The 72,089-nt window shown below is 39.2% G+C and overlaps 2 protein-coding genes and 1 non-coding gene across 3 annotated transcripts; 2 read left to right on the forward strand and 1 right to left on the reverse strand.

Moving 5' to 3' along the window:
* Positions 1–10,105: 10,105 nt before the first annotated feature.
* Positions 10,106–12,608, reverse strand: LOC138874963 (uncharacterized). Its single transcript, XM_070153763.1, has 6 exons — positions 12,195–12,608; positions 11,782–12,093; positions 11,254–11,692; positions 10,829–11,127; positions 10,334–10,618; positions 10,106–10,225 (listed from the first exon to the last, which is right to left on the reverse strand). The coding sequence occupies exons 1-6, from the start codon at positions 12,606–12,608 to the stop codon at positions 10,106–10,108; spliced, it is 1,869 nt and encodes a 622-aa protein (XP_070009864.1).
* Positions 12,609–22,255: 9,647 nt separating this feature from the next.
* On the forward strand, positions 22,256–22,367 carry LOC138876613 (small nucleolar RNA R71). The gene has a single exon (XR_011401958.1). It is a non-coding gene; the product is annotated as a small nucleolar RNA R71 (small nucleolar RNA).
* A 14,061-nt stretch (positions 22,368–36,428) lies between these two features.
* LOC138874965 (uncharacterized) lies at positions 36,429–37,376 on the forward strand. Its single transcript, XM_070153764.1, has 2 exons — positions 36,429–36,593; positions 36,696–37,376. Exons 1-2 carry the CDS (start codon positions 36,429–36,431, stop codon positions 37,374–37,376), a joined length of 846 nt encoding a protein of 281 aa, XP_070009865.1.
* Positions 37,377–72,089: the final 34,713 nt, after the last annotated feature.

A 72,089-nucleotide genomic window follows, 5' to 3' on the forward strand; every position in this document is an offset into this window, starting at 1 on the left:
TTGCCCAAGCATGATGAATCATGACGTTTGGTGGCGTTTCAGAGTAAAGAGGAAAGAGAGAAATCTTGAAATCTTCCCCAGCAAGTCCGCCTTCGGACAAACCCCCACAGAGTCTCCCTCTGTACAAATCCCCACAGAGTCTCCCCTTTTGAACAATCTCCCGCAGGGTCTCCCCCCAATATAAAAAAAAAAAAAATCCCCAGCACATCCCCAGCGAGTCCTTTTGTAAATATTCCCCAACAAGGTTACTCCAACGAACCCTAGAAAGCCCGCTTTGAAACAAATCCACAACACGTCCCCAGCGAGTCCCTTTGTAAATATTCCCCCCACAGAGCTTCCTTTTGTACAAATCCCCACAGAACGCCTCCAATAAAATCCCCGTTGAGAACCTTCAATCAAAACGGGACAAAAAGAAAAAGCCTTACGAGGCAAATCATCGCAAAATCTGGAAATACAAGCCTGAACAGTCTAGAAGGGCTTCGCCATTCGAATCAAATCAATGGCGGGACTTTGCAACAGAAATAGAGACGCAACAAAGCAATTGGGAACGATCAAGGTCACCGAACCAACCGTCGTTTCCAAACTAACAATTGTTCTTTGGCCGAAAAGTTGAAACAGGTATAATCCAAGACAACCGTGCAAGAAGCAGGTGTCGCCCAAAGAAGAAGGTACACGAGTACAAGAAACATTTTGGCAATAAAGAATTCACTCAAAAGGTAAGTTCCAGCAAAACTCCCTTTTATCTTCTATTAAAACAAGAAAACTCAAAAATAGATTGTGTAGTATTCTCGAACTTTATCCCCAGCCGATCAGCATTAGGGTTTTAAAACCCTAAACTGAACTTTTCCCTTTCAGCCAGCATTAGAGTTTTAAACTCTAAACTGAGCTTTTTCCATGCAATCAGCATTAAGGTTTTAAACCCTAAACTGAATTTTCCTTTTAGTCAGCATTAGGGTTTTAAACCCTAAACTGAACTTTTCCCTTTCAGCCAGCATTAGAGTTTTAAACTCTAAACTGAGCTTTTCCATGCAATCAGCATTAGGGTTTTAAACCCTAAACTGAATTTTCCTTTTAGTCAGCATTAGGGTTTTAAACCCTAAACTGAACTTTTCCCTTTCAGCCAGCATTAGAGTTTTAAACTCTAAACTGAGGCTTTTTCCATGCAATCAGCATTAGGGTTTTAAACCCTAAACTGAATTTTCCTTTTAGTCAGCATTAGGGTTTTAAACCCTAAACTGAACTTTTCCCTTTCAGCCAGCATTAGAGTTTTAAACTCTAAACTGAGCTTTTTCCATGCAATCAGCATTAGGGTTTTAAACCCTAAACTGAATTTTCCTTTTAGTCAGCATTAGGGTTTTAAACCCTAAACTGAACTGCATTAGAGTTTTAAACTCTAAACTGAGCTTTTCCATGCAATCAGCATTAGGGTTTTAAACCCTAAACTGAATTTTCCTTTTAGTCAGCATTAGGGTTTTAAACCCTAAACTGAACTTTTTCCTTTCAGCCAGCATTAGAGTTTTAAACTCTAAACTGAGCTTTTCCATGCAATCATCATTAGGGTTTTAAACCCTAAACTGAATTTTCCTTTTAGTCAGCATTAGGGTTTTAAACCCTAAACTGAACTTTTCCCTTTCAGCCAGCATTAGAGTTTTAAACTCTAAACTGAGCTTTTTCCATGCAATCAGCATTAGGGTTTTAAACCCTAAACTGAATTTTCCTTTTAGTCAGCATTAGGGTTTTAAACCCTAAACTGAACTTTTTCCTTTCAGCCAGCATTAGAGTTTTAAACTCTAAACTGAGCTTTTCCATGCAATCAGCATTAGGGTTTTAAACCCTAAACTGAATTTTCCTTTTAGTCAGCATTAGGGTTTTAAACCCTAAACTGAACTTTTCCCTTTCAGCCAGCATTAGAGTTTTAAACTCTAAACTGAGCTTTTTCCATGCAATCAGCATTAAGGTTTTAAACCCTAAACTGAATTTTCCTTTTAGTCAGCATTAGGGTTTTAAACCCTAAACTGAACTTTTCCCTTTCAGCCAGCATTAGAGTTTTAAACTCTAAACTGAGCTTTTCCATGCAATCAGCATTAGGGTTTTAAACCCTAAACTGAATTTTCCTTTTAGTCAGCATTAGGGTTTTAAACCCTAAACTGAACTTTTCCCTTTCAGCCAGCATTAGAGTTTTAAACTCTAAACTGAGCTTTTCCATGCAATCAGCATTAGGGTTTTAAACCCTAAACTGAACTTTTCCCTTTCAGCCAGCATTAAAGTTTTAAACTCTAAACTGAGCTTTTTCCATGCAATCAGCATTAGGGTTTTAAACCCTAAACTGAATTTTCCCTTTTAGTCAGCATTAGGGTTTTAAACCTTAAACTGAACTTTTCCTTTCAGCCAGCATTAGGGTTTTGAACCCTAAACTGAGCTTTTCACGCAATCAGCGTTAGGGTTTTAAACCCTAAACTGAATTTTCCCTTTTAGTTAGCATTAGGGTTTTAAACCCTAAACTGAATTCTTCCTTTGTTCGGCGTTAAGGTTTTAAACCTTGAACTGAACCTTTCCCAGCTAGTCGGTATTAGGGCTCCAACCCTGAACTGAGCATGCATATCCTCTTTCATTAATTTTACGAACTTCCTTGTGAATAATTAACGAAATTTTCCTAGTGAAACTGGGGCAGAAAATTTCGTTCGTTTGTTTTCTCCCGCAGGTCTGACCTCGAGCCACATGGATTGAAATGACCCACGAGATGAATCCCAGTTCGGAATCAAAAAAGAAAAAAGAAAAAAAAGAGAAGATGTCCCGAGATATCGGAGTAAATGCAAGAAGGATTGACTCCAACGTTTAATTAAGGGCCTGAACCTTGCCAATCGCGTCTCACTCAGTATCCCAGAGGTTAAACAGGTCGCCGCAACTCGCAAGCATCAAGATTCAGATCGGAGTCTACAAGCAGAATCAGCTAAGACCCAAGATCAAGTCGTAAAAGAATCATAGATAGGAATCTTGTAACTAGCAGTTGACGTGCATATAAGTAGTTAGTTCAGTTTCCAATTTTCGTTTGGTTGTAATAAGGCGGTCAGTGACGTAGCAGTGACAACAGCAGCAGCAGTAGCAGCAAGCATTGCAGTCCCATGGTAGTCCCAGCTACCAAAACTTCTCGAACTACATTGACCTGATTCCTGTTTAGCCCAGGATATGTAGGAAATCTTTGAAGCAAGATTCGGTCAGATCTTTCAAAAAAAAAACATGCTTCATACGGAGTGGTCCATAGGCAAAAATCGCTCATACACGCTCACTTCATCTTTGCACGAAAACTCTTCGTGTTTCCGAACAAAGAGGGGCAGCTGTGAGCACGTGATTTTTGTTTCGCACGACAATCGCTCCAAAAAGAAATAAAAAATAATAATTGGCCCTGCTGTACAATTTTTGGATTTCTGTGCGGCACCTTGTTGATTTATTTGTGACTTCGGCCCATTTTTATTTATTTACTTTATTAAAACAAAATTCAAAAAAATATATGTGTCCTGCATAATTCGAACCGTAATCCGGTCGTTAAATAGAAAATCATGAATAGGCATCTTCGTCCGTGATTTTATTTTGTTTGACTTTACCTGTTTTGAAATATTTTAGTGTGTGTGCAAATAATTGTATTGAGTGTGTATTTAATTTTAATTTGATTTTTTGGCTTAGTTTTGTTTTAAAATAAATAAGAAAAAAAAGAAATAAATAAAAAAAATAAATAAAGAAAGGACCCCTTCCCTTCCGGACTTGGGCCAATTTTAACAAAATTGGCCCAAACAAACAGCCCAAGACCCAGGCCTGCCCGGTCCAGGCCACCTGATGCCCAGGACGTCCAAACGACGACGTTTTAGTCCAGTGTGATCTGGGCCGTTGATCTCAGATTGATCAACGGCCAAGATCACTTCCCCACAACCCACTGAGTAACCCGACCCGTTCACACCCGGACCGACCCCAACCCTCAACACTTGAAACGACACCGTTTCACTTAAGACCATCAGATCCAAACCGTAGATCTAGATTGATCTAACGGTCGAGATCAATCCACCCACTAACTATATAAGCCCAGATCCTTACCCTGCCCCCCATCCGACACCCCAGCCTCCGTCTTCAACCTCATCCTCATCAAACCCTAGAGCCGCCCCCGTATCCCCCACCATGAAAACCGGCGGCATGAACGCCGGTGACCTTCCCCTTAACACCCTAGAACCCCCTTGCCATCCTGAACATGGATCTGTTAACCATGTAGTTCGAATCATCCCCTAGGTCCTCGAATCTTCATTTGAAGATTCGAGTCAAAACTCGGTTTACACCAACCAACCCCAGCTTCACACCAGACACTCCCCAGACCCTCCTCGTGACCAAACCATACTTGGTTTGGTCCGAATCTGACCAGGGAAACATGAATCCCGGATCTGAGTTTTGGAACTTTGTAGCTCTTCATCACTGGCCCATGTCCGGCCGAGCCTAAGAGATTAAGGTCTAATGGACCTTAATCGAAGTGTTTCTCATCTGAGAAACACTTCGATTAAAGTCCATTCAGCCTTAAGAGAGGTCTGTCCAAATCCGGGTTCAAACTTTTAACTTTTCAAGTTTAAGGTGAGTCTGCTTTCTTTCCTTTATTTGTTTTAGTCCGTGTGATTTGTTTTAAGAGTCTATTCATATTTGTTTTAAATTTTATCGACTTTTGTTTGTCCACTTTACTTGAACCTCTGTGTTTGTCTGAATCCCCCCTCCTATTCTGATAAGGCCTGTGTATTGGTTGTATTCCAAATTTGTACTGACTAACTGATTCCTCGAAGTATAATTCTGTTAATCAGTATAAGTCGAGTCATGTGTCCTATACTTTTGAATGTCTGATTTTTGGCTACGATTGTGTATGTTAATGCTAATATAGTCGAGTCGACATGTGTCGTCAATTAGTTTCAACTGTCTGAGCAAAGTAAATCGATTTGCTTCTGTTGAACATTTGTTGAATCAATTAAGAACCAGTTTTGTTTACTTATAGCTGTTGAATTGGATCAGTAGTGCTTAAATTCTGAATCAGAGGGCATGTGCACTTGTGCGCAGCATGTGTATTGGTGCACCTCATGTGTTTTGTGCACAGCCTGTTTTCCTGCATAAAAGGGCTTTTAATTTTAAAATGGTTTGACAGCATATGCTGTCAGACATATTCTACTGCCCATACTTGCTTTTAGTTAATAAAATGGAAAAGTTAAATCTGCCAGGGAAGGATGGGGTTTTAATACCTAATTAGCTAAAGTGGAACTGAAAAATGGAAGGCACATGGGAGGGTACGATGATATTCTAAAACAGGCTGTTAAAAGGGGTGGTGTTGGGGCTTATAAGGGAGGCACATTGAGAGATATAGGGAGAATCAGAGGATATAGAGAGGATTAGAGGGGAAAAAAAGAAAAAATAGATAGACTGTGAGGAATTCTTTGAAAGAGAGAGCTGGAATACACACTGATAGAGACACACAGACAGAGCACACAGAGATAGGGAGAGATACTAAGAGGGAATATCTGAGAGTTCAAATTTTTTGGAAACAGAAAACTGGAAAAGAATTTTTGTCTGATAACTCAGACAGACAAAACCAGAAGTTGCTTCCTTTCCTTTTGTTTCTGACTTCACTAAATCTGGACCTGTTCTGTGCAACACTGATTTCTCACAACCGAGTCTGCTTGTTTGTTGTTTGTTCTACTCGAAAGTTTGGTTTAGTTGGGGTTGATCTCACTCCAATTGTTTTTGTGAGTTGTGGTTGCTACTCTTCTGTTTCTTGTTGCTGTTGCTATACTGCCCTGCTGCTACTGTTAGTGCTGTTACTGCTGCTGCATTTGTTCATTGTTACTCTACTGATTGCCCTCTTCTTCAATTGCAAATATTCCCAGGTACACAACCTTTGAACCATGTATTGTTGAAAGTTTGAAGTTGAAGCAGAAATAAAGAAATGAACATCAGTTTATGTTATAGCATTGGTGTAAAAAGATAGTTCGAATGTTAGTTGGGCCTGTATTTTTACTGCAAACTGCAAATATTCTGTATAAACTAGCATACATTCTGTTTAAGATGAACTGTTAGATAGCATGGCTCAACAGTAATGACAGTATGACATAGACAACATGTTTGATTTAGTATACATTCAGTTCAGTATAACACTTGTTTGGGTTTAGTTATGACTCTATAACATAGAGTCATGGTAAGCACTTGTATGTATTTTGCCTAGACCACTGAATTGACAAATCTGTGGTACTAGGTCCGGGATAAATGTATCCCAAACAAACTCTCATGCGGTCGCATTAAGAGTTTGGCTATGAAGGCCAGCTTTCCTGTCAGATTATGTGCTCCAATATAAGTTCGATGTCGGGTCTCGGTATAGATTCCTTGTTTCGAAATAATGTGATGAATGTTGAGGGAAGCTAGTAGTCGTTTTGAGGTCAATTAGTCGTAATTTTCCTAATAAAACAGCCAATTTCGTTTATCAATTTCAAATAGGTTAGAGTTAAAAAACAGAACTTGGAGGTCGTTAAATATAACTCAGTATATGTTGTTAGTTTGCTTGCAATCTCACTTAGCAAATTAATAAGCGCGTTCACTCGATGAAGACAAAGCATGAGGTGACTCTCACCTCATAAATATTCAATCAGGTAATCAAACAAACTTAGGTTCGGCAAACATAATAAAGATTCAGTCTGTATTTGTTCAAATAAGTAAGTTCGGTATCATCTTTCTTTTAGAGACACACATAGTAGAAATGTCGTCACTGTAGGATACCTTTCTAAAATAAAGAGACGAGCCTCGCCAAATAAAAAATGCAAATTGCGGGGCCCTCGATAAATAACCATAATAAATATTTTAGAATTCAGGCTAGGCCGTTTAGCGAATCTCACGGTCCTCCACTAAATAATAACGCGCTAGACTCTTCAGGCACGGTTTAAGTAAATTATATTCTTAAATTCGGGTGCACATTGATGTGACCCAAATTCAAATCTCAACGAAGTCGAAATGTGTTAACAACTACGGGTGCATTGATTGTGACGTGGTTCGAGATGCATTTTCACGACGTTGCAATTCTATAAAAATAAATGATAATGATAAAAGCGGTTTTAAACTTAATAAAAGCACATATAGTCATAACATGTACTTGAATCAGATATTTAGCCATTATAACAATTTAAGCGACCGTGCTAGAACCACGGGATTCGAGGGTGCCTAACACCTTCCCTCGGGTCAACAGAATTCCTTACTTAGAATTTCTGGTTCGCAGACTTCATTTGGAAAAGTCTAAAAATTCCTCGATTTGGGATTCAAGATAAACCGGTGACTTGGGACACCAAAAGCCAAACCTTTCCCAAGTGGCGACTCTGAATTAAATAAATAATTCCATTTCGAATATTGTCACTTAAATTGGAAAAACTCCACCCGCGCATTTAACCCTTCGGGGCGGGCGCGCAAAAAGGAGGTGTGACACATAGTTTCTTGTAGCTTGAAGTGGATTAAGAAGTTCTCATATTTATCATAGGATGGCATGGTATATACGGTATGTTGTGTAGGGTTGAGATCTGCATGTGTGAGGTCACAGTTTAGTTCTGGAAGGAAGGTCATAAATTCTTTGGCAGCATGGACAGTTTCAGATGATTAGGGAAATGATATTACTAGTGTTGTAGCTTTATGAGGGTATACGTCTCAGAAAAAGGGCAATGTGATTGAATTGATGATACTTTATTAGTATTGCGGCACTCTCTTATTGGATCGACTGCTGATTTTTTAGTTTGCTTGGTGGCACAGAAGAATTTTAGGAGTACATCTCGTGGGATGATTGGGTATTAGAGGTGTGTTGTATATTAGGACGGTGGAGTTGGGATTGAATATGGTGATTCACGTGCTGTATGGATTTGGAGATTGGAAGTTCTCATAAACAGGTTAGGTCGTGGTTGTGGACCGCGTATATCGGTCTGGTGTGGTAACTATTGGAGGTTTGGAGACCCGAGTGGATCTTTGTTTCTTAGTATGCTAGATTTTGGTGTGATATTAGGTATGGACGGGTTGTCTCCGTGTCGTGTTATTCTGGGATGTTGTGTTAGGACGACGACGTTGGCTATACCGGGAATGCCATAGATTGTGTGGCGAGATTCAACGGATTATATTTCCAGTAGGGTGGTTTCATTTTGAAGACCCGATGGATGGCTGAGGAGGGTTGTCTCTATTATTTGGCCTTCGTGATGGATGGTAGTGCAGAGACTCCTACCATTGATTTAGTTCCTGTGGTGAGGGATTTTCCGGGTGTGTTTCCTACTGCCGGCATGTCGCCGGGTAAGGTTGTTGATTTCGGTATTAGTTTGGTGCTGGGCACCGTATCGTATGGCACCGGTGGAGTTAAAGGAATTGAAGGAGCAACTTCAAGAACTCCTTGATAAGGGGTTCATTGGTAGGCCAATATGGATGTGTATTCTACATCGAGTCGGCTTGGTTGACTCCGAGTTGTACTGTTAAGGGATATGTTGATTCAATTGTTATTGAGCTTATTAGTGATCTGGGAAGATCTATGAGTTACCTTTCCGTGTTGTAAGGCATTGGGATTTGTTGGTTATAGGCATATGTGGTGCCATTTTGTTGGGGTATCTCAGTAGAATTAGAGCGGGAAGAGTATTGGGTATTGCTCGGCGGATGGCGTATCAGTTGTGTCCTTTCGGGTTTGTGTAATGTTATGTCAATTTCTTCGCAATGGTTATGATGATTGCTTTGGTTCTAGACATCTAATTGCACGTGGTTGTCAGATTGAGCATAGTGACTTGAAGTGTTTCATGTTGGACCAGTGTTTGGATGAGGTCATGCATTGGAGCGAAGCTATGTGGAGGTATGATCCTACGGGATAGATTCCTGCGTTCTGGTTCAACGACATGTGATGGGATCTCAGCATTGTGTTGTGGTGGTACTGGTGAGCTTGCAGTACAACTCTTTCATTCGAGTCATTTTCATGATTTAAGTGCATTCGGATTGTTGCTTATTGGTGTGAGGGTTGCACGAGTTGTGGCTTTAGATGGTATTGATGTACCATGTCACCAGAGTAGCTATGTTGGGTTAGATAAGATCGTTGGGATCTAGAATGATTACAAACGGAATCGGTTTCAGCATGTTGGAAGGATAATATCAAGGTTCAACTTAGAAATTTGCTATGGTTCTTGCCAAAGGAGATGGAGCTTCATGAATGGTTTATCTGAGAAAGGATTACGAATCAACGTGTTTCTTTTATCATTGGCAGTATACAAAAGTGTTGGAATGAGGCCTTAAGAATGATATCATCAATATAAACCTGAACAATGAGCAGGTTCCTTCCTCGTTTCTTTAAGAAAAGAGTGTTGTCAATTTTTCCTCTCTTAAAACCATTTTGTAAGAGGAACTTTGACAGTCTTTCATACCAAGCTCGATTAGCCTGCTTTAGCCCGTACAGAGCTTTGTCCAGTTTGAACACATATTCAGGGTGCTCATGACATTCAAACCCTGAGGGTTTCTTTACATAGACTTCTTCCTTAAGGAGTCCTTTCAAAAATGCACTCTTGACATCCATTTGGAACAAGGTGAATTCCATATGAGATGCAAAAGCAATTAGAATTTTGATAGCTTCCATGCGAGCCACTAGAGCAAACGTTTCATCATAGTCAATCCCTTCCTCTTGATTGTAGCCTTGGACCACTAGCCTGGCCTTGTTCCTTGTGGTAATTCCATGTTCATCGAGCTTGTTTCTGAATACCCACGTGGTTCCTATAATGGTTCGATCTGGGGATCTAGGTACTAGGTGCCACACATTATTTCTCTCAAACTGATGCAGCTCGTCTTGCATGACTGTAATCCAACCTGCATCTTTCAAGGCTTCCTTGATATTTTTGGGTTCTCTCTGGGAGAGAAAGGCTGAGAAGGCAAGTGAATTTCTAGCTCTTGACCTGGTTTGTACTCCGGAATCTAGAGGAGTGATGATGTTGTTTATAGGGTGAGAGCTTTGGTGTCTCCAGTTAGACGCCTGAGGTTCATTCTGAGTAGAGGAAGGTATGTTTGGCTGATTTTCCTCTATCCTTCCCTCAGGTGCTAGTGGAGTTCCCTAAACTGCGTCGACCACCCTTTCTTCAGCTTCAGTGGTTGTAATTGAAGTGCTTGGTTCTGTTGATGATGAGGCATCGTTGTCTTCATTTGGCTCCTTTACTTGACTCATCATATCTGCCTTTTCGTTTGTCATGTTAATGACTTCACCAGGAACGAGTAAGGGTTCTCCATCTTGATCTTCCTCAGCACTCTTCTCAAATGATGGATAAGATTCATCAAAAATAACATGGACACTTTCCTCAACACATTGAGTCCGCTTGTTATATATCTTGTAAGCCTTGCTTTGAGAAGAGTAACCAAGAAATATTCCTTCGTCACTTTTGGCATCGAATTTACCAAGCTGATCCTTTCCTTTGTTGAGAACATAGCATTTGCATCCAAATGTTCCTAGGTGAGTCAGCTTGGGTTTTCTTCCATTCAACAATTCGTACGGGGTCTTGTTCAGAAGTGATATGATCATGCACCTGTTCACTAAGTAGCAGTAAGTGTTGACAGCTTCAGCCCAAAAGATCTTTGCAATTCCACTGTCAATCAGCATTGTTCTTACCATTTCTTCCAAAGTTCTATTCTTCCTTTCTACTACTCCATTTTGCTGGGGAGTTCTGGTAGCTGAGAAGTTGTGAGTGATGCCATTTTCATTACAGAATTCATCAAATTTGACATTGTCAAATTCTGTCCCATGATCTGATCTAATGCATACAACTCTAGACTCCATCTTCACCTGGATTTTCTTCACAAAGGCCACAAACACTTCAACAGTTTCGTCTTTTGTTCTGAGAAACAGAGTCCATGTAAATCTGGAATAGTCATCCACAATTACGAAAATGCATATTTTTCCTCCTCTGCTTTGCACTCTCATAGGTCCACACAGATCCATATGCAGACAACTCAGATCACCACTCATTAAAGATTTGAAATTAGCAACATAGATGTTCTTGTATCTTTTGGCCACCAGTACTATTTCACCGGTTACAAGGTCAGTGACTGTACATATTTTGGACAAGAATTCCACCTTGTTTCCTTTATCACAGATTTGAGAAACACTCAGGAGACTATACTTAAGCCCATTGACATAGTACACATTTTCAATAGAATGAGTGAGTGACTTCCCAACTTTTCAAACTCCAAGAATGTATCCCTTTTTACCATTGCCAAAAGATACACTCCCTCCTTGCAGGGCTTTTAGTGAAAGAAAGTATGTGGTCTTCCCAGTCATGTGTTTCAAACACCTATTATCCATGAACCATTGTTGACCGCTTCCTTTCACTATTCCCTGCACAAGAGATTGGGAGTTAGTCTTAGGAACCCAAATAAGTTTAGGTCCCTTGTAGTAAGCAAGAGGATGAATAAGAGTTCTCTTAGTCCATGCAGGTAATGTGCGTTTTTTATGAGTGGAACCTGGTCCCTCTTTTGTAGTCACGGTTTCAGCAACCACTTTGTCTTTCTGAACTGATTGATTCTTGGTCTGGACACCTTCCTTGAAGCGCCCAGTATTCCCACATTGGGTACGAGGCCAGTTATCAGAGACAGTGACATACTTACTGTGAGGGTTGTGAGGAGTTTTCTCCCTTTGGAACCCTACTCCCTACCTTTTTTCACAATCATTAGTAAGCAAGGCAGTGGTAGCTTCTGAGGACCAGGTCCACTTTAGAGACTTTCAAGATCATTCATTACTCTTTCTAGATTGGTTTGGAGAAGCTCGTTTTTCTCAATTTTATCACACATCCTAAATCTCAAAGCTTTCACCTCATTTTCAAGCCTAATGTGTTCCTCACTTGCTATCTCCTTTGTTTTTTCAGCATTTTCAGGTTTTGACTTAGTCCATGGTTTCACTATTGTTTCCCTTTGGTTTGCAATTTCTGCCAACAGATCACTCTTTTCTTTTCTGAGGATTTCAATGGTTTTCTTATGGTTAGTAACTGCAGCCACTAAGTCGTCTCTAGTATGTTCAGATTCTCCTAATTCTAAGATCAAAGAATCCCTATCCTCCGCAAGACTTTGAAAGGTAGTGATTAAAACATCAGCTAAAGACATGATTTTTTTGGAGAATAGGATTTTAGATTTCTCGGAACATCCCTGAAGTTTACCTCTTTATTGCCATTGTCTTCATCATCATCTGATTGAGCCATCAAAGAAAAAGTTAAGTCATATCCAATCTCATCACCTTCAACTGCCATCATGGAATTATCACCAGTATTAGGTTTATCTTCAGACTGCTTTACTTGTGTAGTTCCCTCATGAGCTGTTTGCAAAGCTTCCCATATTTCCTTTGCAGTATCGCATGTAGAGATTCTATTGTACTCTTTAGGTCCCATTCCACATACTAGAATTTTCTTGGCACGAAAATTCTTCTCCACAACTTTCCTGTCTGCTTCAGTGTGTTCTTTGCTGGTTTTTGCCATTGAAAATGAAAATTCATCTAGTACCTTGATTGGAACATAAGGACAATCGCAAATGATATCTCGTGGATCACAATCCTTAGCCATGATGAAATCGTGCATTATAGCTTTCCACCACAATTAGCATTGTCCACTAAACTTGGGGGGTCGGTATATGGAATGACCTTCTTCAAAATTTGGTGGAGTCGTCATGAGGATCCTTCCTAGGTATTAGCCTTATAGGAGGAGTCAACTCTGATACCAATTGTTAGTTTGTATGGGTCCACCAAATCGTAGAGTACTTGGTCATCTACAAGATTCTACTGAGAGTGCTAATAAAACAGTATGTAAATGAGGTAGAGGATTTTTTTTACGCGGAAAAATCCCACACAAGGGGATCAAAAAACCATGACCTACACCTGTAGGCTTTTAACTTTACTAACTTGCAACCTACTTATTACAAGCCTCTTTGCAACGATTCCTATTGCAAAGGATTTACTCAACTAACTTGTGGTACTCTTACCACAAGCCACTTTGTGACTTCCTAGTTACAAAGGCTTTTTCTAACTTGTGATGCTCTCACCCAAGCCACTTTGTAATTCTACAATTACAAAGACTTTTCCATATGACTAAATCTAGTCACAACATAAACTCAAGGAGTTTACGGATTTACAAGAGGATTCCTAATCAAATGCTTCTAGGTAAGCAGTTTAGGAGATACAATAAGTACAATAACAAGGTTACAACTCAACTAGGACAACAACAGACTATCTTTTAGGAACTGGTCCGTAGTTGCATTCAACCTTGTTTTCATGCTTGTGAGGATTGATTTCTCTGTTTTTTGCAAGAGGCTTGAATGAGAAATAGAAACCTTCCAGTGATGTTTTATATAAAGATCATTGTGGGTACATCTTGATCACATACTTGAAATGATGTGAGTACTTTGTTTGGTTAGAGAATGAGTGGGCGGACAATGTAGTGCGGTAGAAAAAGTGCCGTCAGTCACTTCATTTCCAGCTGTATCTAATTGACTCTATACTGCTATAAGGAAACCATAAGAGCATCAGGTCCTTATGTGGGTTCCTAGCTCCTGAAGCTATAGTAGTTCACCTTTAGCTGGAATCCGTTAAAGCTTGCAGCAGTCCAAGTAGGTCAAGTTCCCTATCTGGTTCTTAAAAGTAAGTTTGTTAGATCATCAAAAGTATTTAAAGTCTATCAGATAGGGTGACGTGGGATCACCCCCGAGTATGTGCACGGTAAGATTACACAACTATTTGATGGTTTTCGAAACAACTCTAGGCATGTTCGAGGATGAACGTATGTTTAAGTGGGGGAGGATGTAACGACCCGACCGATCGTTTTGAGCTTTTGCACTTTGCTCGCATATCGGGCATTACTAGCCCCATGTGATGTATTATAACTTATGTAAATCATCGATTTTAGTTTTCAGGGTAATCAGAATGAATTTGGAAGAACAGTTCTTAGTTTGACACTTAAAATTTGAAAAGTTGACAAAATTTTGACTTGTTAGTATATGATCTTGGAATGGAATTTTTATGATTTGGTTAGCTCCGTTAGGTGATTTGGGACTTAGGAGCGTGATCGGAATGTATTTTGGAGGTCCGCGGAAGGTATAGGCTTGAATTGGCGAAAATGAGATTTTTGACGTTTTCTGGTTGATAGGTGAGATTTTGGTATAGGGGTCGGAATGGAATTCTGGAAATTGGAGTAGGTCCGTTGTGTCATTTTTGACATGTGTGCAAAATTTTAGTTCATTCGGACGAGGTTTGATACACATTTTGATCGAATTCGGAATTCGGAAGTTTTTGGAATTCTTAGACTTGAATCCGATGTGATCTTGGTGTTTTGATGTTGTTTTGTGCGCCCCGAAGATTGGAACAAGTTTGAATGATGATATGGGATGTGTTGGCATGTTTGGTTGAGGTCTCAAGGGCCTCTGGTGAGTTTCGGGTGGTTAAACGGATCAAATTATTGTTTTGAAAGTTGCAGACTTCTTTAGATCAGTGTTGTAGAGTTTTGCTCTTCGCGTTCGCGAGAGGGCCCTCGCGTCCGCGAAGACATGTTGAATGAGGCAGGCAAGTTACCCTTTGCGTTTGCAATGTTGGTCCCGTGTTCACGAAGGTTGAGTCTGATTGTGCATCGCGAACATGTGGCATGGTTCGCGTTCGTGTAGAAGGGTGAAGCAGACTTGGGCACCAGGCCCTAAAGCATCGCGTTCGCTATTGAAGAAACACGCGTAGGCTGAGCTGAGTAAGGGATCGTGTTCACGAGGGTAGTGTTCACGTTCGCGTAAGAGGAAATTTGAGCTGTGAATTATTTGTGCTTCGCGAACGCGAGGCTTTGACCGCGTTCGTGAAGAAGGAATTTTTGGCCTAGGCAGAATGTTTGAATAGCCATGTTCGCGATATTTGGTCTATCTTTCACCATTTTTAAGCAATTTTGGAGTTTTTTAAGAAGGATTAAAGAGGGAATCAAAGCGAAATACTTGGAGGTAATATTTTTGAACTCAATTATCGATCCTATGTTGATTCTTACTTGTGTAAACATGAAATTTGTGGAAATTAAAGCCTAAATTTGAGAAATTAGGGCTTGAAATTGGAGAGTTTAAATCGGGGATTTGAGGGGTCATTTGATGTCCGATTTTGATGTTCTTGGTATAATGGACTCATGGGGGAATAAGGATTCTATTGATGTGATTTTTATCGGATTTCGAGACGTGGGCCCGGGGGTCGGGTTTGGTCAATTTCGGGATTTTTGATATAAATTAGTTATTTTCGAGTGGGCTTTGTTCCCTTAGCATATTTTGATGGTATAAATCTGATTTTGGCTAGATTTGGAGCATTCGGTGGCTGAGTTGAGAGGCAAAGGCATCGCATGCTAGAGTTTGGACCGGATTGAGGTAAGTAATGATTGTAAATGTTTGTCCTGAGGGTATGAAACCCCGGATTTCACATCGTTGTGCTACTTTGAGGTGACACACATGCTAGATGACGAGCGTGGGGTCGTGCACCATTGGGGATTGTGACTTAGTCCATCCCGTATGATTATTAAACTGCGTATTTGATTGAAAACTGTTTGACATCATTGTGTCTTGGAAAGTATTATCATGTTTTGGGCTGAATGCCATATTTGGGCCTCGTGCCAACTATTTTGGACCCTTAGGGGATTTTTACTACTATTTCTCACTGTTTTGGCTTCATATTTTACTTAATAATGCTGTATTCTACTGTTTTCACAACTTAGCCATATTTACTCCGATTTGATATTTTAAATAATATTTTGGGCTGAGCATCATGTTTTATTATTGCCCGAGTGGCATGAGAGATTTTTGACTAAGTGAGGTCGATGGCTTGTGTTGTGAGGATATTATGGGATCGGGCTGAGCGTCATAACAATGTGGTGCCGATTTATGATTATGAGGCCGAGGGCCTAATTTGTTATGCCACAAGGTGGCATGATATGAGGCCGAGCCTGTTTGATTATGCCACGAGATGACTTGATATTGCGCTTGGGCCGTAAGGGGCCCCTCCCGGAGTCTGTACACCCTAGTGAGCGCGGGGTACCTAGTGTGAGTGATATGATGTAGCCCAAGGGGTATTGTTGTTTCATATTGTTGCCCGATGGGCTGTTCTTGATCCATGTTTTACCCGGGGGTGGTTCTTGATTCATGTTATGCCCAAGGGGCTGACTACGAGTGATTGTGAGGTAGCCCGAGGGGTTGGTTCTGTTGCGACTATGCCCGAGGCGCGGTTTATGGTACATATTTTACCCGAGGGGATGTTTACGTTTCTATCATTTATACTCACTATTTTATCACTCGTTTGAAAATAAGTTTTTTTTAAAAAGGTTTTTACCGAAACTGAGCATAATTTTTGAAGTAAATGATTTTGTGCACTGCTTTGGAAATGATCTACATTTGTTGTAGTGTTATGACGTGGTTTACGTATTTTCTTACTGCTCAGCTTTCATTTACTTTTATTACTTACTGAGTTGGCGTACTCACATTACTCCCTGCGCCTTGTGTGCAGATTCGGGTAGTTCTGAACCCAGTAGCGGGTGTTGATTGCTCAGTGGCAGTCATTGGAGTTAGCAAGGTAGCTGTCCGACGTTCGCAGCCCCTACTCTTCTCCCTCTTGTATCCCTTAGATTGTTTTTAGTATATTTTCAGACCTTAATAGATGCTCGTGACTTGTGACATCCCGATGTCGGGGTTGTGTATTTATTCCGTACTGTTCATTTAGACTTACATTATGAGATATTTGATTAATTAAAGACTTAAACAATAACTTTTATTGAATGATGGTTAATTCGAGAATTGTGTCGGCTGGCCTAGTATCAGGACAGGCGCCATCACGACCGGATCAATTTTAGAGTCTTGACAAAGTTTCATACCCAATTGTTGCTGTCGATTCCCTTTGACCACTTCCACCATAGTACACTTAATCTCACTAGAGTTAGCCGAGAAAGTGAGCTTCCTTGACGCATTTGATAAACCTAAGTCTGGATCGTGTGGAGCCTCTTCTTCTATCGGCGGAATCGCCGTTTTCATTACCGTCAGAGCACTTCCCATCCCTAGCATCCAATGCATCAATTGAACCAACGTAATGATTGGGGAACACCAGATTCTGGTGTTATTTGCCTAGATGAATCTTCCTGAGCTTTAGGTGAGGCCGACAGAGGAGCAGCCCGCCACTTCTTCCTCGTCATTCCGACTGGTGGCGCACATTAGTAACACTAACGTAACATGCGCGGAGCTTACTACTATGGTACTTTTATTAGATTATCTACTATTTAGTATTATTACTTTGCTCTATGATTTTTTTATTAGCTCGTCCCTTGTCGTAATATCTTGTCCATCACTTTTCATTTAATATAATATGTATCTTGCTTATTCCAGTAATAGTTTTTTATTTTTAAACTTCTATTCTATTATTCACAATTATTAAATTATCTAAATTTATGAATAGTATTGTTAAAAATATTTACCTAGTTTATTTTCCTTTTTAAGTTAATTCAACGTATAAATATTATGACATAATCTCTATCCCTCTTTTTTCTCTTACTGCGATTAGTTTTTTTCATTTTATAATTTATCCATAATCAAAATAATTACTTTATATTTAATATAAAATTTTAATATAATATTGTCTGAGGTATAAGCATAGAAGTTCTTTTATTATTTGTTTATAAAATCTATCGATATTTTTAATAATTGTTACTTTCGTCTGATATGCAATAATATTGTCTTCTCTTATTATAATTAGAAAATATTTTTTTTAATTCAATTTTAAATGGGTACACTAGTTTTTTCTCCTCTTTTTGTTCCTTGCATATCGTCATTGTATTATTTATTATTAAATATTTTAGCTAGGATATTTTTTATTACATTAGTACTTGAAATTATATATTCATCTTATTACTTTTGTTCTTAATTTTTTAATAAGATTACTATGATTTTCTATTAGCTCGTTCCTTAGATTAATATTCTTGCCCACAACTCTTCTTTTAATATAGTTTAAATATATATATTTTTCTTTCACCAGTAATATATATATATATATATTACTTTTAAACTTATAATTTATTGTTCCCAATTATTGAATTTCCTAAATATATGAATATCATTGCTAATATCATTTACCTAGTTTATTTTATTTTTAAGTTAATTTAAAGTATAAAAAACCTCATATAATCTCTATCCTTTTTTTTTTCTCTCCTACTATTCTTAGTTTTTTCCCATTTGTAATTTGTCATCAAAATAATTACTTTGTATTTAATAAAAAATTTTAAATTTTAATTCATCCGAGGTATAAGCATTGAAGTTCTTTATCACGACCCAGAATTTTCACCCTCGGAATCGTAATGAAGCCTAACATTTCACACGCTAGGCAAGCCAACATTAGAGAATCTTTAAGTCCAATTTCATTAATTATAAATAAATCAAGTCAATTAAGCCAAAATAAATTAAAGTTGAGTACGGAATAACATAAATACCCAATATCTACTACAATATGGATCTGAAGTCACAACTCATGAGTTTTTAAAATTTTCTACAAACAGAGTCTGAAAGAAATACAACTATTTTGAACAAAAGAAACAGTAAAATAAGGAAAATAGAAGGGGACTTCAAGGCCTGCGGATGCTAGCAGATCTACCTCGAGTCTCCAATGAACATATCCAAGCTTATATACCTCACGAATAGCTAGGGCCAGTACCAAAGTCTGCACAAGAAGTGTAGAGTGTTGTATGAGTACAATCGACCCTATGTACTCCGTAAGTGTCGAGCCTAATCTCGACAAAGTAGTGATGAGGCTATGACATAACACCCACGTAATAAACCTGTGCAGATAACAATACATGTACAAGATAACAACAATTAAAAGCTAAACAATTACTATTGAGAGGGGGACATGCTAAGAGAATACAAGATATGAGAGATACAACAGAAATGATAACCGGAATAATCAATATGCCTTTAATCAGTAAAAACAATTAAGCATAATGAAGAAAATTGCACGGCATCACCCTTCGTGTTTTTACTCTCAACCTCACAATGAAACAATGATATTGCATGGCATCACCCTTCGTGCTTATACTCTCATTCACAGTATAAATCAATAAAAACGGCACGACATCATCCTTCGTGTATTAACTCTCATAATATGGCACGACATCACCCTTCGTGTATTAACACTCACAACATGACACAACATCACTCTTCGTGCATTAGCACTCACAACATGGTACGACATCACCCTTCGTTAATTAACACTCACAAACGGCGACATCACTCTTCATGAATTAACACTCCCCCTTACCATATAACAATGAACAAGTAACAACAGGGAGATAGAATAACAAGAACAAGCCATACTACAACAATGGTTCCACAATACCAATCTCAACTTTTGAATCAATACTCAATTATCACAAAAACCCATAAACACGATAAGAACGATCAATTTAACAAATAACTAGTCTAAGTATGGATAACATGATCAAAGTAAGCAATTATTGCAAGGAACAAGTCCCACCTGCATACTTTAACCCAACAACAACACATAAGTACTCGTCACCTCACATATACATTTTACCTAACATCTAAACATGTAGCAAATAGACAAACAAGTACTAATCCCTCAAGTCAAGGTTAACCACGACACTTATCTCGCTCCAAAGGATCAATTCAAAGCTCAACCACGACTTTGTCTTTCAAACAAGCCTCCGAACCAATAGAATCTACCAAATTACCAACCAAACGATTCAAATTAAGCCTTAGAAACTACCTACGATTGCAAAGGATTCAATTTAGGTCATTATTAAAAAAATCAACAAAATTCAACTCCCGCGCCCGTTTGGTCCAAACCTGAAATTCGAACCAAAACTCGATTAACCATTCACCTCCGAGCCCGTTTATGTAATTTATTTTGGAATCTCACCTCAATTTGAGGTCTAAATCCCCATTATACACAAATTTCTATTTCTACCCAAACCCCCAATTTACACCATGAAAACACAATATATTTGGTTGAAATCTTAGGAAATATAGCAAAAATCCCGTTTCTTAGCTATTTGATCAGTTGCAGATATTGAATTTGCGACATGGGGTTTAAAAATGGAAACCTCGCAAATGCGAAGAAACTATCATAAATGCGAAGTCCTTCCATTTCTGTTGTCATCGCATTTGCGATAATTTGTTTGCAAAAGCAAATATTGACCTTCCGCAAAAGCGACCGTTTGATCGCAATTGCGATCAATGTACCCCCTGTCCCACTTTGCGAATGCAAACATGTGGTGTCCCATCTGCGCTTCGCAAATGCGATGCGTTGCTTGGAAATACGAACCTATCAGAGGTCACAAATGCGAAGCCTGACCTTGCAATTGTGAGGTCTGAGGCCTGCAACAGATCTGGAACACACTAGCACATTCCTAAGTCCAAATTTCACTCTGTAGCCTATCCGAAACTCACCAGAGACCTCGGGGCTCTAAACAAAATATGCACACAAGTCTAAAAATATCATACGAACTTGCTCACGTGATCAAATCGCCAAAATAACACATAGAACTACGAATTGAGCATCAAATTAAAGGAAATTTTCAAGAAAACTCATGAACTTCTAATTTCACAACTGGACATCTGAATCATGTCAAACTAATTTCGTTTCTCACCAAATTAGACAAACAGTCATAAACATTGTATTGGACTTGTACCGGGTTCTGGAACTAAAATACGAACCCAATATCAATAAATTCAAACATTAGTCAAACTTTCAAAGTCCTTAAGCTTTTAAACTTTCAAATTTCAACAAAGTCCAATAACTCGGGCTAGAGACTTCCGAATTCGATTCCGGGCATACGCCCAAGTCCCAAATCACAATATGGACCCACCTGTATCATCAAAACACGAATTCGGGTCCGTTTGCTCAAAACATTGACCGAAGTCTACTCAAATGATTTTTAAGGAAAACGTTTTTAGCATAAAAGCTTTCCAGAAAAACACTCTGACTACGCATGCAATTCGAGGAGGGCTAAGATGAGGTATTTAAGGCTTCAAAGCATAGAATTAGGTTCTAAGACGTAAGATGACCTATCGGGTCATCACAATCTCCACCTCTAAAACAATCGTTCTTCCTCGAACGGACATAGAAAAGTACCTAGACTGGTGAAAAGTTGTGAATATCTACTGCACAGGTCTGACTTGGACTCCCAAGTAGCTGCCTTGATTGGTCGACCTCTCCACTACACTCGAACCGAAGGATAACTCTTCAACCTTAATTGACGAACCTGCCGGGCTAGAATAGCCACCAGCTCCTCCTTATAAGTACTGGCACCAGTGTCTCACTCGGTCTACTTTCGCGAGCAATTTCTTGCTCTAGATCTAAGTCTCTACCATTTTAGAGACTCACTACCATCAGTTGCTTCGGGACCTGCTCTTTTAGATTGATTTGGGTGTTTTCAGGTAACGTCCCATGAGGATGATTATTTAGGGCCATGGAAATCTGTCCTAATTGGATCTCAATATTCTTTATCGCTGACTCATGTGAATCTACTCTGTCAGCTAGTTTTCCAGTGGACCCAATCACTTGTTGCCTCATTCCCTCAAGTTTAGCAAACCCATCTTCCTGTCTCACAATTTGTTGTTGTGGAGGTTGTTGATAAGCCTACTGCTAATTTAGTTGGTTGTACCCGTGTTGCCTTTGGTAAGGCACCATTTGCCCCTACGGTTGCATAGCCCCATGGTTATTGTTGTTATTGTACTGCTGCTAGCTGGTCTATATTGTTGATTCTGCTGACTCCAATTCTGACCACCTCATCTCGGTCACCCATAGTTGGCCACATAATTCATGTTCTCCTGATATTGTTGATTATCACCTTCAGCACTCCACGAGCAGATATATGGTTGATTAATGCATGATGTACATAGACCCCCATTAGTTGCATCAACTATGTGTACCTGTTGTTTATAGACTAATCCTTCAACTTTTTTGGTGAGGATGCTCATTTGTGTCAGTAGAGTGGCCATATTTTCAGCTATGAAGTTAGCTGGGTCTAGAGCCATTGTGTGAACCATAGGAGTGATTGGAGCGTTTCTTGTTGTCCATCCTGAGTTTTGTGCCATCTTGTCAACTAGGATCTTGCTCTCTCTGAATTTTTTGCTAAAAAATACTCCACCTGCTGAAGCATCAACATCGGCTTACAAACTATCTGCCAAACCCATGTAAAATCTCTGCCCCCACATATGCTCCGGAATACCATGATGTGGACACGTAACCAGTGGACCCTTTAATCTCTCCCATGTTTCATGTAGCATCTCAGTTGGTTTCTGTCTGAAGCTCAATATCTCATCAATTTGCTGAGCACTCTTGTTGGGTGCATGAAATTTGCTCAAATATTCCTCCCAAGTAGTGATGGAGTTGATGGGGAGTGAACTAAGCATAGTCTGATCTGCTCCTATCACCGAGAATGGAAACAACAACAAATGTATTGCTTCCGGTGTCATGTTGTGCTGCCTCTGCATGGCACAGATTGACAAGAAATTCTTTAGATGCTGCTGAGGATCTTCAACATATGATCCAGAGAACAGTCTCTTGTTTTGCAACAAATGTAGCATGTTATTTGTGATTTGCAATGAATCTTCTTGCATCTGAGGGACTACAATGGCAGTTGCTAAGTTGTCAGCGGTGCTTTGTGCCCAATCATATAGTGCTGCTTTTGGCACAAGAGGTGCCACACCCTGATCGTTTGGGTCATTCACATTGTTTCTGTTGTTTAGATTATCATCTTCCATGTCTGGTTCAATGTTTTTGGTTGAGTTCTGTTGTTGTTTGCCTTTCTTGTTTGCATGATTCAATGCCTTGAAAACTTTCTCAGGATCTGATAATGCTTTGAGCGATTTACCAGTTCTTGAGGGGTTTCTAGGCATGCACCTATAACAACTACGACTACAAATGTTAGAATTTCAATGGTCAGTTTAAATTGAAAGAATTTGACTACACTAAGAATTTTTGCACTTCTTTTTAACTGCGATCAATAACACCGTCAACTCCCCGCCGTGGCGCCAAAATTTGATCACGCCCAACTATGTCTTATAAAAAGGATAAAGCGATCGCTACAAATATATTTCGGTTAACAAGTCCGGGTCGAATCCCACAGGGAATTAACCTATCAATCATAACTATTGGACTCACAAAAATTCACGTATTCAATCCTTAGAGATATTTGAGTAACAAATTGGGTGTTTATTAACTAAATATTATGTGATAAAATTGCAGTACTTAAGAACTAGCTATAAATGGTTTATAAGCAAGAATGAGAATGGTCTAAGGTTCTGATTTCCCCTCTTGTCGGAATCCTTTCTGCTATGTTTGCTATAAATTTTCCTAAGTCTTCTCTATCGATCATGATCACTATGATTGTCATAACTCTCTCTCGAGTAATAACAACAATATACTAGACATATTTTCCCAAATTACGCTAGCTGGCCTTAGTTACAGCTCACTTAGATCGCACCCAAGGTTTTGTTATCCCTAATCCCACCTTTAAACCCTTTGTATTGATCCCTCATATACGTTAGGAGTGGTGTTGTTCAACAACTACCTAAATATGCACTCTCTCCCGAGTAATGCATACTAAATAGGCACAGCCGATTAAGGGCCCTTCAATCAACAGCAATCACAACAGAGTTTAACAAACAGAGAAAATATTATGTCAAAATCTATATTAACATAACGAGAAATTCATCCTCCAAGAGGTTCCATCAAAACCCTAGATTAGGAGTTTAGCTACGCATAATCGTTTTCACAATCATAATGATACAATTCATCATCAATGATAAAAACAAGAGGAAGAAAGGTAAAAACTCTATGCCGAATCTTCCGCCTTACTTCTTGCCTATTCTTGCCTTCAAAATCACTTCAAAAACCTCGATATCCTCTTTTTGGGCGAGCTGAACTTCTTATAGGTCAAGTAAAGTTGTCCTAGAAATTTCACAATTGACCTTGCATTATTTGGCTCCGAAACACCCCGTCCATGGCCGTGGATGGATCGTGGATTTGGGACAACTTCTGTCTGCGGCCGCGGACCTAAGCGCGGATTTGGTCCTTGCTATTTATTCTCCTTTTCGATCAAGTTATCCTCTGATTGTCCTTCCGTGCTCCTTATTGACTCCAAAACACTCTTTTAGTTTCCTCCTAGCTCGGAATGGCTCCTGCAAAGCATAAAACTCTTAATTAGATCATTTTGTTATCTTTTACATTCAAACATTGATAAAGTGCGGCCAAATTAGAGTGTAAATATTAGCTAAATTGCATGATTATCATCTACTATCAGTTGCCTAGGTCTCACAATTCACGATCAGGCTTAGTAAAGTCTGGAGGATCGGTACGGAGATGTCTGTACTTATCTTTCAGAGGCTATGAAGTTAGGAACAAATTTCACTTCTATTCTTCTATGTCGTGCGATTTTGTTCTCTCATTGCTAATTGAACTCGTCTACTCTTATTCTCTCGCAGATGGCGAGAACACGTACTGATCTTCAACTGGGCAGCAACCAGATCCCCCCAATGGCAGCTCCTAATAGGGGCAGAGATCGAGCCCGAGGTTGTGTCAAAGGCCAAGGTAGAGGCAGAGCTCATCCCAGAGCTCGAGCAGCAACAACAGTAGTGGAGCCTCAGGTAGAGTTTGATGAGGAGGTTCCAGCCTAGACTATGCATGTTGGACCAACTCAGGTCTCAGAGCGGTTCATCACCACCCCAGTGATTCAAGACGCTCTAGTCTGTTTATTGAGCCTTATAGAGAGTATGGCCCAAGCCGATACATTTCCTATGGAACCAGCCGTCTCTCAGGCTAGGGGAGGAGTACAAACTCCCGCTACTCACACTCCAGAGCAGATGGCTCCTTAGTACCAAACACCAGTAGCTCAGCCAGTTAGAGTAGTTCAGCCGTTTATTGCGACACAGGCCGGTGATGGACCAGCAATGTTTTTTGAGGGTTATTGAGATTGGATAAGACCATCAAGCTCTTTCTAGTTCACTTCAGTGATGAACCTTCTGAGGACCCACAAGATTATCTTGACCGCTGCCATGAGGTGCTACGAAACATAGGGATAGTGGAGACCAATAAGGTCGATTTTGTTGTGTTCCAGATGATGGGTTCCGCCAAGAGATGGTGGAAGGACTTTGTATCAACCGGATCAGCTGGTTCGCCTGCTCTTACTTGTGACCAGTCCTCTTAGATATTTCTTGAGAAGTTCCTTCCTGTCACACTGAGAGAGGATAATTGCAGGAAGTTTGAGCGTCTTCAGTAAGGCAGTATGTCTGTCACTCAGTATGAGACCCGTTTTGTGGATCTGACCTGTCATGCTGTTCTTCTACTTCCTACCGAGAGAGAGAGAGAGAGGGTTAGGAGGTTTATTGAGGGACTTGCTCAGCCTATCAAGTTGCAGATGGCCAAGGAGACCAGAAGTGAGATTTCTTTTCACACGGCTCCCAATGTCACCACGAGTCAAGATGGTTCTTGCACGGGGGAAGGTCAGGGGTCTGATAAGAGGCCTCGTCATTCTGGTGGATTCAGTGGTGCCTCATCTGGAGGTAGGGGTACTTTTGGTAGAGGCCATCCTCCCAAGCTGATTCATTCAACACTCCAGGCATCCCACGGTACTTCAGGTGGTCGTGGCACTCACATGCCTTATTCCGACAAGCTAGCCTACAGTGCACCACCAGCTCCTATTAGTGCACCTCTGCTCATGAGTGTTCAGGGTGGTTACTCAGGACGACTGTAAGCACGTTATTTTTACCCTATATGAGAATTACTCCCAAAAATTCAAAATAAAATGATTTTCCTTGGTATGCAATTTTGAGTATTTTTGTGACATTTTTGGATAATTATTTGTATTTGTCTGTGCGTGTTTATTTGTTAAATTAATAAAAAAATATAAAAATATGTCACATTTTGCATGTATGATTTAATTCTATAATTGTTAGTAGTTAAACAAAAATTAAAAATTACAAAAATAGGCATCTTTTGCATTTTTAGCATTTAATGTCCAAATATACAATTTTATGCTTAATTATTACTTAATTGTACGTTAATTGTTATTGGGAGTTAATTTGCGCTTTTATAACTTAATTTAGTTCTTAATAATAATTTAAGTATTCTTATAATTTAGTTTTAGAAAGATAAAGGAAGAAAAGATAACAAAAATACAAAGAAAACTCGGATTGGGCCACTTCTTCAAATTTCAACCTCAGGCCCAAACAATTGTCCAATCTTCCCCACGACCCAGTCCACTTCAGACCGGGTTGACCCGGTCCTCCCCATTAACCCATTAACCCAACACCCACTCTTGATTTTTGTCCTAACACAAAACAAAAAAAAGAAAAAAACAAGAGAAAAACCCTAAAAAACACAAAAATGGTCCGCCCCCCCAACCTTTACTCCTTCTTCTCCATCTCCATTTTACACAGCCATGGCTGCCCTCAAACCCCACCTCCCATGGCTGCGCATGGCTTCTTCTTCGTCCACCCAGACCACCCTCATCACCCCCACGACCCAGCTGCCCAGCTTCCCGTCCAAACACCACCTCCGACCAGCTTCCCCGACGTTGCTGCGTTTTCAGTCGATGGACAGAGCCAGTCGACAGAACCAGTCGACCAAACGACCACAATCCAGTCGACACCAATCTCCTTCACGCCTAAACCGAAACCCCATCGCCGCTGCTTCGTCACAGCCAAGCTCACGTAGCTACTAACGCTGTCACCACCCTCGACGGGCTGCTACTGTTCACGTTTCTGCTGCTGGCCATGGCAGCATCATCGTCAGTTGCTTCTACTTCGTCTTCTTCATTCTGCGTCAAGCTCAAGTTCGAGCTCGACGTCCATGGATGACCATGTGGCCGCGGTTGTATCGACAGGTGCTGCTTCTGCTCTTTCACGTCCATGGCGTCCAAACAGTTGCTACGTCCAACGCCTTCTTCATCTTCTTCGTTTGCTTCGGATCGTCTCCGTCGTTTGTTCGTCGTTGAGTTCGTTGTTGAGTCCAGACAGATTTATTCCCATTTGAGGTTTGTCGAAACAGTCCATACAATCGAATTCATCGTTGTTCATCTCCGGTTAGTTGGTTTTGAGTTTTATTTTTATCCGTATTTCGTTTTGATATTTCTCGAATCTAAAATCGGTAGATATTTGATTTTTGGTTTTGTTCATGTTCATATGTTTTGTTAAATTAATTTTCAGATTTCAAATGGAAGTTAATTAGTTATTTTTCATGTTTATTTCATGTTTGTATTATTGTTTAGGTAAATATTTGTTAGTTTAATGTTTGTTAGATTCAAATTGAAATTTAATTGATTATTTCTTCAATTTGTTTCATGTTGTTATGTATTTTTCAGAAATTATTAATGTTGTTTGAATCATTTAATCCGTCATGTTTGTTGTTTTAAAAATAGATTTAGTTCATGTTCATCTTTGTTTGAAGTTCATGTTTAAATCCAGTGATTTAATGTGAGTTTATGTTTGTTTGTGATTTGTTGATTTAATTTGAATCATGCATATTGTTGTTTGTATTGTTGTCTCTTTGTTCATCCATTGATGGTCTAAATTAACCAGGATTGGTTCCCGATATGGTTGATTTATTTCCATTAATTTGGAGTTGTGTTGTTCATCGTGTTCATATGATTTGTTGTTGAAGATTGTTGAGAAATTGGTCATCTTAGCTATCTTTTGGTTAAGTTATGATTAATTAATTGTTTAGAGCTGATGGAGTAGTTTGGTAAATTACATTGCATTCAGGGGTAGAATGGTAATTGCAATAAGGTCGGAGGGGTAGTTTGGTAATTGAACATTATTTTAATTCTTTATGTTAAGCATGGGGGACAAAATATAATGGGGTGGGGTTTTTGATGTACTTGTTTAATATAATGGGGGACAAGACAAATTATAATGGGAGGGAATATTGTACTTATTTAATGTAGGCATGGGAGACAAATTATAATGGGATGAGAATGTGGTATTTATTTAATATATGCATGGGGGACAAGGTTTAAAATAAAGAAGACATTTAATAGTGGGGAGAAAGCATGCCTTGGGGGAATAATTCGGGGTTGGGAATTGAAGACTTGTCTTGCTATATATATAGGGTCATTTGACACATTTTAGAGAAGATTTTTGGAGAGAAAAAAAAGAGGACTTGAATTAGAAGAGATTATTAGAGAGGATTATTTTCTAGAGAGATTTTTGGGGAGAATATTCTTGAGAGTAATACATTCTGAAAATCTGAAGAAGTGTGGTAGAGTTTTGAAAAGAGAAAGACAATTTGAACTTTCACTTGAATAATTTCCGTTTGCCTTTCCCTGAGTGTTATTCAAAATCAGTAAACTACTGCATCTTGTATCTGTCTCTCTTCTGCTTTGACTGCGATTGCACTTTGGTATTGCTGATTTTTCAATCCGTTACTGGGTTATTCTACTGGTCGTTACTGGTTTTGCGGTGTTGCTGAATCTGCTGTTGCTGTGGTATTATTGCTGCTGACTCTCCTTCTTTTTGTTCTTGTACTGCCATTTCCAGGTACACATTTGTACACTCTCGGCTTGAAGCGAAATGAAATATTAATCAGGCTTTGTTCCTGTTGAACTTCTCCTGTTCAGATTTGTGTTTGAATATAATTTTCCTTTCTTTGTATAAAAATGTAGTTGATTGATTAATGAGTAATGATGTTGCATATGTATAACTTCTTCATCTAATAATGTTAGTTTAAATTAATCAAAGAATAGTTAATCTGTTTTGATATTATGGTGTGTCAATCTCATGTTTTAGTATTATTGAATAATAGAATATAGAATGAAAGCAGTTTTTCTTTGTACAAACTCGATCGCAATTTTCCATTCGCATTAGCCGTAAACTAATAATTAATAAGTTACGTTTTTAGCATGTAATTAATTAAGAGATTTTCTTTTATTTTAGAGACGAACTTAATAGGAAAATATAGTCACTGTAGGTTTATCCTTTTAAATAAAAATGAGACGAGCCTCGACAAACAAAAATGCACAAGCTGCGGGGCCCTCTAAATGTATATATTAAAATACTTAGAATTCGGGACAGGCCGTTTAGCGAATTTTACGGCCTTCCCAAAATAACAATACGCTAGTTGCTTTAGGCGCACCTTTAATAATTTAACCTTCTTAAACACGGGTGCACATTGATGTGACCCAAATCCAAATCTCAATAGAGTCAAAATGTGTCGACGACCACGGGTACATTGATTGTAACGCGGTTCGGGATATATTTTCACAACGTTGCAATTCCTTGTAGAAAATAATAATAACAATTATGAAAGCGGTAAAAAGTTAAAATTTGCACATAAGTTCATATTTGTATAAAATCAGATAATCAAGCCGAATATAACAGTTGAGCGACCGTGCTAGAACCACGGAATTCGGGAATGCCTAACACCTTCTCCCGGGTTAACAGAATTCCTTATCCGGATTTCTGGTACGCATTGATGTGACCCAAATCCAAATATCAACGGAGTCAAAGTGTGTCGACGACCACAGGTACATTGATTGTGACGCGGTTCGAGATACATTTTCACAATGTTGCAATTTCTTGTAAAAATAATAATAATAATAATTATGAAAGCGGTAAAAAGTTAAAATTTGCACATAAGTTCATATTTGTATAAAATCAGATAATCAAGCCGAATATAACAGTTGAGCGACCGTGCTAGAACCACGGAACTCGGGAATGCCTAACACCTTCTCCCGGGTTAACAGAATTCCTTATCCGGATTTCTGGTACGCAGACTGTAATATGGAGTCATTCTTTTCCTCGATTCGGGATTAAAATTGGTGACTTGGGACACCCTAAATCTCCCAAGTGGCGACTCTGAAATAAATAAACAAATCCCGTTTCGATTGTCCTTTAATTGGAAAAAACTCCCTTTGCCCTCGCGGGGGCGGAAAAAGGAGGTGTGACAACGACATGGCCAGTTTCAAGGTCAGTAGTCACAACAACTGAGGTCTTGTTATACTTTTGGTGATCCAAGGCACATTGCTAGAATTTACCCTCGAGCATCGAGCAGTTCACAACATCAAGGTTCTCGTGCCATGATCCTGGCACCAGGGTATTCACCGCCCACTCAGCTAGCTAGAGGTAGGAATCAGACAGTTGGAGGTGGAGATCAGGCTATTAAAGTTGGAGGTCAGGCCGCTAGAGGTGGAGGCTATCCAGCTAGGCTCGTCCTAGAGATGTAGGTCAGAGTGGTGGGGCCCAGCCCCGATGTTATGATTTTCCAGCCAGGCTTGAGGCTGAGTCATCTGATGTTGTTATCACATGTACTGTTTCAGTTGGTAGTAGAAATGCTTCAGTTCTATTTGATCTAGGGTTCTACTTATTCCTACGTGCGATCCTATTTTGCTTCATATTTAGTTGTACCTCATGATTCTTTGAGTGCTCCTATCTATGTGTCTACACCTGTGGGAGATTCTATTATTGTAGATCGTGTTTATCGTTCATGTGTGGTAACCATTGGGAGTCTTGAGACTCGTGTAGATATTCTATTTCTCGATATGGTAGATTTTGATGTTATCTTGGGTATGGATTGGTTGTCACCTTATCATGCTATATTGGATTGTTACACCAAGATGGTGACCTTAGCCTTTTGGGGTTGCATCGATTAGAGTGGACAAAGACTCTTGGCCATTCTACCAGTAGGGTTTGAAGGCTCGGGATATGGTTGAGAAGGGGTGTCTAGATTATTTGCCTTATGTTCGCGACTCTAGTGTGGAGATTCCTTTCCATGGATTCGATACCAGTTGTTCGTGAGTTTCCAGAGGTATTTCTTGTAGACTTGTCAAGGATGCCACCTAATAGGGATATTGACTTAGTTTCGGGCACTCAACCCATTTCTCTTTCGCCATACCGGATGACGCCGCCAAAGTTGAAAGAATTGAAGGAGAAGTCTCAAGATTTGGTTGATAAGGGCTTTATTAGACCTAGTGTCTCGCTTGGAATGCGCCTGTGTTGTTTGTGAAGAAGAAAGTTGGATCGATGAGGATGTGCATGGATTATTGGTAGTTGAACAAAGTCACCAGCAAGAACAAGTATCTATTGCCAAGGATTGAAGACTTATTTGTCACCTTTAGGGTGACAAGGTGTTTTCAATGATCGATTTGAGGTCTGGTTACCATCAGTTGAGGATTAGGGCATTTGATATCCCTAAGATAGCTTTTCAGAATTGGTATGGGCATTATGAGTTTCTAGTGATGTCATTTGGGTTGAAAAATGCTCCAACGGCATTTATAGATTTGATGAACTGGGTGTTCAAGCCTTATTTGAATTCCTTTGTGATTGCGTTTATTGATGATATCTTGATCTACTCCACAGTCGAGAGAAGCATCTTCGGATAGTACTTCAGACTCTAAGAGACAACCAGTTATATGCTAAGTTTTCAAAATGTGAGGTTTTGTTAAGCTTAATCGCCTTCTTGGGGCACGTTGTATTAGCAGAGGGCATTCAGGTGGATCCTAAGAAGATTGAGGCAATTCAGAACTGGCCTAGACCCACTTCAACTATGGAGATTCGAAGTTTCTTGGGATTAGCGGGTTATTACCGTCGGTTTGTGGAGGGGTTCTCATCTATAGCATCCCTATTGACTAGGTTGACCTAGAAGGGTGCCCTGTTCAGATGGTCAGACGAGTGTGAGGCGAGCTTTCAGATGCTCAAGATTGCTTTGACTACGGCGTCGGTATTGGTGTTGCCCACAGGTTCAGGATCTTACACAGTATATTGTAATGCATCTCGTATTAGACTTGGTGCGGTATTGATGCAGGACAGAAAGGTAATTGCATATGCTTTGCGGCAGCTGAAGGTTCACAAAAAGAATTACCCTGTTCATGAGATAGAGTTGGCAGCCATTGTTCATCCGCTGAAGATTTGGAAGCACTATCTCTACGGTGTCTCGTGTGAGAAGATCTTTAGACACTTGCAGTATTTGTTCAAACAGAAGGAGCTCAATTTGAGGCAAATGAGGTGGTTGGAGCTATTGAAAGACTTTGATATTACCATCTTGTATCATCCCGGGAAGGCCAATGTGGTGGTTTATGCCTTGAGTAGAAAGTCAGTGAGTATGGGCAGCCTTGCATTCATTCCAGTTGGTAAGAGACCGCTTGCATTAGATATTCAGGCCTTGGCCAATCAGTTCGTAAGGTTGGACGTTTTTTAGCCCAGTCGTGCTTTTGCTTGTACAGTTGCTCAGTCTTTATTGTTTGAGCGCATCATGGAGCGACATTATGATGACCCTCATTTGCTCATCCTTAGGGACACAGTACGGCACAGTCGTGCCAAGAAGGTTACTGTTGGAGATGATGGAGTTGTGAAGATGTAAGGTCGTGTTTGTATGCCTAATATGGATGGACTTCGTATGTTGATTCTTGAGGAGGCTCATAGTTCCCGGTATTCTATTCAGCTGGGTGTCGTCAAAATGTATCATGACTTGCGACAACATTATTGGTGGAGGAGGATGAAGAAGTATACAGTTGCATATATAACTCGGTGTCTAAATTGTTAGCAGGTAAAGTATGAGCATTAAAGACCTAGTGGATTGCTTCAGAAGTTAGAGACTCCTGAATGGAAGTGAGAATGTATCACTGTGGATTTCATTGTTGGACTCCCATGGACTCAGAGGAAGTTCGATGAAGTTTGGGTCATTGTGGACAGGCTGATCAAGTCAGCCCATTTCATTCTGGTGGCAGTTACCTATTCTTCAGAGCAGTTGGCTGAGATTTACATCCTGGAGATCATTTGTTTTCACGGTGTGCCCGTGTCTATCATTTCTGATCGAGGTACGCAGTTCACCTCGCACTTTTGGAGGGCCATACAACGTGAGTTGGGCACCCAGGTTGAGTTGAGCACAACATTTCATCCTTAGACGGATGGATAGTCCGAGCGCACTATTCAGATATTAGAGGATATGATCCGTGCTTATGTTATAGACTTCGGAGGTTCTTGGGATCAGTTCTTGCTACTTGTGAAGTTTGCTTACAACAACAGCTACCAATAGAGCATTCAAATGGCTACTTATGAGGCATTATGTGGGAGGCGGTGCCATTCACCAGTTGGATGGTTCGAGCCAGGGGAGGCTCGGTTGTTAGGAACAGATTTAGTACAGGATACCTTGGATAAGGTCAAGATTATCTAGGACCGACTTCACACAGCTTAGTCCAGGCAGAAGAGTTATGCTGACCATAGAGTTCGTAATGTTGCATTCATGATCGGAGAGAGAGTGTTGCTCCAGGTATCACCCATGAATGATGTGATGAGGTTTGGAAAGAAGGGCAAGTTTAGCCCTAGGTATATCGGACCTTTTGAGATTCCTCAGAGAGTGGTGAGGTGGCTTACAATCTCGCATTGCCACCTAGTTTATCTGTAGTTCATCTGGGTTTCCATGTGTCCATGCTCCGGAAGTATCACGATGATCCGTCCCATGTGTTAGATTTCAACTCTATCCAGTTGGACAAGGATTTGAAGAAGAGGTTATGAAAGAGACTGAGGCTGCACCGGAACCGACAGTAGAAGCAGTGCTTGAACAAGAAAAAAACCAAATCACAGGGAAGAAGCAACCTCCAGCATCATTCCCACAGAGATTGGCCATCTTGGAGATGTTGAAGAAAATTCAGGTAAACATTCCATTGATTGATGTTTTAAAGGAGATGCCTGGTTATGCGAAGATGATGAAGGACTTGATGTCCCGCAAGTTCGACTTTCAAGACTTGGCCACGGTTATACTGACTCAGACCTACAATGTTGTTGTGACGAGACCTATAACTGAGAAGTTATCTGACCCAGGGAGTTTCACAATCCCGTGCACAATAGGCACTATGTGAGAAAGCATAAACCTTATGCCCCTAGATATCTACAAAAGTCTAGGCATTGGAAGAGCTAGACCCACGTTTATGCTACTACAACTGGCTGACCGAATAGTGAAGAGGCCCTTTGGGATTCTAGATGATGTATTGGTGCAGGTTGGGAAGTTTTTGTTCCCAGCAAATTTTGTCATCCTTGACTGTCAGGTTGAAAAGGAAATTCCCATAATTTTGGGAAGACAATTCTTGGCCACTGGGAGAGCCTTAATTGATTGTGAAACTAGAGAGCTCAAGATGGGATTAATTGATGAAGAGATAACATTCAACGTGCAAAAATCTATGCGGAGACCAAGTGAATTTGCTAATTGCTCTCTAATAGATGCGGTGGATATAGTCCTGTATGAGGAAGATGAATCTTTGAGCATTAAAGACCCTCTTGCAGCTTGTCTCATGAACTTAGATGAAGCTAATGGTGAAGACTTGGCAGAGTGGGTACTTGCTCTTAAAGGCCAAGGTTTTTGTAAGAGGGAGCTTGAATTTGAGCCTTTGAATTTAGAGGAAAGAAAAACTCCTCTAGCTAAGCCGTCAATAGAAGAGCCACCAAAATTGGAACTGAAGCCATTGCCATCCCATCTTAGGTATGCATTCTTAGGACTTGACTCAACTTTACCTGTTATTATCTCAGCTAGTTTGTTAGATGTGCAGGCACAACAACTTTTGCAAGTACTAACTGAATGCAAGACTTTAATTGGGTGGACCATTGTAGACATTAAGGGGATCAACCCGGCCTTCTGTATGCATAAGATTCTACTGGAAGATGGGCACAAACCTTCCAGAGAACATCAAAGAAGGTTGAACCACAACATGAAAGAAGTGGTGAAAAAGGAAGTGATTAATGCGGGAATCATATTTCCCATCTCTGACAGTAACTGGGTTAGCCCAGTGTAGTGTGTACCAAAAAAGGAAGGTATGACAGTAGTGAAAATGAGAAAAATGAGTTGATCTCTACATGAGCAGTCACAGGTTAGCGAATCTGTATGGATTACAGGAACTTGAACTTGACTACAAGGAAGGACCATTTCCCAATGTTATTCATTGATCAGATGCTAGATAGATTGGCAGGGAGGTCTCACTTTTGCTTTCTGGATGTGTACTCGGGGTATAATCAGATTTCTATTTTCCCGGAGGATAGAGAGAAAACTTCGTTCACCTGCCCTTATAGAATCTATGCTTTTCGGCAAATGCTGTTTAGCCTATGCAACACACCTGCCACATTCCAAGGGTGCATGATGACCATCTTTAAAGATATAGTAGAGAAAATAATGGAGGTTTTCATGGATGACTTCTCAGTGGTAGGGAATTCATTCGATGATTGCCTTGTGAACTTCAGGCGAATTTTGAATAGGTGTATCGAGACTAATCTGGTACTCAACTGGGAAAAGTGCCATTTCGTGGCACATGAAGGCATAGTCTCGGGGCTCCTAGTGTTAAGTAAAGGTATTGAGGTGGATCGTGCAAAGGTTGATGTGATAGAAAAGCTTCCACCAACCACCTCCGTCAAAGCAATCACAAGTTTTCTTGGGAACGCCAGTTTTTATAGGAGATTTATAAAAGATTTTTCCAAAATTGCTAACCCCTTGTGTAAATTGCTTCAAAAAGATCACCTTTTGTGTTTTCTGATGACTACAAGGTAGCTTTTGAGGAATTAAAGACGAGACTGGTAACAACAGCTATCATAGTTGTGCCCGACTGGGAGCAACCATTTGAGATGATGTGTGATGCGAGTGACTATGCTGTGGGAACAGTTCTTGGGTAGCAAAAAGATAAGATCATGCATCCAATATACTACGCAAGTAGAACGCTGAGTGGAGCCCAGCTAAATTACACTATGACCGAGAAGGAGATGTTGGAAGTGGTGTTCGCTTTTGACAAGTTCAGGTCATACCTGATAGGCTCGAAGGTAATTGTTTTTTTACTGATCATGCTACTCTCAGGTACTTAATTGAGAAGAAGGAGTCAAAACCGCACTTAATTCGATGGGTTCTACTGCTACAAGAATTTGAATTGGTGATTTGTGACCGAAAGGGAATGGAGAACCAAGTAGCTGACCATTTATCTAGGCTTCAAGGATATGAAATGAAGGTTGAGGTAGAAGAAATTCTAGAAACTTTTTTAGATGAACAACTGCTAGCCACGAGGCTCGAGGAAGCGCCATGGTATACAGACATTGCAAACTACCTGGCGAGCGGTATTGTTCTTTATGACCTTTCATCTGCTCAAAAGAAAAAGTTCTTTCGTGATTATCGCATGTATTATTGGGATGAGCCTTATCTATTCAGGATTTGTGTTGATAACATGATCTGGAGATGTATCCCCGAGATAGACCATTCTTCTATTTTGTAGGCATGTCACGTATCACTATATGGTGGGCACTTCGGGGGAGTAAGGATAGCTGCGAAAGTCTTGGAGTCGAGTTTCTACTGGCTAATACTGTTCAAAGATGCACATCTATGCATAAAGGGTTGTGATGAATAACAACGAACTGGGAACATTTCCCGCAGACATGAGATGCCCATGAACCCAATTCAGGAGGTAGAAGTGTTTGATGTATGGGGAATCGACTTCATGGGGCCTTTCGTCAGCTCATATGGCAACAAGTACATACTCGTCGCTGTGGATTACGTGTCCAAATGGGTAGAAGCTACAATACTCCCTACAAATGATGAAAAGGGGGTAATTGGTTATTTAAGAAAGAACATATTCACCCGATTTGGCACCCCAAGGGCAATAATTAGTGACAGAGGCACTCACTTTTGTAATTGAGCCTTTGCAAAGTTGTTAGAGAAGTATGATGTACGCCACAAGGTGGCCACCCCATATCATCCACAAACAAGCGGGCAAGTGGAAGTCTCGAATAGAGAAATAAAGAGTGTGCTGGCTAAAACTGTGAATGCAACTAGAACAGATTGGGCGAAGAAGTTAGATGATGCACTTTGGGCGTATCGAACCGCTTTCAAAACTCCAATTGGCATGTCGCCCTACAAGTTGGTGTTTTGGAAGGCATGTCATTTACCAATAGAGTTGGAGCATAGAGCTTGGTGGGCGTTGAGACAATTGAATCTTGATAGTGAAGCTGCAGGAACAAGTAGAGTAACAGAGTTGCACGAGCTTGATGAGTTTAGATATCATGCTTTTGAGAGAACAAGATTATACAAGGATATAATAAATATGATACATGGTAGGAATATTATTGAGCGAAATTTTAAACATGGAGATACATTATTGCTATACAACTCACGTCTGAGGTTGTTTCCATGCAAATTGAAGTCACGATGGTCAGGGCCTTTTCGTGTGGTTGAAATTCAGCCAACAGTTGCTGTAGAGATTGCTGCGAGTAATGACTCTCGCACGTTTAAAGTCAATGGGCATAGGTTGAAATATTATGTGGGCATGGAGGAAGCAAAGGAAGTGGCAGTGACCCATTTGATCGAGCCTCCACAGTTGAGCGTACTTTAAATACGCTAATATGCGTCGTGCCGCGACGTTAAATCAGGCACTTCATGGGAGGCAACCCATTAATTTGTTATATTCGTCGGGGTTACGTAAGTATCCCAGAGGTAGGCTTAAACATAACAAAAAAATTGGACGCCTAATCCGCGGCCACGAATCTGACCGTGGATCAACCACAGATTTTGCAAATGTTCTGTCCGCTGCCGCGGATCTGACCACGGATCCGGCCACAGACCTGGCGAAGTCATGTATCAAATTTTAATATTTTTTATTTTCTTCCCCCCCCCCCTCACCCCTCTTTTAATTAGAACCCCTCCCCTTCATCCCATTCCCCGTTCTTTTATTCCCCCCCGCTTACCAATAACAACAACACAAAAATAAAACAAAACCCTCCCCCTTCCCCTTATTCTAACGGAACCCCTTCCCCTTTTTCACCAAATTCCCTTCTCTTCTCCCTCGTCTCTACTCACCCACTCTTCCATCTCCGGTCATCACAAGGTTTTCAAGTAAGTACATGATTCTCTCTTCTGTTTGTTCTTTTCGATTTTTTCTTTTCTTTTCATTCTTTGTCTCTTCTATTATAGGTGTAAGAAAGTGGAAATCTAGGTACTCTTATATATGTGTATTTGTTGGCATAATTATTGATATGTGAGGATATTAGGTTGGTTGGTTTGGAAAAACATTGTTGAGTTGTGAGGAATGAGGGTTTAATTGGGTCCTTTGGTACATTGTGGGGCATATGTGTGAGCACGTGATTTTTGCCCTATATGAGAATTACTCCCAAAATTTCAAAACAAAACAATTTTCCTTTGTGTGCAATTTTTGTGTTCTTCGTGGCATTTCTGTGTAATTATTTGCATTTTTGACTATGCATGTTTATTTGTTAGATTAATAAAAAATATAAAAATATGTCGCATTTGCGTTTAATATTTAATTAAGTTTGTTTACAAAATGAAAAAATCATAAAAATAATGTACGTTGCATTTTTAGCACTTATTGTCCAAATTGTGTGATTTTCTCGTTAGTCGCTATTTAATTGTGTGTTAACTGTTATTAAAAGTTAATTAGTATTTCCAGATAATTTTGGGTTTTATAATTTAATCTTAGCATTCTAGCTTTATTATTATTTAGGAAATTGAATAAATAGAAAAGGATAAAAATAGAAGAGATCGGATTGGGCATTTTCTTCAATTTTAAGTCACAAGCCCAAAGAGACCCAATCTTCCCAAACGACCCTGTCCATTTCGAACTGGGTCGACCCAGTCCATAACCCAAAAGACCCCAAACCCCCTTTTCTTTCATTTTTCATAAAAAACAAAACAAAAAAAAAATAAACCAAAAAACCTAAGGCTACCCGCACCCCCCCTCTTCTTCTTCCTCTCTTTCTCTCCTTCTTCTCCAAATCTCCTCCCATGGCAGCCCCCTGACACCCCTTCTCCCTCACGTCACACAAAGCATATATACGCGACGCATACACACACAACTCGTCGATCTCCCTCTCTTGTCTGCCATGGTTGCGTCTTCAAGATCTTGCCACTGCGTCCATTGCTTTGCTTCTTCTTCCTTGTCACATGCTGCCCGCCATGGCTGTGCCTACAGCTCTTCAAAATGATCAAAAGATCCCATCACTGCTGTCCGCCATGGCTGCGTCTCCAAGCTCTTCAAACGAGCACGAGATCCCGTCGCATTGCTGCCCGTTGTTTCTTCTTCTTCGCTCGTCGCTACTGCTGCTTCTCCTTCTTCATCCGTCGAGTTGCTCCAGCCATGACTGCTGCCCGGTGCTACTGTTTCTCCTCCATGTTTCACGTCGTTGCTGGCCTTCTCCGCTCGTCGTTGCTACTGTTTTCTTCTTCAGATCGTCACCTGTTTGTTGCTTCTTCTTCTCCGACGCTGCTGCTGCGTTTCTCCATTGTTGTGGCTGCTGCCCGTGTTGCTTCTTTGTCGTCATCACTGTTACGACGCTTCTGCTGCTGCGTTTCTTCACTGTTATGGCTGCTGTGGTGTTTCCTTCTTCGTCCTCTTCCAAACGACCAAAGTACTTTCCATTCGAGTTCGTCGTCGCTTCGATTCGGTTAGTGGGTTTGAGTTTCATTTTGTCCGTATTTTGTTTTGATATTCTCGGATCTAAAATCGTTAAATGTTTGATTCTTGTTTTGTTCGTGTTTATCATTTAATTAATTAGTTTTTCCGTTTATTTCATGTGTTTTTATTTAATTTGTAAAAGAAATTGTTACTTTAATTTTAATGTTGTTAGATTCAAATTGAAATTGTTAAGTTTAATTGTTAGTATGTGAAAGAAATTGTTAGCTTAATTTTAATTTAAAAGAAATTGTTAGTTTTAATTTTTAATGTTGTTAGAATCAAATTGAAATTTAATTACTTATTTTTGGTTTGTTTCATGTTAATTTCATTTATTTGTGTAAAAAAGGAATTGTTAGTTTAATTTTAATGTGGTTAGATTCGAGTTGAAATTCAATCAATTATTTCTTCTTCGGTTTATTTTTATTCGTTTAAAATAATTTAGTTGTAATATAGAAATATGTTAGTTTAATCACTTGAATCATCCATTTTATTGATTAGTTTAGATTAAATTCGTGTTCATCTTTTGGTTGAAGTTCGTTCTTAATCCGGTGATTTAATGTGAATTTATGTTTTAAATGCTTGATTTAATTTGAATATTCATCTTGGTTGTAATGTTGTTAAATTTAGTTTAAAGATCAATTGGCTATTGAATTTAGAAACTCAAATCTATTTGTTGGTTATGCTGAATTTGTTAATATTATTGAATCTGCAAATATATGTGTTGTTAAAAATATCGTTCAGTCAAAATAATTTCGATTGTTAATTTGTTGTTCATAGTTTAAGTTTGAATTTGTTGATTGAACTGGATTAAGGATTGGTTATAGCTGGTAATTTAATTTTAGGTTCTTAGATAATTTTGAAGTTGAACAGATTTTTGAATCGGGGCGTAACAGTAGTTTTAGGGGTAAAACGGGAATTAACCAATTACAGATTATTTAATATGGTGGGGACCAGACATAATGATAAAAGCAAAAAGGAAAAGGTGGGTAATGATGTCTTCTTTTCAAAAAGAGGGAACATGGGGGCCCACGTTGACTACTTTTCAAAAAGAGGGAACACGGGGGCCCACGTTGACTACTTTTACTAAAGTAAAAGTATGGGTAATAATAAAAGTTAAAGGGTGCACATAGTGAAAGAATATTGGGTCTTGCTTTGGGTATATAAGAGACTCATTTTGACACTTAAAAAAAAAGGGAGAAGAATTTTGGGAGAGATAAAAATTTCAGAACTAAAGAGGAGATACGAACATACTTTTAATCTTGAAGAAGAGGATTTCTAAAATATCCGAATACTATTTCCGTGTATTCCGGAGTGTGATCTCTGCCTACTGTTTGCTTCCGGAATTTTCAATTGGCTTCTTGAGTTAACTGTTGGTCCTTTGTTATTGCTTTATTGAGTGGTTGCTGGAATTTCTGTTTGGTTTTCAAGTCTACTGCTGGGTTTTTCTGACTGCTGGTTGTTTGTTGTTGCTGCGCTATTTCTACTACTGCTGATCCTATTCTTCCTTTCCTTGTATTTAAATATCAGGTACACTACTGTAATACTAGCTATTGCAAGCTGAAAAATGTGAAGCATGAATACATGAAGAATGGAACTTTGAAGTTTTAATTTCGCTTTTTTCTTCGTTTCTTTTACTGATTGTATTTAGGCTATTTCATGTATTACTATTTAATAATTGGAATAAGAGAAAAATAACATAAGTTGGTCTTTAGTGAATCAGCTTGGCAAAAATGGGTTAATTCACTAGCTATAAAAGTTTTAATATGGTCAACGGTAGGTCAATCATGAATGGATAGTTAAATTTAGTTAAAGCCAAACAAGACTAGATAATGTTTAAGTTTAATAATCTTTCTAATAAGCTTTAGTAATTGTGGTTAAATCTAGTTTCAAATGGTTATGAATAATTAATTCCAATAGTTGTTTTTTATATATAACAATGCGAGATTCAATCTAGCTATATTTGATTTCTTTTGAATATTAGTTGTCGAATTTCTTATTTTATTTATAATTTCGATTTTTTTCTCTTTAAAATTCTTTCATTTAATATTGGTCCTAATCTAGCAATTAGTATGTTACATGTTCTTAATTTTTCTAACTCCTAATTAATTAGGATTTTCTTTCTTTATTTTAGAGACTAAACTTAATAGAAAAAATGTAGTCATTCTAAGATTATCTTTTTTTAAAAAAAATAAAAATAAAATAAAGAATAATGAGACGAGCCTCGCCAAATAAAAATGCAAATTGCGGGGCCCTCACAAAATGTATGTGTTAATTATTTAGAACTCGGGATAAGCCGCTTAGCGAACTCCACGGCCTTACCCAAAATAACAACACGCTAGTTTCTTTAGGACGCGTCTTAATTAATCTTACTTTCTTAAACTCGGGTGCACATTTATGTGACCCAAATCCAAATCTCAGCGGAGTCGAAATGTGTCTCTAATCACGGGTACATTGATTGTGACGTGGTTCGAGATGCGTGTCCATGACGTTGCAAATTCCTTTTAAAAAATAAGAATGAGATGAGCCTCAAAAAATACAAATTTGCGGGGCCCTCAGTAAATATTTGCTTTAAAATTGCTTAGACTTCGGGATGGACCGTTTAGCAAAATTTCACGGCCCTACCCAAAGTAAATGATACGCTAGTCGATTTAGGCGCGCCTTTAATAATTTAATATTCTTAAACTCGGGTGCACATTTATGTGACCCAAATCCACATCTCAACGGAGTCAAAGTGTGTCGACAATCACGGGTACATTGATTGTGGCGCGGTTCGAAATACATTTTCACAACGTTGCAATTCCCTGTAGAATAATAATAATAATAATAATAATAATAATAATAATAATAATAATAATAATAATAATAATAATAATAATAATAATAATAATAATAATAATAATGAAAGCGGTAAAGAGTTAAAATCTGCACATAAGCTCATAATTGTATATAAAATCGGATAAACAAGCCGAATATGATAGTTGAGCGACCGTGCTAGAACCACGGAACTCGGGAATGCCTAACACCTTCTCCCGGGTTAACAGAATTCCTTATCTGGATTTCTGGTTCGCGGACTGTAATACAGAGTCATTCTTTTCCTCGATTCGGGATTAAATTGGTGACTTGGGACACCCTAAAATCTCCCAAGTGGCGACTCTGAAATAAATAAACAAATTCCGTTTCGATTGTCCTTTAATTGGAAAAACTCCTTGTACCCTAGCGGTGCCGGAAAAAGGAGGTGTGCCAGCTTTGGCGACTCTGCTGGGGAAGAGTAACCCAGAACCACTGGTTCAGGGTTAGAAATTCGAGCTTAGATAAATTGTTATATTTGGCTTTATCTGATTTTTACATGTTTGAGCCTAATGTGCTAAATGCTGCTTTTACCGCTTTGATATTATTTGACTGTATATATAAACTGTGCCGAACCCTTCTCTCTTCACCTCCGGGGATGTGCTTACTGGTTGAGACTCCCTATTCTGTTAGTGTCATACCCTGAAATAAAAAAAGAGGCTCGGACAAGTTACGAAGCCGGATGGCCTTTTGGTTCTCGGTAAGTTGCCCCCTCCTCGACTTGAGTTGTCCGCTCGGGTACACAGTCTAGAACACCGACTCAGGTTTTGAACATAGAATAACATGACTTCATGCTGGATCCCTAGTAGGAACGATTATTTGCATCATGTTGCATTTGACTTAGGGGACTCAACACAGGGGTTGGGTCTGTCTAGGACTAGCAACCTGAAATGAAAAGGCCATCCTGCTGCATCCTATTTGTGCTGTGCATTTATTCCGAACCCGCATGTTGACCGGTTTTTGAATCTCGGGAACATTGGAAAATTGAAAAAAAGAGAAAAAGAGAGAAATAACAGTTAGGGAGTTAATTGATTATTTTAGAAAAACTCAGTGTCCAAGTACTGTTGGAACTCTGCCGAATTTTTTTTTATAAAAAAAATATATATTTTACTTTTAAAATTGTTTGTTTACCGAAAAAAGCAGAAACTGTGTAGGAAAAAGTCCTTTATTTTAGTTTGCTTTGTTTTCAAAAAAAAAAACGAAAAGGAAAAATAGTTTCTTTCGCTAAAAAAAAGGGGAAAATATGTTTGTTTTCAAAATCAGTTAGTTTATTTGCCCGAACTACGCTGATTTGATTCTCACTGGGTGTGAGATACGTAGGCAACCCTCATCGGGTCCAACCTCCCTTTTTGTAAAAAATAGCCAAAAAGTCTATTTTAATTTTCGTTATAAACAAGTCGGATGATGTCGTTTTTGCAAAAACTAGCCGAATGTTCCTAAGCAGGACGCCAGAAGGCTGACATTGAATAAACGGCCATCTTTGGTCATCATTTTTGATTTTTGACCGGTTGACTCTCGTAGCCTTAAAATCTTCGTTCCCGAAGTGCTAAAAGGCCGCATTTGAAAACCGAGTCCATCGTTTTGAAAAAAAATCTTGGAAAAGAATATAGATAGCTTTATTTTGAGTCAAATAAAAGTTTTTTCGTTGGCATAATCACCTTAGTAAATGTGCAGGATGAGCACAATACAAAACGAACCATTTTCAATAATGACCAAGATCCCTTTTGAGTTGCGATTATGGTGGAATGACCTAGGCAAGGAAGGGCAAGACAAAGTAAAGAAGTATCTGAAAGATCTCCCGGATTTACTAGACATCCAGCCTCGGGGTGATATTATCAGATCATTGGTCACTTGCTGGGATTCAGCACACAATGTATTTCATTTCTCGGACTTTGAGCTCACCCCGACATTGGAAGAAATAGCGGGATACATCGGAAGTGATGAAGCTCCGTTAAGGTTCAAGTACTTGATTGCACCCAGGGCCGTCACTGTACACCGGTTTTTGGATTCCCTAAAAATACCCCGAACATTTCACCATCCAGATTTTGCAAAAGGTTTCTGCAGTCTCCGCCTCATATATGCTAGATACGGCCACGTGGGCGGGTTCAATAAGCCAGACTTCAAACTATGCAGTAGAGATAACCGACAGAAGTGGGATGAACACAGGCTGGTAGCTTTTATGATAGCTTTTTTGGGTCTTATAGTATTCCCAAGGAAAGACGGAAACATTGATTTGAAAGTAGTTGGGGTCGTCAGTACCTTGCTCACCCAAGATAAAAGCACTCTGGCGCCTATGATTATGGCTGACATCTTCCGGGCTCTCACTGCTTGCCGAGACGGGGGTGACTTTTTCGAGGGATGTAACCTATTGTTGCAAATGTGGATGACCGATCATTTATGCCACAGCTCCCAGCTCTTGGGTTACAGTTCGCCCGAGAAGACTTGTATTGGAGAATTTTACACAAGAATCAAAGGGGTTAGTCTACCCGAGGGAGTCACAGCTTGGACGTCATTCTTCCGAACTCTCACTGCCAACCAAATCCAGTGGACGCTCGGATGGTTGCCTGTTGAGGAAATCATATACATGCCGGCAACCAGGCCCCACTTTCTGTTGATGGGACTTAAAAGCATCCAACCCTATGCACCGTATCGGGTTTTGAGGCAACTTGGGAGGTATCAAGTAGTTCCAAAAGATGAAGACTTGAGTACCCAAGTGGATGAAATCAGTCCTGACAGTCGGTTCCCCGAAGAAGAAGTTCGCCAGATCTGGAGTGCGTGTCAACATTTGACGGCAAATACTTGTGTGTTGGATAGGGCTAAAGGAGAAGTTTCCCTGGGGTATCACGCTTGGTTCAGAGGTGACATGTCCTGCGGGAGACCAGCCAAAAGACCTCATCTTAAAGATTTCGTTGAGTCATCCCAGGAGCAATGGAACTGGTTAGCAAAGGAAAGGGGTTATCGGGCGGAGATCGGTGAGTTGAAGCAACAGGTCGAAAGTCTGAAATTCGATAATAGTATGCAAGTTGCTGCGGATCGAGGCGAAAAGAATAGATTGGCCCAAGAAAATGAAGAACTTAGGGCCAAAATCCAGAAATTGAGAATGACTCCTGATAAACAACCAAGGAGTCGATCAGATGAGCAGTTGATAAAATGGCTGAAAAATGAAGTCAGAGAATGGCGGGATGGTCTAGAAAAGTCTTAGAATGTCATGGAAGATCTCAAAGCATAGTGGGGTACAAGAGAAGATTAGCGTCGCCGATATTCGAATCAATTGAAACTCAACCACGAGAAAACTGTTGCCAATATGAAGAGAAAGGTAGCTACACTTGAGGGTAAAGCAGTTAAGCAGGCTGAGGATTTCCAAATTAAGAGCAGACACTGTTACGACTTGTTGGCCCAAATGGAGGTAGAAGTGCAGCAACTGAAGAATCAACATATGCAGGATTCTCAGGCGTTAAAAACATGCAGTGATCAGATAAAACGCCTGCTTATAGAAAAGAAGCAAGCAAGGGACAGGATTAGAGCCATTGCCCGCGCCATTTTTAGAAGATGTCGCGCTTGTGAAGACATGACCCATGCTACTTTTGTCTCAGTAGTGCTAATCTATGTGAAACGGACCATGAATGAATTAGAGCAACTTAAAAGGGATTTGGAACCTAGGCCCATGGCGAGGCCGAACGATGCCCCGTGGGCACCCATATTTGAAGCTTTAGAGTATGCGTAGTTCGTGTCTGTATTTCTCTATATTTTTTTTAGCCTGTGGTTTGTCTGTCCATTGTCTTTTCGCACCAAAGTATTTCCGTAGTATTGGAACTTGTATCTGACCTTAGTTTGCGTTTGTTATTTTCTTTCTGCAAAAAGGATTTTAGTTTGTAATAGTTTGTTTTAAGTAATGAAAAATTGAAAATCTTTCTTCACGAACTACTCCTGGTCTGATTCGTGCGGGGTCACGATACGTAGGCAATCTCCATAGGATTCGACCGTAATTGAAAAAAAAAGAGAGAAGAAGAAAAAGAGGGGTTTCTAAAACACTCGAAAGAGGCACAAATAAAATAAGCCGGCACAAATAATATATGCAGTCAGAGCAAAAGCATACTAGAAATGGTTACTTGCCTAAGAATATTGCATCCCCCAATGTGCAATTACAATATCTGTTAAGACTCTAACACTGACAAGTTTGTTTATTTTTCCAATTCAATACCAGTTAGTTGTTAGAACGTACTGGCACCATACCATTATCAAACAAGATCGAAAGGTCCTATACCAGAAAGCATGACTGGATCAGACAACAGCGTTGAGTCGGAAAAGACGACAAATCAGATGCTAAAGGAAGCCCTCGAGAAAATGTAAAAAATGAGGCTGTAAATGAATGAAATGCAGATAGCCTTAGCTAGAGCCCAGAAGGGGCATGAACTACCCGTTACTCCTACTCTCCAACCAGGACACACACCGGAATACCCCTCCACCGGCCCTTCAATGAGTTTCCCAAGCCATCACTACTATCAGGGAAGAGAGGCCTATGATCCCCAAGCTCCACCACCCAGTCAAAACCCTCCTCCACCAAATGTTCCCATCTTTGTGGCGCCTTCCCCAGCCCCATTGCACAGATAATCTAGTGAGCCGTTGTTTCAGGCTCACGATACACAATATTACCCCCCTGAATTCACATTCAAAGCACCCGATCCACATACATATAATCCCCACTTTGAGGTCCCGACGGAGATTGAAAAGCCGGCTAAGAGCCCAGAGTAGGACGAGGTGATGCGGAAATTTAAAAGCCTGGAGCAGTCCTTTAGGAACATGCACGGGCAACCAGGTCAGCGTGGCTTACAAGGATCTATGCCCTTTCCCTGACATCCAATTACCAGTAGGGTTTAAGATGCCCAAATTCGATTTATACGAAGGGCATGGCAATCCTATGGCACATCTACAGGGCTTTTGTAGCAAAATGAGGGGAGCGGGGGGCAAAGATGAGCTACTGATAGCTTACTTTGGCCAGAGTTTGAGCGGGCCAGCACTAGAGTGGTATACAAGACAAGATCCGAGCAGGTGGTACATCTGGGATGACCTGGCACAAGATTTCGCAGGACACTTCCAATACAAACTTGAGATAGTCCCTGACCGTCTCACATTGCTAAAGCTTGAAAAGAAACCCGGAGAGAAATTCCGGGAATTTGGGTTTCGATGGAGAGAACAGACAGCCAGAGTTGATCCTCCAATGAGAGAGGGAGAAATGGTAGATTACTTTCTACAAACTCTAGAGCCGACTTACTTCGGTCACTTGGTAACGTCAGTTGGCAAATCCTTCAATGAAGTGGTAAAAATGGGAGGTATGATAGAGGAGGGACTTAAGTCCAATAAGATCCTGAGTTACTCGGCCATTAAAACAACAACTCAGGCCATTCAGAGCGGCACGGGAGGTGCGCTCGGAAAGAAAAGGAGAGAGGAAGTCACGACAATAGAGGCAGACAATTGGTCCAGATCTAGAGGTCCTTCTCCTCATTACCAACCCAGACCCCATCATCTAAACTACCCACACATTCCAAATTACCCTCCACAACCCTACTACCCACCACAAGAACAACATTTTTCAGTCCATCATGCCCAAACTTTCACCCAGCCTCTGGCTCATCCGCAATGGCGTGCACCGGCTCCCCAACATACATATCTACCTCCACAAAACACATATACACCTCCACAAAACACATATCCACCACTGAGGGCCTACAGGAATCCTTCAGGGCCAAGCTTCCATGGAAATCAGGCTTTCAGGAACGAAAGGATGCAGAAGCCAAGAACATTCACTCCATTGGGAGAAACCTATACTACTCTGTTTCACAAGTTGAAGCAGAAAGGCCTACTAAGTCCTGTTGAAACCAAATTGCCAAATCCCCTTCCCAGAAATCTGGACCATTCAGTAAGCTGCGAATATTGTTCGGGTGCTCCTGGGCATGATACTGAGAAATGTTGGAAGTTGAAGACGGCCATACAAGATCTTATTGACACAAATAGGATCGAGGTTCAGGCACCAGAGGCACCCAACATCAATGAAAATCCGTTACCGGTGCACCATGAAGCCCATATGATCAAACTAGTGCACGAAGGAGGGGAGCTAAATAAACCCTCACAAACAGTGATGATGATCCATGCCAGTTCAAAGAAAAGTCGACCAGTGGAAAAGCGGTCGCATAGTTGGAAAAGGTAGATGACAAGCCAGTTATGGTATTGGGAAAAGGGTCCGTTGGGGCAGATGTACAGTTTGTGGGGCTGAAAGCAAAAATCAACAACTGAATGGCTACTCCTCTTCCTATCCGAAGGGAGTCTTGGTAGTGGGCTCTGATTTTCTTTCTTGTTGTTTGGATTATTCCAAGGTTGTATTCCAAATTTCTTTTTGTGCTCGCCAAAGTGTGAAACCTTGCTATCCCGTATTTTAATAAAGTGAAAGTTTTTTTCTTTCTTCATTCCTTATTTTGTTTTAATTTTTCTTCTTCTTTTTCTCTTCTGAACAGTTCTCTTTATACTAGTTCTAATGACATGACATGCACGACGGATCTTCAACCTAGTCTAAAAAATCAATCTGATTTCGAACTTATAGTACAAGATTGTGATGATGAGTCGGAATACGATGAGGATGAAGCCTTCGAAGAAATTAACAGAGAGTTGAGCCAAAAAAAAAACACAACTCAAATGACACGGAAGTCGTCAATCTAGGGGATGCGTATGATATCAGGGAAGCTAAGATAAGCGTCCACATTGAACCAAACATCAGGGAAGAACTAATCAAAGCACTTATTGAATTCAAAAACGTTTTGCATGGTCATACGACGACATGCCGGTTTTAAGCACCAATCTAGTGGTTCACAAATTTCCCACTGACCCGGCATTTCCTCCGGTCAAGCAAAATTGAGAACTGACATGAGTGTGAAGATTAAGGAAGAAGTAACCAAATAGCTGAATGCTAAGGTTATTCGGGTCGCTCCATATCCTGATTGGTTGGCTGATGTGGTGCCAGGGCCAAAAAAGATGGAAAAATCAGGGTGTGTGTTGATTATCGCAATCTGAACAAAGCAAGCCCAATGACGCTTTATGTTTAACAGATATCAAAGGAAAATGCGTCGACATGGCTATCAATTCCGACGCAGTTAAGAGATATTATGTATGATCTCTTTTGATTGTAATTGTCATTTGTTTGTGGTTGGCATTTATCGGAGAATGAAATGACGGAGGTAATTCTTTCCTCTATCAAAACACTTTAACATTTGCTTACCCTTTTGAGCCTTATTTATTCTTTCATATCTCTCTTTTGGAATCACTAATTAAAATAAAAGATAAAAAGAGAGAAAAACAATAATAAAGACAAAAGAAAAGTCACAAGAAAAACAAAGAAAGTGGGAACTACGTTTAACCTGATTCCTCAAAGAAGGATACGTAGGCGCCTCACGGCTCGGTCATAGTGTAACCAAAAAATAAAAATCCCCAAGCAAGAAGAACTGGGGCAGAAGTTGTGAAAAAGAAAGTTTTATTCCAAGAGTTGTACTGTTTCACCCCTCCAAATTATTTTAAACTTTTGATACCCCTTTTCTTATTAGCCATACACAAAAAACCATATTGATGTCCAAAAAAGACCTCTCGATCAGTATTCGAGAAGTGCCAAGATCATGCGCGTGGAAGTCGGGAACAACACTTTGATCCCCAGCAGAGAAGAGGATCATAAACTGGAAATGAATTGATAGCTGAAAGAATCCCCAACAAAAAGTGTCATATCGACAACGCTCCAATCCCCAGCTGAAAAATAAAATAAAATGAGAGAGTCTTATCGGTGAAAACCTTCACAGGCACCATGAGGCGACGGGAGTTGAGAGAAATGAGAGAGTCTTATTAGTGAAAACCCCTCGAAGGGCACTATGAGGCGACAAGGCGAGATTGGCGGAAAAGGCCCACATTTGGCAAAAGTTGAGTATTTATTTATCCCTAGCGAGATGAGGTCATTCGAAAGATTGATTGATACGAATAGACTGGGTTGATCAATTCGGAATGCACTACATGATCGTTGGGATTGGTTATATCACTCAGATAAGTTCTTTTCTTTTCTTTTTCCCCAGCGTTTGTTCAGAAAGACTTTTTTTCTATCTTTAAAATTATCACTCTTTCATTTCTTGGTTTAAAAGATTTTACCTCCCCAACAGTTTATTTTTGAAAAGGATTTTCAGAGCTTACTACCAGTTGCCAAAATAGTGCAAGGCAAAATGCGAATAGGACAAGCCAAAGATAAGGCGACAAAGCGAAAAGAAGTTTGTCGCAAGACCAAATGATGAATGAGTCTAGATCCTAAGAGGCCCAAATTTCCAAGGGAAGTTATGGATCAAATTCCAAGAGGATCCCCAACAGATTTGTGAGATACCGCAACAACTCCGACAAATTCTCGACCAGGTTCCACAATAGTCGGACAACACAGAGCGGGGAAGGAAGAGAAAAGAAAAACCATCCCCAGCAGAAATGTCATCCCCAGCAAGTTTTGTAGCAAAGCAGGGAAAAGAAAAAGGGAAAAACCATCTACAGCAGAAGTGGCACGACCACTCGCCCCGTTTTAAACTAACAAATTTTTCTTTGATTTGAAACATGGCAAGGAAATATTATTGACCGCAGGAAGACAGGGTCACAAAGAAGATTATCAAACTGTGGCAGAAAATTTTCTCTCATTATGAAAATTTTCTTAAAATCAGATAGTCATTTGGGAAAGAGAGAAGATAACACAAGTGTTGAAGGAAGAAAAATCCCCCAGCAGTATACGAGAAGGGAGAAACAAGTTTTAAGAGAAAAACAATCTTGGAAGAAGCAAGATAATCAGTATCATCCTCACCATTGTTAAAAGGAGAAAGATAATTCCCTAGCAGTGCTATTCCCGGCAGGTTTCAGGGAAGTGAAAGCACCAGCTTTAAAGGAAATAGTCTTTGAAGAAGGAAAATGACACATTGATAAAATAAAATATCAGTGTTATCCCCAGCAATTTTCAGAGGAATAAAACACCAGTTTTGAAGGAAGCAGTTGAAGAAGTCAGGAGCCCGCCTGGAGAATGGTGGTGTTAAAATTTAAGTTGTTGTTGAAGTCAGGAGCCCGCCTGGAGAACGGAGGTTGTTAAATTTTAAGTTGGAGAAGTCAGGAGCCCGCCTGTAGAACGGAGGTTGTTATATCTTTAAGTCGGAGAAATCAGGAGCCCCCCTGGAGAATGGAGGCTGAATTATTTTAAGAAAGTTGCTGAAGTCAGGAGCCCGCCTGGAGAATGGAGGTGTTACATTTAAGTTGTTGTTGAAGTCAGGAGCCCGCCTGGAGAATGGAGGCTGAATTATTTTGAGAAAGTTGTTGAAGTCAGGAGCCCGCCTGGAGAATGGAGGCTGATTTATTTTTCGAAGTTGAAGAAGTCAGGAACCCGCCTGGAGAATGGAGGCTGATTTATTTTTCAAAGTTGAAGAAGTCAGGAGCCCGCCTGGAGAATGGAGGCTGATTTATTTTTCAAAGTTAGAGAAGTCAGGAGCCCGCCTAGAGAATGGAGGCTGATTTATTTTTCGAAGTTATTGAAGTCAGGAGCCCGCCTGGAGAATGGAAGTGTTAAAATTTAAGAAATTATTGAAGTCAGGAGCCCGCCTGGAGAACGGAGGCTGATTTATTTTTTAAAGTTGGAGAAGTCAGGAGCCCGCCTGGAGAATGGAGGCTGAATTATTTTGAGAAAGTTATTAAAGTCAGGAGCCCGCCTGGAGAATGGAGGCTGAATTATTTTGAGAAAGTTGTTGAAGTCAGGAGCCCGCCTAGAGAATGGAGGCTGATTTATTTTTCGAAGTTGAAGAAGTGAGGATCCCGCCTGGAGAATGGAGGCTGATTTATTTTTCAAAGTTAGAGAAGTCAGGAGCCCGCCTGTAGAATGGAGGCTGATTTATTTTTCGAAGTTGAAGAAGTCAGGAGCCCGCCTGGAGAATGGAGGTGTTAAAATTTAAGAAGTTATTGAAGTCAGGAGCCCGCCTGGAGAATGAAGGTTGATTTTTTTTTCGAAGTTAGAGAAGTCAGGAGCCCGCCTGGAGAATGGAGGTGTTAAAATTTAAGAAGTTATTGAAGTCAGGAGCCCGCTTGTAGAACGGAGGTCGTTATATTTTTAAGTTGAAGAAGTCAGGAGCCCTCCTGAGAATGGAGGTGTTAAAATTTTGAGGAAGTTGTTGAAGTCAGGAGCCCGCATGCAGAATAGAGGAGTACATTTCAAGATCAAATAGAAGTCAGTAATGAGGGGGAGTGCAATAAAGATCCCCAGCATAACAAGCTTTAATGTAGGAAGCGGTGTCCGCAGCAGACAGAATAGAATAATAATACTTATGTTCAAAAAGGCAAAAGGACAGTGTCATCCCCAACAGTTTTTCGAAAAAAAGGCACCAGAGGAAACACAAGCCGACAAGAAAGCAAGGCAACTAGAGCAAGGGGAAGACAGATAAGATTTTGTAATTCCTAGCTTAGTCTAGCTTCTTATTTTCTTTTGGCACGGTGTAATAAGGAGATCGAAAAGCAGTAGCAACAACATGTAGCATCAGTAACATTGCAGTCCCACGGTAGTCCCAGCTACCAAAACTTCCCGAACTACATTGATTTGATTCATGTTTAGCCCAGTATATGTAGGAAACCTTTGAAGCAAAGGTTCGGTCAAATCTTTTCAAAAGAAAATAATAAAAATGCTTCGCACGGAGTACTCGAACGGGCAAAAATCGCTCGTATCCGCTCACTTTATCTTTGCACGAAAACTCTTTGTGTTTTCGGACAAAGAGGGGCAACTGTGAGCACGTGATTTTTGCCCTATATGAGAATTACTCCCAAAATTTCAAAACAAAACAATTTTCCTTTGTGTGCAATTTTTGTGTTCTTCGTGGCATTTCTGTGTAATTATTTGCATTTTTGTCTATGCATATTTATTTGTTAGATTAATAAAAAATATAAAAATATGTCGCATTTGCGTTTAATATTTAATTAAGTTTGTTTACAAAATGAAAAAATCATAAAAATAATGTACGTTGCATTTTTAGCACTTAATGTCCAAATTGTGTGATTTTCTCGTTAGTCGCTATTTAATTGTGTGTTAACTGTTATTAAGAGTTAATTAGTATTTCCAGATAATTTTGGGTTTTATAATTTAATCTTAGCATTCTAGCTTTATTATTATTTAGGAAATTGAATAAATAGAAAAGGATAAAAATAGAAGAGATCGGATTGGGCATTTTCTTCAATTTAAAGTCACAAGCCCAAAGAGAGCCAATCTTCCCAAACGACCCAGTCCATTTCGAACTGGGTCGACCCAGTTCATAACCCAAAAGAACCCAAACCCCCTTTTCTTTCATTTTTCATAAAAAACAAAACAAAACAAAACGAAACAAAAAAAAATAAACCAAAAAACCTAAGACTACCCGCACCCCCCCCCTCTTCTTCTTCCTCTCTTTCTCTCCTTCTTCTCTAAATATCCTCCCATGGCAGCCCCTCCCTCTCACACCCCTTCTCCCTCACGTCACACACAGCACATATACGCACACATACGCGACGCATACATACACAACTCGTCGATCTTCTTCTCTTGTCCGCCATGGTTGCGTCTTCAAGATCTTGCCACTGCGTCCATTGCTTTGCTTCTTCTTCCTCGTCACATGCTGCCCGCCATGGCTGCGCCTATAGCTCTTCAAAATGATCAAAAGATCCCATCACTGCTGTCCGCCATGGCTGCGTCTCCAAGCTCTTCAAACGAGCACGAGATCCCGTCGCATTGCTGCCCGTTGTTTCTTCTTCTTCGCTCGTCGCTACTGCTGCTTCTCCTTCTTCATCCGTCGAGTTGCTCCAGCCATGACTGCTGCCCGGTGCTACTGTTTCTCCTCCATGTTTCACGTCGTTGTTGGCCTTCTCCGCTCGTCGTTGCTACTGTTTTCTTCTTCAGATCGTCACCTGTTTGTTGCTTCTTCTTCTCCGACGCTGCTGCTGCGTTTCTCCATTGTTGTGGCTGCTGCCCGTGTTGCTTCTTTGTCGTCATCACTGTTACGACGCTTCTGCTGCTGCGTTTCTTCACTGTTATGGCTGCTGCGGCGTTTCCTTCTTCGTCCTCTTCCAAACGACCAAACTACTTTCCATTCGAGTTCGTCGTCGCTTCGATTCGATAAGTGGGTTTGAGTTTTATTTTGTCCGTATTTTGTTTTGATATTCTCGGATCTAAAATCGTTAAATGTTTGATTCTTGTTTTGTTCGTGTTTATCATTTAATTAATTAGTTTTTCCGTTTATTTCATGTGTTTTTATTTAATTTGTAAAAGAAATTATTACTTTAATTTTAATGTTGTTAGATTCAAATTGAAATTGTTAAGTTTAATTGTTAGTATGTGAAAGAAATTGTTAGCTTAATTTTAATTTAAAAGAAATTGTTAGTTTTAATTTTTAATGTTGTTAGAATCAAATTGAAATTTAATTACTTATTTTTGGTTTGTTTCATGTTAATTTCGTTTATTTGTGTAAAAAAGGAATTGTTAGTTTAATTTTAATGTGGTTAGATTTCGAGTTGAAATTCAATCAATTATTTCTTCTTCGGTTTATTTTTATTCGTTTAAAATAATTTAGTTGTAATATAGAAATATGTTAGTTTAATCACTTGAATCATCCATTTTATTGATTAGTTTAGATTAAATTCGTGTTCATCTTTTGGTTGAAGTTCGTTCTTAATCCGGTGATTTAATGTGAATTTATGTTTTAAATGCTTGATTTAATTTGAATATTCATCTTGGTTGTAATGTTGTTAGATTTAGTTTAAAGATCAATTGGCTATTGAATTTAGAAACTCAAATCTATTTGTTGGTTATGTTGAATTTGTTAATATTGTTGAATCTGCAAATATATGTGTTGTTAAAAATATCGTTCAGTCAAAATAATTCCGATTGTTAATTTGTTGTTCATAGTTTAAGTTTGAATTTGTTGATTGAACTGGATTAAGGATTGGTTATAGCTGGTAATTTAATTTTAGGTTCTTAGATAATTTTGAAGTTGAACAGATTTTTGAATCGGGGCGTAACAGTAGTTTTAGGGGTAAAACGGGAATTAACCAATTACAGATTATTTAATTATGGTGGGGACCAGACATAATGATAAAAGCAAAAAGGAAAAGGTGGGTAATGATGTCTTCTTTTCAAAAAGAGGGAACATGGGGGCCCACTTTGACTACTTTTCAAAAAGAGGAAACACGGGGGGCCCACGTTGACTACTTTTACTAAAGTAAAAGTGTGAGTAATAATAAAAGTTAAAGGGTGCACATAGTGAAAGAATATTGGGTCTTGCTTTGGGTATATAAGAGACTCATTTTGACACTTAAAAAAAAAGGGAGAAGAATTTTGGGAGAGATAAAAATTTCAGAACTAAAGAGGAGATACGAACATACTTTTAATCTTGAAGAAGAGGATTTCTAAAATATCCGAATACTATTTCCGTGTATTCCGGAGTGTGATCTCTGCCTACTGTTTGCTTCCGGAATTTTCAATTGGCTTCTTGAGTTAACTGTTGGTCCTTTGTTATTGCTTTATTGAGTGGTTGCTGGAATTTCTGTTTGGTTTTCAAGTCTACTGTTGGGTTTTTCTGACTGCTGGTTGTTTGTTGTTGTTGCGCTGTTTCTACTGCTGCTGATCATATTCTTCATTTCCTTGTATTCAAATATCAGGTACACGACTGTAATACTAGCTATTGCAAGCTGAAAAATGTGAAAGCATGAATACATGAAGAATGGAACTTTGAAGTTTTAATTTCGCTTTTTCTTCGTTTCTTTTACTGATTGTATTTAGGCTATTTCATGTATTACTGTTTAATAATTGGAATAAGAGAAAAATAACATAAGTTGGTCTTTAGTGAATCAGCTTGGCAAAATGGGTTAATTCACTAGCTATGAAAGTTTTAATATGGTCAACAGTAGGTCAATCATGAATGGATAGTTAAATTTAGTTAAAGCCAAACAAGACTAGATAATGTTTAAGTTTAATAATCTTTCTAATAAGCTTTAGTAATTGTGGTTAAATCTAGTTTCAAATGGTTATGAATAATTAATTCCAATAGTTATTTTTTTATATATAACAATGCGAGCTTCAATCTAGCTATATTTGATTTCTTTTGAATATTAGTTGTCGAATTTCTTATTTTATTTATAATTTCGAATTTTTTTTTCTCTTTAAAATTCTTTCATTTAATATTGGTCATAATCTAGCAATTAGTATGTTACATGTTCTTTATTTTTCTAACTCCTAATTAATTAGGATTTTCTTTCTTTATTTTAGAGACTAAACTTAATAGAAAAATGTAGTCATTCTAAGATTATCTTTTTTTAAAAAAAATAAAAAAAAATAAAATAAAGAATAATGAGACGAGCCTCGCCAAATAAAAATGCAAATTGCGGGGCCCTCACAAAATGTATGTGTTAATTATTTAGAACTCGGGATAAGCCGCTTAGCGAACTCCACGGCCTTACCCAAAATAACAACACGCTAGTTTCTTTAGGACGCGTCTTAATTAATCTTACTTTCTTAAACTCGGGTGCACATTTATGTGACCCAAATCCAAATCTCAGCGGAGTCGAAATGTGTCTCTAATCACGGGTACATTGATTGTGACGTGGTTCGAGATGCGTGTCCATGACGTTGCAAATTCCTTTTAAAAAATAAGAATGAGATGAGCCTCAAAAAATACAAATTTGCGGGGCCCTCAGTAAATATTTGCTTTAAAATTGCTTAGACTTCGGGATGGACCGTTTAGCAAAATTTCACGGCCCTACCCAAAGTAAATGATACGCTAGTCGATTTAGGCGCGCCTTTAATAATTTAATCTTCTTAAACTCGGGTGCACATTTATGTGACCCAAATCCACATCTCAACGGAGTCAAAGTGTGTCGACAATCACGGGTACATTGATTGTGGCGCGGTTCGAAATACATTTTCACAACGTTGCAATTCCCTGTAAAATAATAATAATAATAATAATAATAATAATAATAATAATAATAATAATAATAATAATAATAATAATAATAATAATAATGAAAGCGGTAAAGAGTTAAAATCTGCACATAAGCTCATAATTGTATATAAAATCGGATAAACAAGCCGAATATGATAGTTGAGCGACCGTGCTAGAACCACGGAACTCGGGAATGCCTAACACCTTCTCCCGGGTTAACAGAATTCCTTATCTGGATTTCTGGTTCGCGGACTGTAATACAGAGTCATTCTTTTCCTCGATTCGGGATTAAATTGGTGACTTGGGACACCCTAAAATCTCCCAAGTGGCGACTCTGAAATAAATAAACAAATCCCGTTTCGATTGTCCTTTAATTGGAAAAACTCCTTGTACCCTAGCGGTGCCGGAAAAAGGAGGTATGACAATATGCATAGGAGGTGTTTGTTGAATTGCCCCAATGAACTTTCTAGTATAAATTGTGACCTAGGGGGCGCGTGAAGTCTAAGTAACCGCTCTTGGGTCACCTATTCCGCTTATTTTTGATAATAGTGGTTATTGTGTAGGTACAATGAGATCTTCAAAGAAGCGATGCACTACCAGTGGTTCGTCCCAGGCACGGGCATCAGCCAGTTCAGGGTAGTTTGATAGCACCCGGTTTGTCTCCAGAGCTGCCCAAGACCGTTGCAGTGAAAATGGTATTAGAAATCTGGCACCAGAACAGAGAGTTGAAAAGGGTTCCCTCCAGGCGGATATCCCCAATATGTATAGGGAGCTGACTAGGCGCAGGCTTGACATCTTCTTCGAGGAGCCGGAGGAAGGTAACTTGTTGCTTGTAAGGGAATTCTACGCCAACTTTTCTGAACATGAGAATCACGTTTGCATTGTGCGACAAAAGAGGGTGAATGCCTCGATTGAAGCTATCAGGAGAGTGTATCGCTTGCCTACATTTACTGAGAAGGTGGAGTACTATGATACTTACAAGAGAGAACCCACAAATTGGCAATTGTTTTTCCAAACTATTTGTAAACCAAACAAGGAGGTAGTATGGGTCGTTCAGGGATCGAAGTTACACTCCGTCTCACTCACCTTTGAAGGTAAGTGTTGGTTGTACATCATCAATAGTTGATTGTTGCCGTCCCACAACACCACTGAAGTCAATGAACCGTGAGCTGCTTTGATTTGGTGCTTCATGAATGGCCACAATTTTGATATGACCAAGGTTATTCACTTTGAGATGTTCATCTGTTCAACACTGAGGAGGTATGGGTTCTTCTTCCCATCTCTGGTCACTATATTGTGTCGGGTTGTAGGGGTGTCAGAGAACCCCAGTGTGGATGGCAAGGTGAAGAAAGAAACAATGACCCGGGCTTCCAAAGTGACCATTGGTAAAGAGACGGTGGCAGCCAGTTCAATTGATAGTGATGATTCTAAGGCATCCGAGGAGGGAGATGATGAGCAGGATGAAGTGGGGTCTGAGTCGCCCTCCTATGAGCATGTTGCGGATGCCAAAGGGCCGTCCGGGGTTGGTCGGGTTACACGGCTAGCATCCTTAGAGCAGGAAATGGTGGGACTGCGTACTAGTGTCACAGACTTGAGGACTAGAGTTGACGCCTTGGCCACCCAAAATGCTAAATCAGAGAAGAAAATCATGGGCTGGTTGCGTGCACTGGGGAGGGCGTGTCAATTAGACATCAGCACTATCTTTGATCAACACGGATCTTCCAGGGAAGTTCCTTTGCCTCGCATTACATTCTATTTTATGACATAAGGACTTGGCATATTTTTAAGTGTGGGGTGGGGGTTACTTCATTTGTATATTGTGTATATATAGGAATGTAGCTTGACTCTAGTTTGATTGTAGTCTTTGGTTAATTTGATTGTAGTCTTTGGTTAGTTTGATTTTGGTTTTTGGTTAGAAGTCTAAATGTGTCAATGTGTGAAAATTTCACATTTTTGGCTTTTTCCGTCGACGGATATCACTCGACGGGTTTCTTTAGGGTTTAAGTCGATATCAATAAGAAAATATTTCTTTTGTAGGTAGTGTATCAATTACCCCTTGGTTTTTCTTTTGACCGTTGTTTTTTTCCAAGGGTTTTTGTTTGAGCCGAGTTAGTTAGTTTTTGTTTAATTAGGCACTTGTGGGCTAAGGGCTGATATGGAAAGAGGATCCCTTAACGTCATTATGCCTTGAATACAGTAGATACTTTAGTGGGACGCTTAGGGTTAGCTGTTGATTCTTATTAGAGTGCCTTAAATTGTATATTCTTAATTTGGCTTAAGTACTTTGACTAGAGCGTTTCGATGATCCAATCTGGAGGGAGTCATGTGCCATATGTGTGTGAGGATTGTTGTATTCTGTGCACTGGATTGGATGCTTAGAACTTGCGCCGTGTGTTTGCAAAGTGAAAGAATAGTTTGTTCAGTCTTGAAAATGATATAGGCATTTCTTTGTTAAGCCAGATATATATATTTTACCCGCCTAATTGTTATGTATCGTAGTTAACCCCTTTGAGCCTGTAATCCTGTTTCTTTGCCAACGACATTACAAGCCTTATCCATTTGTTTGAATTAATCATCTATTTGAATCTTTTACCTTTCATGAGCACTTGAATTATTATGAACTTTGTCAAAGTTAAAGTGTGGGGTGGTTGGTTTGGCTTTTGAGTGGAACTAATGAAATAAGAAGAAAGGTTCATTGTTTTGAACAAGTAAGAGCCACTTGAATTGAAAAAATAAGAGAAAAAGAAAATAATAGTTGTATTGTTGTGGAAAAAAAAATGAAAAAAATATTCCTTGATAAGTGGTGGCTCTTGATGTAATTGTGGTTAAAGAAGAATGGAGTTAATATATAGTGATGTGAAGGTGGAGTTATGGTTTGCCATAGGTGTGAGATTTTAAATGTTAAAGTGTATGTATTAAAGTGCTTAGGGAGGTGTAGTCACTCTTATACCTAAATGCATCCTACCCGTCCCGCAACCTACATTACAACCAAATGAAGTCCTAATTAATCCTAGACTGAATGAGATCGATTCGTGGAGTAGTACACTACAGGCAAGCCTATGATACATTTTATTTGTGGCATATGAATGTTCTTTTTTAGAGTGAGTGAATTCTTTCTATCTTGAGTTCCTAATTATTCTTAATTGTATTTGTGTGTGGAACCACTCTTATTTGTTATAAAAGGGCACTTGATTCATGAAGGAAAGGTGAGTCATAACCTCTGCGTTAGAGTAAGTGAGTAAAGTTAGGAATATTGCGTGGCATGGGAGAGTCAACTCCTAAGGCGAAGATTTTACACTACTGAGCTCAATTCTTGTGAAATGTTCTTGGTGTGACGAGTTAGGGGAGTCTCTCAGTGAAGTTAGGCCGTTGTAGAGTGTAGTTTGATTGCTCGACGACGAGCAAAGGTTTAAGTATGGGGTATTGATATTAGACGATAATCATGCAATTTAGCTAATATTTACACTCTAATTTGGCCGCACTTCATCAATGTTTGAATGTAAAAGATAACAAAATGCTCTAATTAAGAGTTTAATGGTTTGCTGGAGCCATTCAGAGCTAGGAAGAAGCTAAAAGAGTGTTTTGGAGTCAATATGGAGCATGGAAGGCCAATCGGAGGATAACACGATCGAAAAGGAGAAGAAAGAGCAAGGACCAAATCCGCGCTCAGGTCCGCGGTCAGGTACGCGGCCGCGGTCAGAAGTTGTGCCAAATCCGCGGTCCATCCACAGTTCATCCACAGTCGAGACGAGGTGTTCAGAGCCAAATAATGTAAGGTCAATTGCGTAGTTTCCAAGATGACTCTCCTTGACCTATAAGAACCCCAACTCACCCAAAAAGAGGATATCAAGGTTTTTGAAGTGATTTTGAAGGCAAGAACAGGCAAGAAGCAAGAGGGAAGACTAGGCATAGAGTTTTTACCTTTCTTCCTCTTGTTCTTATCATTGATGATAAATTCTATCGTTATGATTGTGAAAACGATTATGCGTAGCTAAACTTCTAATCTAGGATTTTGATGGAACCTCTTGGAGGATGAATTTCTCGTTATGTTAATATAGATTTGCCATAGTATTTTCTCTGTTTGCTCAACTATATTATGATTGTTGTTGATTGAAGGGCCCTTAATCGGCTGTGCCTATTTAGTATGCATTACTTGGGACAGAGTGCATATTTAGGTAGTTGTAACGTATATGAGGGATCAATACGAAGGGTTTAAAGGTGGGATTAGGGATAATGAAACCTTGAGTGCGATCTAAGTGAACTGTAACTTAGGCCAGCTAGCGTAATTCGGGAGATATGTCTAGTATATTGTTGTAATTACTCGAGAGTGATTTACGATAGTCAGAGTGCTCATGATCGATAGAGAAGACTTAGGCAAATTTATAGCAAACATAGCGGAACACATTCCAACAAGAAGGGAAATCAGAACCTTAGACCATTCTCATTCTTGCTTACAAACCGTTTATAGGTAGTTCTTAATTACTGCAGTTTTATCACATAATATTTAGTTAATAAACACCCAATTTGTTGTGATTGATAGGTTAATTCCCTGTGGGATTTGACTCCGGACTTGTTAACCGAAATATATTTGCAGCGACTGCTTTGTCCATTTTATAAGGAATAGTTGGGCGTGATCAGCAAGCTAGTGCTCTGATACCAACTTGTCACGACTCGGAATTCCACCTTCAGGACCGTTATGACGCCTAACATTTCACTCGCTAGGCAAACTAGCATTAGAGAATCTTTAAGTCCAATTTCATTCAATTTCAATAAATAAAGTTAATTAAGTCAAAATGAATTAAAGCTAAGTATGGAATAGCATAAATGCCCAATATCTACTACAATACGGATCTGGAGTCACAACTCACGAGCTTCTAAAATTTTCTACAAACAGAGTCTGAAAGAAATACAATTGTTTTGAATGAAAGAAACAATAAAATAAGGAAAATAGAAGGGGACTTCAAGGTGTGCGGACGCCAGCAGATCTACCTTAAGTCTCCAACGAGCATATCCAAACTGCTATAGCTCACGAATAGCTAGGGCCGGTACCAAAGTCTACACAAGAAGTGCAGAGTGTAGTATGAGTACGACCGACCCTATGTACTCCGTAAATGTCGAGCCTAACCTCAACGAAGTAGTGACGTGGCTATGACATGACACCCACGTAATAAACCTGTGCAGATAACAATATATGTACAATATAACAACAATTAAAAGCTAACCATGTACTATTGAGAGGGGGACATGCTAAGGGAATACAAGATACAAGAGATACAATGGAAATGATAACCGAAATTGCCAATTTGCCTTTAACCAAGAAAAATAATTAAACACAATGATGAAATTACACGGCATCACCCTTCGTGCTTTTACTCTCAACCTCACAATGAAACAATGATACTGCATGGCATCACCCTTCATGCTTTTACTCTCACTCACAGTATAAATCAATAGAAACGACACGACATCACCCTCCGTGCATTAACTATCATAACATGGCACGACAACACCCTTCATGCATTAACACTCACAGCATGGCATGGCATCACCTTTCGTGCATTAACACTCACAACATGGCACAACATCATCTTTCGTGCATTAACACTCACAAACAGCACGACATCACCCTTCGTGTATTCATACTCTCCCTTACTATATAACAATGAACAAGTAACAACATGGAGATAGAATAACCTTACTTCGATAATGGTTCCACAATACCAATCTCAACATTGGAATCAATATTCAATTTTCACAAAACCCCATAAACAAGATAAGAGCAATCAATTTAACAAATAAGTAGTCTAAGCATGGATAACATGATCAAAGTAAGAATTAATTGCAAGGAACAAGTCCCACCCGCATGCTTTAACCTGACAACAATGCATAAATACTCGTCACCTCACATATACATTGTACCTAACATTTAAATATGTAGAAAATAGACAAACAAGTCCTAATCCCTCAAGTCAAGGTTAACTACAACACTTACCTCGCTCCAAAGAATCAATTCAAAGCTCAACCATGACTTTGCCTTTCAAACAAGCCTCCAAACTAATAGAATCTAGCAAATTACCAACCAAACGATTCAAATTAAGCTTTAGGAACTACCCACGATTGCGAAGGATTCAATTTAGGTCATTATTGAAAAAGTCAACAAAAGTCAAATCCTAGGCCCGCTTGGTCCAAACCCGAAATTCGAACCAAAACTCAATTACCTATTCAACCCCCGAACCCAGTTATGTAATTTATTTTGGAATTCGACCTCAATTTGAGGTCTAAAATCTCCATTTTACTAAAATCCCTAATTCTATCCAAACCACCAATTTTTACCATGACACAAGATTTTTAGTTGAAATCTTAGGAATGTAGTGAAAGATTGAAAGAAACTAGTTTAGAATCACATACCAATGATTTGGGGAAGAAGAGTTCTTTGAAAAATTGTCTATATGATTTTCTTGTTTTGAAAAATTGAAGAATGAGCAAAAATCATGTTTCTCAGCTATTTGGTCAGTCGTAGATGTTGTATTTGCGACCTGGGTTTGCAAATACGAACCCCGCAACTGCGAAGTCCTTCCATTTCTGTTGTCATCACGTTTGCGATGATTTGTTCGCAAATGCCAACATTGACCTTCCGCAAAAGCGACCGTTTGATCGCAATTGCGATCACTGTACCCCCTATCCCACTTTGCAAAAGCGAACATGTGGTGTCCCAGCTACTCTTTGCAAATGCGATGGGTTGCTCGCAAATGCGAATATATCAGAGGTCGAAAATGGCCTGACCTCGCAATTGCGAGGCCTGAGGCCTGCACCATATCTGGAACACATCAGCACATTCCTAAATCCAATTTTCACTCTGTAGCCTATCCGGAACTCACCCAAGCCCTCAGAGCTCTAAACCAAATATGTACACAAGTCTAGAAACATAATATGAACTTGCTCGCATGATCAAATTGCAAAAATAATACCTAGAACTACGAATTGAGCATCAAATCAAAGGAAAATTTCAAGAATACTCATGAACATCTAATTTCACAACCGGACGTCCGAATCGTGCCAAACCAATTCTGTTTCTCACCAAATTTGATAGAAAAGTCATAAATATGGTATTGGACCTATACCGGGTTCCAAAATCAAAATACGGATCCGATATCAATAAAGTCGAAATACTTTCAAAGTCATTAAGCTTTTACACTTTTGAATTTCAACAAAGTCCGATAACTCCTAGGAACTTTCGAATTCGATTGCAGACATATGCCCAAGTCCCAAATCACAATACGGACCAACTGGTACCATCATAACACGAATTTGGGTCCGTTTGCTTAAAACATTGACCGAAGTCAACTCAAATGAATTTTAAGGCAAAAATTTCATATTTTCTCAGTTTTTATCATAAAAGCTTTTCGGAAAAATACCCGGACTATGCACGCAAATTGAGGAGCCCAAAGATGAGGTATTTAAGGCTTCAAAGCACATAATTAGATTCTAAACGTAAGATGATCTATCGGGTCATCAAATTTTTCATTAGTTTTTACTAAAAATCTGTCAATATTTTAATAATTGTTACTTTCGTATGATATGCAATAAGCAAAAAAAAAATAATATTCTTTTTCTTTTATATTTTCCTAGAATTTTGAGATTTAATTATAATTATTAAAACATTTTGTACGAGAAATTTAATTTAATTTTTTATGTTTGCACTGTTTCTTGCAATTCTTTTATTACTGAATATATTTAATTTATCTTTAAAGATTTTAGTTATGTGTTATTATGCATAAGATGACTTTTCTCATTAGAATTGGGAAAAAACTTTTTCAATTCAATTTGAAATGGGTCTTATCCTTCTTTAATTTTACACTAACTTTTTTCTCTCTTTTTGTTCCTTACATATCGTTATTCTATTATTAATTATTATTTTGGTCACAAGATTTTTATTACCTCCCCGCTTGAAATCAAATAGTCCTTGAATGATTTCGTTTTTTTTTTATATTAAATTATTTATTATTATTACTTTTCACCATGAATTTTTATTAGCTAGTTCCTTGGCTTAATATCCTTGTCCACAACACTTCTTTTAATATAATATAAATTTATATTTTTATTTCTCCATTAATATTTTTTATTTTTAACATTCTATTCTATTGTTCACAAATTTAGAATTGCCTAAAATTATGAATAATATTGTTAATACCAATTACATATTTATTTTATTTTTAAGTTAATTTAAAGTATAAATATCCTCACATAATCTCTATCCCTGTTTTTTTCTCCTATTGTGACTATTTTTCTCATTTTATAATTTACCTATAATTGAAATAATTGCTTCATATTTAATACAAAATTTTAAATTTGAATTCGTCCGAGGCATAAGCACATAAGTTCATTCATTATTTATTTTACCAAAAATCTATCAATATTTTTAATAATTGTTACTTTCTCATGATAGGCAATACGCGACTAATTTTTTCTTTTATTTATTCGTAAAATTTCAGATTTAATTTTAAAAATTATTTTTTTTGTATGAGAAATTTAATATAAATTTTATTTTTACTTTGTAATTCTTTTATTATTCAATTTTGAGACTTTATCTTTTAGGATTTTAATTTTGCGTTATATATATATATAACATGTCTCATCATAATTGAAAAATTAATTCAATTTCAAATTGTCACGATCCAAACTCTCACCGGAGCCGTGATAGTGCCTAACACTACTTGCTAGGCAAGCCAACAGTTTAACAATAATAATGAACTCAACAAGCAGAACATAATAATCTTAATAGCAGAAATATCATGAAAAATCAAAGAAGACAACGATAATAAAAGTACAACCATCCCAATAATCTTGTATCAACGAGTACATGAGCACTAAAGAATCTCAAAATACGTGACTAAATTTTCAATACAACTATTTGAACAATAGAATAGTAATAATAGAAATAGAAGAAAACTTTAAGGTTCGCGAACAACATAGCAGATACCTCGTAGTCTCCACAATGTGGTACCAATGCAACCTTAGCAATCACCATGCGCAGGAGTACCTGGATTTGCACATGAACTGTAGGGTGTAGTATGAGTACAAACGATCCCACGTGCTTAATAAGTAACAAACCTCATTTTGGGTTGAAAGCAGTGACGAGCTCGGAAGAAATGTCAATATCCAACACCAATAATCAATAATAACTCAGAATATGATGAAAACTATAAAAGTAAGTAACTCAATGAAATCATGTTCAGCTGGTTCAAGATTATAGAAAAACTTAGACATGCTTTCCAAGTATGAAAGTCAGAGTCCAATCTTTCACCAAAATCACTAATACATAAATTTATCAAGGAAAAGTTGTGATTCTTCCAACTTTCAATAATAGATAAGACATTTCAATTACTATTTAAGCATGAGGAAAATATATCTTTATGCCTATATGTCAAATATACTTGTCAAGTTAATAACATTGCAGTGAAACCATCAAGTGCAATCACACCCAACATGCTCACGGTGCCTGGCACAAGTTCCCCTCACCATCACACACACAATAACACTCAGCACTGTACGAGTGCTTAGCACAAATGCCCTTCCCCTAAGTACATATAAACCTTGATCCTACTCTCACTGTGAATACTAGACTCCGGAGGGATGGATCCTTGCCCAAGCGCTAACCAATATCACATAGCCTAATAATGGGGCCTGGTGCACATGGTACCCCTACTCCGTACCACTTAGTCCAATATGGGCCTGACGTACACGTCACCTCAGAATCAATACAAAATCGGCTCTATGAACCAAACTCAGTCATCAACCACTTAAGTCTCAGTTAACCACATCTCAAAGTACTTGGTTCAACAATATTACGCATATGAGGCATCAACAACATGTTAGAGATCACAACAAGAATGTACCGAGATAGAGATATTATACATAAATATAGTAATATGACTGAGAGTATGTCTATAATCAAGGCAAACAACTCAAAAATAACCCTATTATATCTCAAATAAATAAGAACATAGCCTAGATATGATTTCTAACTTGAATCATAGCTCAAATAATCATAGAAGTAGAGATAATATGGATAGAATGAGGCATGATGGCAAAATAAGTCCTATAATAGTATAAAGTCCACCAGATCATGAATACCCCGATGCACACACACATGCCCTAGCACGTGCGTCACCCCAACACATCTCAAATATCATAGTTCTTAGAGATAATTACCCTAATTTCCAAGTTTAGATATGTTACTTACCTCAAAATACAGAAATCAACATTCAAAAAAGCATTTCCCATGTGAATCGACCTGCGAACGATCTGAATCTTGCAAAAACAACTTAATTTCATCAATAAAATCCATAGAAAATAATTCTAAATAATAAAGATATGATCTTGAATCAATTGCAAAGGCAACCCCGGTCACGCACCCCGAAAGCCGACAAAAAATTCGAACACCTATTCCGATACGAGTCCAAATATATGTATTTTACCCAAATCTAACCTCAAATCGACCCTCAATTCATCAATTATTACTCTCCAAAACCATAGTAAAAAATTCCCAAATTTCACCTTAATTCATATAAAATAGATGCAATAATCCATGGATAATCAATATCTAACATTAAAATTAAGTAAGCTTCACTTACCTCTTCAATTGTAGTGAAAGGTCTCCCAAAAATCACCTCCAATCGAGCTCCACAACTCTAAAAATGAGAAAATAACCAAACCTTTCGAACTATAAAACCTGCCAGTGATTCCGCATCTGCGGTTCCGCTTCTGCAGTTACAGGACCGCACATGCGATTCTCCCTTGGCTCCTGACCCACTTCTGCGCCTTCAGCATCACAGATGTGCCTCTATATCTGTTCCACATCTTCCACATCTGCGGACCAGCTCCCATCCTTCTTCTTCGCATCTGCGCTAAAAAATCCACAGATGCGACATCACATCTATGCACCCCTAATCGCAGGTGCGATTCAGACCTGAAATCTTCAGCCAAGTTCAACTTAAGCAAAATGGTCCGAAATTCATCCAAAATACACGCGGGCCCCTGTGACCCCGTCCAATCACACCAACTAATCCCAAAACATAATACAAACTTATTCGAGGCCTCAAATCTCCCCTAACAACACCAAAACTACGAATCACACCTCCATTCAAGCCTAATAAACTTTCAACTTCCAAAACTCATGCCGAACCATATCAAATCAATTTGAAATGACCTCAAATTTTTCATAGAAGTTCCAAATGATATGTCACGACCCTAAAATCGACCCGGTCAAGATGCCACCTATCATAAAACTAGGTCAGACGACACAACTCCGGAATTAACCATTAATCAATATGAATCATTTTAAAGCTTTTAATTAATCAAATGTTTCATAATGCGAGTCTAAATGAACAGTGCGGAAATAATATACAAGCCCGACATCGGGGTTTCACAAGTCACGAACATCTACTAAGGTCTGAATACAACAAAGACTCCAAAATGTACTAAACACAGTCTAATGGAAACAAGAGGGTGAAAAACTGTGCTGCGAACGCTGGGCAGCTACCTTGCTAAACTCCGATAACTCTGCCTCTGTGAAATCAACACCCACTACCAGGTTTAGAAATACCTGAATCTGCACACAAGGTGCAGGGAGTAATGTGAGTACTCTAACTCAGTAAGTAATAAAGGTAAATGAAAGCTGAGTAGTATAAAAACAAGTAAACCACATCATAACACTACAACAAATCCAATATATTTCCAAAACAATACAGAAATCATTTAATTCATAAATCAAGCCCATTTTCTGTAAAAACCTTTTGAAACAACTTTCAATAGTTTCAAACGAGTGATAAAATAGTGTGTAAAAAGGATGGAAATATAAACATCCACTCGGGCAAAACATGTACCATAAACCGCCCTTCGGGCATAATATCAACAGAACCAGCCCCTCGGCCTACCTCACAATCACTCGTAATCAGCCCTTCGGGCATATCATAAATCAAGATCCCCCCTCGGGCAATAACATGGAACAACATCAGCCCCTTGGGCTATATCACATCTCACACTGGGTACCCGCGCTCACAGGGGGCGTACAGACTCCGAGAGGGGCCCCTTACGGTCTAAGCGTAATAACAAGCCATCTCATGGCATAATCAATATATCATTCACTCACGGTACCCGCGCTCACTAGAGTGTACAGACTCCGGGAGGGGCCCCTTACGGCCCAAGTGCAATATCAAGCCATCTCGTGGTATAATCAAACAGGCTCTCGACCTCATATCAAGCCACCTTGTGGCATACAAATCGGTCCTCAGCTTCATAATCATGAATCAACACAATACCGTTGCGGCGCACAGCCCGATCCCACAATAACCTCACAACATAAGCCCTTGGCCCTACTCAGTCAGAAATCTCTAAAAGCCACTTGGGCACAGTAAAAATATGATGCTTAGCTCAAAATATCATTTAAGATGTCAAAACAGAGTAAACATGGCTAAGTTATGAAAACTGTAGGATATAGCATGACCGAGTACAAGTATAAAGTCAAAACAGTGAGGAATGGTAGTAAAAATCCCTTAATGGTCCAAAACAGTTGGCACGAGGTCCAAATATGGCATTCAACCCAAAACATAATGATAGCAAATAGTTTTCAATAAAATACACAGTAAAATAGTCATTCGAGATGGACTAAGTCACAATCCCCAACGCTGCACGACTCCACGCTCGCCATCTAGCGTGTGTCACCTCAAAATAGCACAACGATGTGAAGTCTAGGGTTTCATACAATCAGGAAAGACATTTACAATCATTACTTACCTCCATCCGGTCTAAACTCTAGCCCGTGATGCCTTTTCCCTCTCGAATCGACCTCAGGATGCTCCAAATCTTACCAAAATTAGTACATAACCATTAAAATATGCTAAGGGAACAAAGCTCACTCGAAAATATCCAATTTACATCAAAAATCCCGAAATTGCTCAAACCCGGCCCCCAAGCCCATGTCTCAGAATCTGATCAAAATCACATCAATAGAATCTTCATCCTCTCACGAGTCTACATATATCAAATTCATCAAAATCCGACCTCATTGCCCATTTAAATCCCCAAAAGAATTCTAAAACTTTTCTTCCATTTTCCCCAATTTCCACTCAAATTTCTCAAATTAAATAATGAAATTCAAGACTAAATAATGGAATTAAACCAAATATGAATGAAGAATACTTACCCCAATATCTCCACTGAAAATCTCCTCAAATTTCACTAAACCGACACAGGTGGGTAGGTAGAGAATACCTAGGGGCGCGAGACAACTCTCTCTAAGGAACTCGGCAAAATAGCCCCATAACTTCGGGAGAAGGGGTGCCTCCTCACAAAGGCTCCCGAGCTCTCCAATGGTTTTTGTGATATTGGACTTAAACCCTCATTTTTTTAAATATAAACTGACTGTGCAGGTTTAACCCTCCGTGAACGCGGTAGGTCCCTCGTATTCGCGAAGCACAATTGCCTCAGACCCAGAAATCCTTCTATGCGATCGCGATGAACCACTCGCGAAGGCAGACCTTTACTAGCTCAACCATCGCAAATGCGACAGCCTCCTCGTGAATGCGATGAATACTCAGCTCACCCTTCGCATTCGTGTATACACCTTCGCGAACGCGAAGAGCAAAATTTTCCATCTAAGAGAACACTTTTCGCAAACGCGATGAACCAACCTTCTGCAACACAAACCAGAAAAATCTGCCAACACTCAAAACCAAAGATTGGTCCATTAACCACCTGAAACTCACCTGAGGCCCTCGGGACATCAACCAAACATGCCAACATATACCATAACATTATTCAAACCTGTTCCAACTTTCAGAACGCTCAAAACAACATCAAAACACCAAGATCACATCGGATTCAAGCCTAAGAATTCCAAAATCTTCCAAATTTCGCTTTTGCTCAAAAAGTCTATCAAACCTCGTCCGAATGACCTGAAATTTTTCACACATGCCACAAATGACACAACGGACCTACTCATACTTTCGGAATTCCATTTCGACTCCTAAATCAAGATCTCACCTATCAACCGGAAAATGCCAAAATTCCAATTTCGCCAATTCAAGCCTAAACCTTCCATGGACCTCCAAAATACATTCCGATCACGCTCCTAAGTCCCAAATCACCTAATGGAGCTAACCAAATCATAAAAATTCCAATCCGAGACCATATACAAACAAGTCAAAAGTTGGTCAACCCTTTCAAATTTTAAGCTTCAAACTGAGAACTGTTCTTCTAAATTTATTCCGATTACCCTGAAACCAAAACCGACGATTCACATAAGTCATAATACAACATATGGGGCTAGTCATGCCCGATAACTGACGAGCGAAGTGCAAAAGCTCAAAACGACCGGTCGGGTCGTTATATCCTCCCCCACTTAAACATATGTTCGCCCTTGAATGTGCCCAGAGTTGTTCCGAAACCCACCAAATTGTTGTGTAACCTTACCTTGCACATACCCAGGGGTGATCCTACGTCACCCTATGTCATAAAGGTCCGATAATACAATATGACTGAAATTTCACAATCCAACCTAGCCTATAAACCTTAGAACCACATTTCCACTTCTGAAATCATCTACAAGATCAGGATCTCACATCTATACTCTGAATAAGCCTGAACAAGCCATAATAAACCATACTTGCAACCTCAGATGCAATTAAATGATATACCACATAACTAAAACACTCGTAGAGATAACTTCTAATCACAGCAGTTGCTCAAAACATCCGAATTTCGACAATAAGCCTCTTATAAAATAAAGCCTCATTCC

This window comes from Nicotiana sylvestris, chromosome 8 (assembly GCF_000393655.2).
Source record: "Nicotiana sylvestris chromosome 8, ASM39365v2, whole genome shotgun sequence".
NCBI lineage: Eukaryota > Viridiplantae > Streptophyta > Magnoliopsida > Solanales > Solanaceae > Nicotiana > Nicotiana sylvestris.

Excerpts from the sequence above, each read along its gene's own strand:
- LOC138874963 (XM_070153763.1), bottom strand. The coding sequence starts at position 12,608 with ATGCACGATTTCATCATGGCTAAGGATTGTGATCCACGAGATATCATT. Across the intron at positions 10,619-10,828 it reads CCTTTGTGAAGAAAATCCAG|ATCTTTTGGGCTGAAGCTGT; the intron begins GTGAAGATGGAG and ends GGAATTGCAAAG. Across the intron at positions 10,226-10,333 it reads GTGTTGAGGAAAGTGTCCAT|GCAGATATGATGAGTCAAGT; the intron begins GTTATTTTTGAT and ends ACAAACGAAAAG.
- LOC138874965 (XM_070153764.1), top strand. The coding sequence starts at position 36,429 with ATGCCCATGAACCCAATTCAGGAGGTAGAAGTGTTTGATGTATGGGGA. Across the intron at positions 36,594-36,695 it reads CTACAAATGATGAAAAGGGG|TTGTTAGAGAAGTATGATGT; the intron begins GTAATTGGTTAT and ends GCCTTTGCAAAG.